Source organism: Gymnogyps californianus, chromosome 2 (genome assembly GCF_018139145.2).
Source record: "Gymnogyps californianus isolate 813 chromosome 2, ASM1813914v2, whole genome shotgun sequence".
Lineage (NCBI taxonomy): Eukaryota > Metazoa > Chordata > Aves > Accipitriformes > Cathartidae > Gymnogyps > Gymnogyps californianus.
This window is the reverse complement of record NC_059472.1, coordinates 33,678,468-33,750,556: the sequence shown is the minus strand read 5'-3', so window position 1 is coordinate 33,750,556 and position 72,089 is coordinate 33,678,468.

Sequence of the window (72,089 nt, the reverse complement as noted above, 5' to 3'; positions counted from 1 at the left end):
ACAACACCCCTATTGTTGCATTTATGTAATTACAAAACTAGCATCATACTGCAGACTATAGTAATTCTTCAGAAATTGTCATGAGTCTTTTGTTGCAACTATACAAATTAATGTCTTTTTTATTCCTTTTTGCTCAGTGATATTTTGATTTTCTTTAAAATGAACAAAGCAAAAAGACAGTGTTTTGAAATATGTGTTTGTTTAAATGAGCAGGGAGAAATGGAGAAATATTTCAGCTGCCTTGAAACTCCTTTTCCTCCACAAAACATAGGAAGAAGTGTAAAAATTCTTATTATTTATGCGTTGGGGCTGGTGTTCCATTATGAAAGTGCTGTGTATCTCAAAGGTACCCCATATAACACATTTCAGTCACTGCTTTAACCAGTGCCCATTTTTTATTGAAAAATACAGTATAAAGTTTCCTGCAATCTGCATTAATGAGGAGATCACATGATGGGGACTTTCTTAGCTCTCTTTGACATTTGCATCTTCCTTGTAGCCAAATTCCTCTAAACCCTTCCTAATAAAGAAGAATATTTTGTGCATTGGATTTCAGTGTGTTCTTCCTTCTACTGTGAAATGGAAATATGTTCATTTGCTTTCACAGACAGGAAGGCATTTAAAGAGTTGCCAAAGATGAGAATGTAAGATTGAATGCAAAACAGTCAATGCAGTTGAATGTTTCGGATATTTCGCATGAGGCTCAGTTTCGTCTGATACAGTTTTAGGATTCTCACCAAGACACCTCCCTTAAGAGTCAAGTTGTCCCAAGGTCCTTACATAATTCATGGGGAAAGGTTGCCTCTCCAGAACTTAATCACAATTGCTCGGTGGAAGTGCCTTTCTTCTTCCATTGACTATCTAGGAGCCTAGGTTCATTGCACTCTTCCCTTACTAGCCTCTCTTCAGTAAGAATCCATCAGGTCAAAATCTTTTCACTCACAAACCTCTCACAGTGGAAAGACATATTTTTCAATTGCAATATGGTTGGGTCGGGTTTTTTTTGTTGAGTGGGGCTTGGGGTTTTGGGGGGTTTGGGGGGGGGTTGGGTTTTTTTTTCGGAGTGGTGGTTTTTTGTATCTACAAAAGCTTGAAGAATATGCAAAATCCCAGGGGGGCAGATCTTGAATGCATTGTTGTTAATGCGAGTTTTGCCAGTGACTCCCCCAGGGTCAGTATTTCACCCTTGTACACAAATTAAGAGTCAATTAACGAATGTCTGTGTCTTGGAAATGCAAGTGGGACAAGTCTGGGCAACTACGTGAATGATCAGAGACAAAATTCTTTTTTGGTGCTACTTAAAAAATTGATAAAAGAACATTAGGTATTATAATCCATAAAAACAGAAGTGACTACTTTGTGGAAGAAAGTGCTAGTGCTTTGAAAACCTATCTCTAGACATTGAATTAGCCATTGTAAAATGTTGTTCATCCATTTTGCAGCTTAAAATATTTTTGAAATTGAGTTCTCAATTTATTAAGGCAAAGGATCTGTACATTAATCCATTTGGGCCAACTCCAGTATTTTACTGAAGTCCCATTAGTGCCAGCCTCACTCTACATGGATTCACCATTCTGCTAGCACTTATCCACTTGCAATGTTAACACTGCTGCAATGTACAGAAAGCTATGTATTTGTCAGGGCCCTGAGTGTACCCACAGACTGTGCAACCTCTTCACTCTCTCCAAGGGCTTTGGCTGCCTTTTCTCAAGGTCATCTCTGACACGGCACAGCTGCGGGACCTTGGTCAGAGCTGCAGAAGGAAGAGTCTCAACGGAGGCTCCCACCTCTCTTCACCTGGGAGCTGATGATGTATTCAGGCCCTCGCCCTGGGTCCTCACTGCAGCCTGTCTTTGTACCTCACTGATCCTGACCCTGACCAGCTGACCTGACTTTCTGGCTTGACTCTGGACCTGGCCCATCACTAGGGACTTACCTGTGATCCCTGGGCTGAGACTGATCCTGGTCCCCATCACCGATCCTGCCACGCACTTCTCATTGGGCACAGTGGGATGGCACCCCATCAGTGTGGCACTGACCTGCTAGCCTGACCATCACCCATGGACCCTGGCTCAAGTCCCTTTGCAGAGCAGCCCCCTCCCCCTGCTCCCTAGTAGTTCAACTGCCAAGGGCCAGCCAGTAGGAGATAAGAAAGCAATGCTCCAACAGTAGTTGTTCAAGAACTTCTTTGGTTCATTTCTTTCTTGATACCTGCTTTGATAAACTTGCATCTGGAAAGATTTTCCTATCTAGAACGTCAGGTTTTGGTCAAGACATAAGAGACAGTATGTGTATTCCAGCTTAGCTAATAACATGTTGATTGTCAAGAACACAGACGAGCTGACTGAAATCCCTTTTTTGTTGGATACAGGGCAGTGACTTGAACCTGAGCTGCTATACAGCCCCTTTATGTCCTCAGTTCTCATATACCCCTTTACGAGAAAATGTTCCACTTGGCAAAGCAGGCATTGTGCCAGAAAACGGATGATTAACTCCACAACCAAAGGATTAAGGTGCTTGTTTGTGATTTTGATTTAGGAATTCCAGCTTTGAATTCTACTGTAATGAATGTTTGTGCAAAACAGAACACCTCTAAAAGAAGGACTCAGGGCAAATACAGTCAAACTCAAGGACTGAAGCATTGACCTGGGATGCTGGGACCTGGAAAGTGACTGCTTGAACCTCATTTCTCAAATGCAGTTAAATGAAAGTAACAGTACACAACTGGCTATCTGAGGAAAGTTGAATGGTTTGTTCTCAACGGTTTGTCCTCAAACTCTCTTTATGAGGAAAAAGAGAGATGTGTTGTGGTGAAGAATGGAAAATTTTAAATTTTTTGGTTGGAAATTCCAGCTCTTTCCTGTCTGTCCAAAGGGGTATCTTCTTCACATTCTGATGCACTAATAGTACCACCTCAAACTTAAAAAAAAAAAAAAAAAAAAAAAGAAATCATAGTCTGAGTTTCATGTCTGATCTCTCTTCTTGAGCATCAAATGTAAACTTTGTCTTAAGAAGTTGCTTTTCAACATTTCTGGTTCTCTGCCATTTTCAAGTTCTTGAAATGTTGGAAATGATAACTCATGCATAATACATTAGGTGAAAATTGTATAAATGTTTTTGCTATTAATTCATTTAGGAATCAAATTAATCACATTTTTCTCATTGAGTATATTTTTATTCCTTGTAAAACAATCATTAAAACATTTGAAGTAATAGAAGTGGAATAAGAAAGCATATCAAATATGTAGATTTAATAATAGATTATATTGTTAAGTCAGAAAGAATTAAGTAATTGTAGACAGTAAATATTTTAATGCATGTTCTCCTCGTGGCTTGTTAATTCAGTTACTTACATTAGAATAGTTGCATAAGAAAAACAAGACTTTTTGCTAAATCACTTATTACAGAAAGCAGTCTTTTTAAAGTTTATGCATTTAGGATACATATGAATGAACAATATTGTGTTTATATCTAAGATAAGAAACATGTTTCTAAGGAGTTAAGAATGTGTCCAGGACAGAAGGGAAGGGGAGGTATCTCACTTTGTTAGAGGAAAAAAGGGGCAAGGTTCCTCTAAGGTCATCTATTCAGGGTATGAGGTTTGGGCAGAGGAAAGTCCTTGAATCAAGAGCTTGACCAGGAGTGGCCCATGGGGTTGAGTGAAAACTCATCAATCCGTTCTGTTGAGAACAGGGAGGAAGAAGGAAATGGGGATTTATAGACAGGTCTTTTTAGTCAAGAACTTTTCTCATGGTAAAATACAGCTAAAAAAGATTTCCATCTGAAGTATTAAACATATAAATATTCTTACAAATATAGGGCACCTTTTTCAAAACCATTGTAACTCCCTATGAGCCTAAGTCCCATTAACTCTGGAAGTGATTTAGATGCTTTTGAAAATCTAAGTTACATTCCTAAGTAACAAGTATTTTTAAAATAGTTACCAATACTCTGTCCTCAGTGTCTAAGTAACTTGTAATGGGAAAAAAAACTATGGCTAGGCATGAACACTGTCCAGAGCAAAAAGTATCACTTTTAATTGAACGCACAAGTCAGAAAGAATAGAATTAAGTTGTCTTTTAAATATATATATAACATGTCACACTTTGAATGACTCACCCAGTTTTCTTCATGGAAGTCCCCGCAGAGTGATGCCTTTATACCTCTTGAGGCACAATAGGAGCAATTTCCCAAAGAAATAAAGGCCTCAGTGTGTTGCTTGAAGCCACTGCCACTTCACCATTCAACTGGAGCTCTCAGTGTTACCTCTCCTGACCTTGGTGAGAACACCAGTGTAGCACAAACACCACCACCAGAAAAAAACCACTTCTACCTCCTAGGGACTTCATGTATGTAGGAGGAAGTAGAGAGAGTTGAGAGAGCATTACTGACACAGTGCCTCTCCAGAGCACCCCTCTCCCTCCCCTCCACTGAAGGCAATTGTTGACTCCTGGGGTGGAGAGTCATCTCCTTTCCCAAAGAGCTACAAAGAGCCAGCATTCTCCATACCCTCGTTTCACCCACTAAATATTGTATGTACGTGGTGTTTTGGCCAGCTGGAAGGGAATAGAGGACAGCTATGTGTCACCTTCAAGACCTCTTTCTTCTTCATTTGCAGTAAAATGAGGAAACACACACTTAGAAGACAACATTTTTTCCCTCATTCCTAGTGAGCGAGTATAGATCAATGGCAAGTAATAGAGACCAGCGCTTTTACAGGATTCAGCCTCAGGAACAGTTTTCTGCTCTTTACTGTACTTTGGTTTGGCTGATTTTTATGCATTAGTACAGAAGAGACTTCTCAATATTCAAATGGATGCCAAGCACAGTAGTATAGTGCATTAACCTTTCCCTTTGAGATATTTTAGTTCAATTGGTGGCAGAGAAAACCACAAACTGTGGCACAACTGTCAGTCTCATAAATGATTTGTGACTGTGTAAATGCAGACGCCACAGCTGTCATGTAATCTGCACACAGGCTATACTGGGAATGTAACTCAGACCCTTCTGCTCCATGAACATGGGTCTTTTCCGTTTGTACTGTTCTATTAGCTGTTGAAATGGCTTAAAACTAGAACAATTTATCCTTTCCCTTTTGAACTTTAGCAAAATAAGACAGAGCTCTGAACCAGCTTTCATTTACAAACCAAAATTCTCCCAATGTGATTTTCTAAAGCAAACATTTAAATCCAGTGATATCTAAATAGCTGTCAACGGTATTATAGAGAGCTGTACAAAACTTTAAAAGTAAAGCTTAGAAACAGATACATTTTCCTGGTTTCAAGTGTCATTGCAAACCACAGATTCATGAACCTGGATTGAGTATAACATCTAATTTATGGGTTTGAGTGGAAACCACCTAAAAGCTGCAAATGCCTTGAAGCTTTTATTGTAAAAGACCCAAAATTGCAATTCTGGCTAAGATTTGCTTTTTGAGGGAGTTTGTTCGAACCAAAAGATCACAAAGCAATACTAGGGAGAAATGAAACCATGTAAACCGAAGTCAGCAAGGCATGCACCAACATCTTGGAATCAAAACAAGGCATAGATCTCTCATGCACTTCCTTTGCAGGCCAAAGATAGAGGACAGCCACAAAGCCCACCGGCTATATACTTTTGTCCAATAGAAGACAAGTTGACTACTTACTCTCCTCTCTGTTTAAGAGAGGTCCAAGGATCAAAAGGAATTTTACAGGCCACAGGAGTCAGAAATGTATGAAAGAAATTTGCAAATCTCCTATTATTTCCTGATAAACGGTAGCAATGCTGACTCCACTTACTTCTGAGTAACAGATTATTTATTCCTATGTAGAAGAAAAGCAACATTTTTCTGAAACTTAATATGGAGCTATTCTAAAAGTATTACAGGAAACTATTTTCTCAGCTACTGCATTTAAACATAACAGCTGTGCTGAATATAATTTTGTACTTTCTTTCTTTGTTTATATTCAGGGACAGTTTGCGATTCTTTCCACCACCACCACCCACCCCAATTCATTGAACCTATAGGTCTTCAGGCAATTGTATAGCAAAGACTAGAACAGAGATGTAGTGTTTAGTTGTTGCTTCCAAAATCTAGAATGCCAGTAACTTAATGAACCCTCTGGAGATACGCTCCCATGTGGAGCAGGTTGTGTCTGTGCTTGAGAAGGTTTAAATTAGTTATTTCTTAGAATACTCTGTGATGAAGGCACTGCTACCAACTGCTTTTCTTGTCACTACCTCGTCAGGGCAATAAACCAATTAGTTGTTGCTATAGTAAGAGTCATTTCTTACTATTTTAAATTCTTGGTAGGGATACACAGCAGTTCAGATATTTGCAGAGTCAGCATTTTCAGTTCGTTATGATTGCAAATGAACGTGTTTCTTCACAAAAGCAGTTTTGTTGTCAAAAAGGACTTGTTACATTGCTGTTTTATGAAGTGCTAGCATAATATGGAGGTGTGGGGCGGGAGGGAAGAGAGCAGGAGGTAATCTGCTTCTTGAGCTATTTCAACCATTCATTTTCTATGAATGCTTTTGAAAAATATTTAGTCCTCAATTAGAAGTAGCCACATGCTGCTCCTAAATCACTGTCGGCGAGAAATGCCAGCATATGCCAGAACTACAGCTCACATCCTTCTGGAGGTTTAAGATTTCTCCTTTGAAACTTCTATCTGTAGAGAAATCACTTTACCTTTGAAAATTAAATATGCTTGAGAACCTTGATTGTGTCTTTTGTTTTGTATGAATGTCCATGTACTTATGGTTTTGGGAGGAGGCATCAGAACCTTGTTTTGCCAAATTTGATCTTACAATGTGCCATGTCCCTTAGAAAGAGCTGAACACCCTTACCTTCTAATATGTTCTCAACAGAAACTTGGAAGGTTTGGCTCTAGGAACCATCTCATACAGAGTAAGTAATTAACTCACATGTTAATTGCCGTGGAACTATGTCACAGCACCTACCATTCGGGTAATGAGCCTGACAGATACAGTTGCCAAAGTAAGGCATGTGACTGGTAGTGTAGTGTTGTGGTTTAACCCTGGTGGGCAGCTCAGTCCCATGCAGCAGCTCGCTCGCTCACCTCCAGTGGGATGGGGAGAGAATCGGAAGGCTAAAAGTGAGAAAACTCATGGGTTGAGAGGAAAGACAGTTTAATAGGTAAAGCAAAAGCTGCATGTGCAAGTAAAGCAAAATAAGAAACTAATTCACCACTTCCCAGATGTTCAGCCATTTCCAGGGAAGCAGGGCTCCATCACATGTAGTGGTTACTTAGAAAGATAGACGCCATCACTCCAAATGTCTCTCCTTTCCTCCTTCTTCCTCACAGCTTTTATTGCTGAGAATGATGTCATACAGTATGGGATATCCCTTTGGTCAGTTGGGGTCCGCTGTCCCAGCTGTGTCCCTGCCTAACTTCTTGTGCACCCCCAGCCTACTCACTGAGAAGCAGAAAAGGCCTTGACACTTTATAGGTACTGTTCAGCAGTTACTAAAACATTCCTATGCTATGCACACTATTTTGGTCACAAATCCAAAACATTGCACCATACAAGCTACTATGAAGAAAATTAACTCTATCACAGCCAAAACCAGTAAATATATTCAGGTTTCCAGAAATGCCATCACCAACAAAATCGTTGGACATTGCATTTGTCTGTTGGGCATTGGGCATTTGTCATGTGATTCAGGTAGGATGTAATAATAAGAATTAACATTGAGACTTTACACTGAAATTAAGCCCAGGTCACTTCTTAGATGATTTGAGTAGCTGACAAGTATGGCGGTTATGAAGAGTTTTCTTTACTGTGGAGAACTTGTCATGGGTGACATTTGGGACTTAGGAAAAGAATTTTCATGAGGACAAGCATAAAAGTAAGTTCCTGCTCTGGTGAGGGTTGCCCTTCACAACCATAATTTCCTTAGGCATGCTCTGGAGTCCTGAAGAGATAATAAACAGAGTTAACAAGATGGGCATGAAAATGAGTCTTTTTCTTCCTTTTGTGCCTCTCACACAGAGTAATTCGCAAACAATACCAACACTAAAAGTATACTTCAGTTCCACTACCTAGGGAGAATACCTTGGATATTGGAACCTAAAAAGTTTTCATGCAATACTTTTTCTTGATACATAGCCTCTTAAAACGCTGCAGCAGGATCCAAATGGAAGAGCACCTTGCCTCTTCCTTGTCAATGAATTGAAAAGGTAAGGGAAAATCCTGATTTTTCCTATCCCTCTGTTGTAGTTTGTCTTTCTCTCATTTTATATGTTTGAATGTTTAGTTCCACTGAAGCTCCCAGTTCATTAGTTCTGTAAGAAATTTGATGTTAGGTCCTGTTGGAACTCCTGAATTTCAAAAAATTTTGGAGCCCAGTATTTCTGTTTTTAAAGGCATAACAAAGATACCATTACTGAAAGAACCAGAAAAGCCACAAAATTAAAGTTAAGCTGCCAGCCACAAAATGACAAAAGGGAATAAAGGGAAGAATACTCAATTTTTTGGTAAGACTTCTAATCACCCTAATAGGGAACTCCTCTGCAGGAAGCATAGAAGACAAGTTAGGGAGAGACTGATGTAGTGGTTCTTCTACCGCTGCCAGAATGGAAGTCTTTGGTTGCTGCTTCGTGTCTGAACCAAAACCATTATGGTGCATGCTGGGCTCTCCTTCCTAGAACAGACTTCTGAGGCTCTAAAGAGTTACTTTTGAGGACAGTTCCACTTCCCTCATGAGGCTAAGGAAGCTCAAGAGATCAGGCTTATAGTGTACAAAGTGCTCTTTTCCACTAGGATCAGAGGTGGACACTGAAGTCTTCAGACTGGGGAAGTGTCATGGTGCAGAAGTAAAGGATATAGCAAACTGGGTGGTTTGAACAATAGACTTAATAGCTAGTTCAAGGATAGCAAATCTCAGCTCCTTGCATCTCTGGAGCCATGGTGGAAAGGATCACTCCAAACTTTTGTAATATTTTTTAATTTATTTCCAAGAGTAGGAAACACTGTTTGTTTTTGTATGTGTGGTTGAAGAAGGGAGACTGAAAAGCTCTCTGCAACTATGAGACTGAGGCCTGAGGCAACTGGTGGTCTGAGGAAAGGCTGTTATGTTTACTCTGATGACTCTTTTGCACTGACTCTGGGGAGGGACATCAAGCCAGCTGCACAGAGTCCCACCAGGGTATAAAAGGGGATAGACAGAGAGCAGGAAGGAAATGTGTTGCTATGCAAACAGTACCACCTCTTTTGAAGTAGAGAATTAATCTGAATACATTCAGGACACAAGACCTGAAAGGCAGGCTTAGTGGGAGGTAATCTGCTCAATGCCCTTTCCTTTTGCATGGCTAGAAATAGCTACAGAATTTGCCTCAGTTTATCTGTCCTTTCATTATTTTTATATCTACTTTTTAATAATATCGTGCATTTTATAGTGCCTTTCATCCTAATGATTCCTAAAATGTTGTATAAATTTAACAAACTGATATGTAAACTATATACTGGGATTATTCATCCACCACTGCAATGTAATCAGCACAGCAGTTCTTTAAGAATGAAAATATTGCTGTACATTGGTCATGACTGGCAGCTGTTCTTGCCTTTATGTAAGTGGTGACACCTTCACAGCTGCTTCTGAAAATATTCCTTTGCAAGGTACAATACACTGAGTTGTACGTCCCTGGGAAATTGTGGATTTGAGGCAAACACTGTGTGAAAAATATATGTCCACGTGTAATTAAAGAGAAGGGCTAAGGAATTGTCAGCTGCAGCTACGAAGTGTTTTGGTTCTGCAGAAGTACATAGACTGATAATCTTGGGCCTAATCTTGACCATGTTCAAATTTACAGAGCTTTCATAGATTCCCAAAGGAATTCTCATGGAAAAAGCAGCAGTTCATTGAATGAGTGACTTCATTCTACTTTTTTGTGGTGTTGCAGATGATAGGAGTATCTCCTACCAGTCCTCTTGAGAGGCAGGCTCATAAATACTGAGGAAAGTGAATGGCTTGCCTGCCTGTTGAATGGAAATACATAGACATATCAGCCACAGCAATCAAGTGATCGTCAGGGAAAAAAAAAAAAAGAAAAAAAAAGACCCTCTTCCATGGACAACTAGGAGTGGGGAAGCATGTTAAAAAGCACCTTCTCATTCTCTCGTATTTCTCTGAAGCTCTAAGCCTCTGCAACCCTGCTCTCAATGTTTCCTTTTAAGGTCACTTCATGGGTGTTTTTGTACAGCAAGGTACAAAAATCTCTCTGATCTCTGCATGAAGGAGGGGAGGCTTCAGAAGTGACAGAGGGCAAGAAGCTCAGTACACGAACCTTCTATGTTCCTTTGAAAGGACAATGCTGAAGCCGGAAAGATCTACCCTATCTCAGGATCACAGGGTCAGCATAATTCTCCTGCTGTAACTTAACATGCCTGCTTTTGAAAATTTTGGCCCACAGAAGGCATTTAGCTGAATTAATCTACCTTTGGTCACATCATCTTCTGCTTGAGTAACGAATTACAAATGTGGAAGACATGTGGAAGTGGTAACACCATTTGTAGGGTGGAAGAATCTTGGCAGATCAGCAGCCTATCATTGAGGCTGCTGGCAGCCTGTCTAACATATCTATAATTCAAAATTTTGAAGCTCCTATGGTAAGGATGTGAAAGAAGATTGCAGCCCTATGAATTTTATGCTTTGTTGTTGTCATATGGGTGGATGATGACACCAAATATTTGGTCTGGAACCGAGTATGCTGCATATTTATGCATTCAGAAACCTGAGCCAGACTAGAATGCTCAAATCATTTATGAATTTTTAGTAGTTTTCCTACTGTAAATGTTTAAAGCTGTAGCTTAGTAATAAGATATTTGATAGTAGTGCTCAAAAAGACACCACTTGAGAGTTATTAAAAAACATCTACAGAGCTTAAATGTTTTTAAGGAAAATAAAGTGATGTGGCCATCTTTCTTCCCCCTCTGAATAAACACTACAGAAGCAGCTAAATAGAGATGTAAACCAAATAGTTGAAAAGTCAGTTTGCAACTTCCGTAAAACCAAATGAGATAAAATAGGTTCCAATTGTGTTTCAGTACCAAATAAAGCATATTTTGCATTGGGAGATTTTATGTGTGTGTGTGTGTGCATATATATATGTGTATATATATGTGTGTGTGTTCACATGCATATATTTACGTATGCATGTGTGTATACACACACAAATATATATAAAAACACACACACATATCATTAAAAAAGCAGCAGAAAAGGCTTGTTGGAGGCTTATAGTATGCTGATTGTTTTACCCATGGTCATAATCTGCATCATCCTACCAGACTTCGTTTTAATTAAAAAAAAATACAATGAAGCCACTAAAAGAACTAATTTATTATTTGTATAAAGTATTTATAATAATTGATTGTGTGCCATGGATTTGTGTAAACTTGTAATATGAAGGAAACCATCAAGAACACAATATTTATTTTCCTTGTCTAATGTGCCATAGTGTTTCCAAGATTGCAATGCTGCAAATAAGAGTAATGTCTGATGGGGCACATTGAACAGTTCCCCAGAGACCCTGAAAGGACAGCATATGATAACTTTCAGGGCTCCATTTATAACAGTAAGATTTCCTTTAATGTTTGCATGTTTTTAATACGAACTATGTAAAAATGATAAGAAAGTGTACGGAGAGAAGTTTTTTTTCCTATTGTATTAATTTTAATTGGCTTTTGTTTTTGTTTGCTGCTACAGTACTTGCTTTCCTCCAGAAAGATGCATAAATGCTTAACCTAGCGTAATTATTCGTATACATTCTTATTCCATTAGTAATTCGTGCTTTAATTATATTTATCATTTGGTCCACTGTATATTTGTGTGACTCAGAGTAGTTTAAAAGTGTTTCATTTTCACAGGTTTCTACTATTTTTCTATAGATAAATTAGGAAAGCTTGGGAAATTGCATACTGAAAATTGAAATGAGGACTATACAATCCATTTTGAGACTTGCCTTTTGGTGTTTACTTCAAAGCATGCTTCTGTGTGTGTGCTTGATTTACATTTAGCAATATCTAAGTGCAAATAGTAATCATACACCAAAGTAAACCGGACTATATGCAATTGCTTCCTCTGTTTCTTCAATTGCAGTTGCAATCCCATAGATTCCAATCTTGACAGGTAGCATAATTAGAAAATTCTCTTTGTCTTATTAAATGTGACTCTTCTCAATAGAATTCACTTCATTGCAGGCAAAGAACAGAAAATATACTTCAAATCTAAAATGGGAAATCAAGGGGGACTGTTTTATTTTTATCTGTCTTTGTGCAAGCGACATTATTATCAAAGGATATTGTAATGCTGAAAATGTACTTTTGGGATTTAAATCACGTATTAGCCTGGAAAGCAAAAAGTGCTGTAGGGCCCATGCAATATATTTTCTCATTAATCTGATTGAAAGATTATCCTTCCTATAGCTATGAAAAGTCTAATACCCATATATCCATCTTTCCTGCTAGTAAAATTCAGCTTTGTGCGTAGTCATTGTCTCTTGTGTCTGAGGTCCTACACTCTTCTTCATTTCTCTGTATAAGCCTATCTGTATTAAAATAAATTCAGAACAGGCCGCCATTTCAAGCACACATTTTGATTATTTCATAAGCTGCTGAGGAAAATGGAAGTATCAGCAAGTCATGCAGTTTTCTGGTAATGTAATGCTGTCATTACCTCAGTGGTCATGTGAAAAAGTTTAGCTATAATATCTTTGACAAATGTTCAGTGAGTCAAAACAGTGCATTTAAATGAAATGCAGATATGAATGAGCCATTATTACAATCACAACTCCAGCTTAGAAATTATTAAATATGAATATATATACACTTTCACAGTAACCTGACATTTGTAATACATAACTAGCTGTGCATTTCTCACCCCCCTCCTCCCGTTTTCCTCCCCATCATCCCCCAGATTGAGAATAGAGGAAGTCATTTTGATCAGAGGCTGCACACAGTAATTGAAGACACTCCTGATGATTTCATGCAATCAGAGTGGCACATTATTTGTAATGAAAATTAAGTAAAGAAGGAAAGCAGATTTATAGGTTGTCTTGCTTATGGTCAACTGCCTTTACAAAAGATTAGCAATTCTATTCTAACCACTCCAATTGCATATATACTTTTCCACATCGTAGATTTACTGAAATTTTCATATAACCTTAGTCATAGCTTGCAGTACCTCATGATTTTAAGCTTTTAATGAAACTACAGAAGATGTCTTAAACTGAATGATTTCTATTCTGAGCTCTTTGAGTGCTGATAGCATGAACAGTATGGATGGCTCTAGCCATAACTGTCACACAGATAATATTCTTTTATGCCTCAAGACACTAAGATGGTGCTGTAGATAACCAAAAGGAATAAGCTGCCACCATCATTAATCTGCAGCATTGAAACACTATAGCTTTTGAATGGTTAAGAGAAGGTAAAATCACCTAGAAGTGTAATATAGGAGACATTTTTAAGTGAACATAGAAGAGGGAACTAAAGGTTTTCATATTTTGTAATCTATATCCACTCTGGATCAAATCAACTATATCCCCCTTTTTGTGTGTTTATGGATAACAATTGAAAATGCAAAAGAAGCTGAAGCCTTTGAATCCTCCTAGGATACTTTACACTAATATAGTGAAATTGAAATATGGGGAATAGTTAGTCTTATTGTTCCCTTCAGAGTTTAACTTTCAAGATGTTTCATATAGACTTTTGGTTGGTTTTATAATACATGTAACAGATTTTGTCCACAATAATATCCGCTTTGTGCCAGAGGAGTATAATTTCTGTTGATTATTTTTCAATATGTAAAAGCAAATGCTACTGAAACTTTAATAAGATGCTGAACTTTATTTACATTTGTCACAGTTAAGCTCAACAAATTAAAAATAAAACTATATAGGAGTACAAAGTAATGCAAAAAGTAAAACTTTTACAAAGTCTGTTCCACTTTAAGGTGGAATTACCTACAAATAGCCTTGTTTATTACTATTCTTCAAAAAAAATTCTAAACAAATGTTTTTAGCACTCCTGTCACATACAATTATTCTTATTATTTGTCCTCTATAACACCTTATGTGTGCTAACATTAAAAATTGATTTATAATAAATAAGTAAAAACAAGGAACCAGTATCATTTTTGCCACCTAGATTTTTTTCCACACACAATTTAGAAATCCTTGATCAAAAATCCTATTGTTGTGAGAATACAGCCTGACATGAAAGTGTCAGGGAAGCAGTGAAGGAAAAATGATGAACTAAACATCAGCAGAGTTGGACCCACTATAAAACGCATTTTCTGGGTGTGTTTTTTTAGATACTGCAGTATGCTTTCCAGAGAAAAGAGAAATTCCACTTGAAAGTCTCAAGCAATATGCACTTTTTTTTATAGAACACATGAACTATTAATAATAATCTGCTAATTTGTGCTCCAAAATACAATCATTATTGGGACAAAAATACAAAGCATGTAGGAAGCTATTAAATGCACAGCAGTATTTGAAATCGAACAACGGTGACTTGTTGTTATGGCATGCTGACATTATTGGTTCTTGTATATAGTTACACAATGATCTCTGAAGCCAGATTTTAAAAATGGTCTGTAAAGCAGTTAAGGGACATCAAAATCTGGCTTCACCATCAACTTTCTAAGCTCCATGCTAAGCGGTACTTGATTCTTCTGTGTAAACAACTGCATGCAGTTGAAACTAAAACAAAATACGATTACCTTTCTTCCCGCTGCAAGAGGTATGTTGTGTAATAAAGAATTTCTAACTCTACTTCTAATTAAAAATTAGGTTTTAATTGCTCATCTTGCCATGGATTCAACTAATGCAGATGCCCCCCACCCTCAATTCCACTTGACTTCGGGTAGCTCTACAGCCTGTCATTGCTGCTTTTATAGCAAAACCAGGTCCTCAGTCAGTAGGTGATCTGGAAACTATGTATATTTTGATTGAGAAAAATCCCAAGTCCTGAGGAGAAATACTGAGTCAGAAACAGGAATTCATCCTCATTCTGTGACTCCACCCATTACCCTGTTACAAATTGTCTTAATATTAATTCCAGAATGATTTTAAAGGAGCTGCCCAGCAACACGGCATATTACTCATGTGCACAGCACTGCCATTTACATATAAGAAATATCATTTTTGGCCCCAATAGTGGGTGAAGGAAAAGGATTTTTACTTACTACTGTGCTGCTGCTGTTCACATAGCCCATTTGAGTCCCACTGCCAGAAGAGCTCACAAATGGTCTAAAAGAAAGAACTGTCTGTAGGTTTATCCATATCTAGCTATATCTATTTGCGAATCGTAGAAGAGGTATTATTTAAAATAGTTTGTCTGGAAAGTTAATATAGGGTCATCTCAGAAATAAATTATCTTTTGTTTTCATTTATATTCATCACAAAACACCTGCTTTTGATTACCGTAAATATTCAGTCCTTAAATTAAGGTAGTATCATGTTAATGAGAGAACGTGATATGAGTATCTAGAAGATGTTTATTATATACCAGCACAAAAATGCACCAAAACACAGAAAGTGATCTTTCTGTTTGCCATCAATGTGGCTCTATGCAGAGCTTTGCACTGTACCTTCTCTCTCCTTCCCAAGCAAAAGGTAAGTTATTCCTTCTTTGAGTTTGAATAATGTACAATAGATGAATAGTCTATGCTTGCGACCTTTCCATGCTTATGTTGCTGAATAAGAAGCATATGGTTGCTTAAGTTTTGTTTTTATCCTGAAAGGTGTAAAACACGTGTCTCCTCCATTTTCCAAAGGGTTTGAAGCAAGCCAGTCACTTTTTTTTTTTTTCCTGGCTATTGCTCAATTGGCCTTGTGTCTGTGCTGCAACCAGACACATTCTGTATCTGGATATGCAACACTTTGTGTTTAGAGAGCAAGACAAAACTGCATATTGAAACAGAATTGCCACAGCAAACTCTATTAGTGCACTTTCTCTGAAAGCACCTACTGATGCAGTTGTCCTAAGTAAATCTAATGCATCTGCTTTACACATTGCCATTTGGGTTATTGCAAATAAAGGCAAGAGAAATGACTGAGATTTTGGATTCATGTCAACTAAAACAAAATCAAGAAGTCTTAGTACAAGAAATACATTGACAAGCTGGTCTGAGTGGAGTGGTGGCCTACCAAAGTGGTGAGCAGCTGGAGAGGCTGAGAGAACTGGGTTGGTTCAGTCTTACAAAGAGAAGACAACTTACTGCTGTCTATGATTTCCGAATGGGAGGGTTTAGAGAAGACATTCTGACTCCTCTCTAAACTAGGTGATCTCTAGCCGTCCCCGTCTATCTTAGAAGATTCTGTGATGCTATTATTTTGAAGTTTAGGTCAGTTAAGTTGGCTATTCAAATTTAGACAAGTGCCCCCAAAACTGACATTTTCTGCATAGTTCAGAGACGAAAAAGAAGATGATGCACCTAAGCAGCATTGATCTTACAGAACAGTGGCCAGAGGTTCGTTAGGGTGTATAAAATAAAAATTAAAAAAACCCCTAGTACTCATGCACAAAATTCAAACCTGAAATGTGTGATTAAATACCAGAGCTAACTGCTTAAGATATTATATTCATAATTTCACTTTCATGAAGATTCTCGAAGTGTCAGATGATACTTCCCAACCCATTATTACTAGGCTAAAAAGAATGGCATGTAGTGTTGAAAATATCTTTGAAACATTGAGTGCTATTTGAAATTTCTGAATTACTTTCATCATATAATTTTAGCAGCATACTGGAATTAGTACAGTATTAGTAATATACATATTGGAGAAGCAAGTACTGCATAGATGAGTTTATATCAGTACTTGCATTTTATCAAGCATTATAGTCTATTATTCTATGCAGTAGTAAAGCAATGATAAATAAGTCATGTGGTAAATATAATGTTATGAAAAATATGACTGCACAGCTCATCAGTTATATGCCATTTTGCTTTTTTAAAACTTACAATGCTCACACAGTATAGAATATAAACATTACAGTTGACTTTTTTAAAAGGATATATTAATTTATGACCAATAACAACATCTCTAGTTATATTGCAAAAATAAGCTTTATCAAATCTTATGCTTCTGGTCATAAACTGATCATTGAAAAGGTCAGGATATAATTTTTATGCACATACACAACTTTTTTCTTTAGATGAAGTTTTTGTTGTTGCTGCTCTTTGCTTTGTGTTTTGTGGAAGCTAGAGAAATTCATCAGTAAAAGTAGCAGACCACTGCATCTGATAAGACTTTAATGGGTCTAGAACTTTCTTTATGATTCTAGAACATAGTTTCTTTAATCAAAAGGAATACATGACCATATCATGTTACTAGTCACTGTAACTGTCTAGCAATTTTTTTCTTTATGAGGAGGCTGGTAATGCTTCTAAATGAAAAATAATGCTATTTTCCCCTCATGCTTTGGGGAAATGAAATATTAGTAAGGGTACTGTAAATCAAATATTCCAATATCACCGAAGTATCACGTTGAAATAGGTTACCAGTTAGAAACCGAGGACTTCTGTTGCTACTATTGTTTTGATTTCCATTCCAGACAGATCTTGATCAGACATATCTAGACAGACCTTATGATGCAATAGTGTATAAAACATATGAATACATTGTGCCTTGTATAGATGTAAAACTCTGCCTTATTTACTGCAAGAATTGAGAACAAGAATGGTCAAACTAGGAAAAGAAATAGTGGTTTCAGTGTCAAGGCCTCTCTGTAGAATTTGATTCACTACAAAATAATTAAGTTGTTCTGAGTAGTTCCTTGAAGCAAAACCTTTTACAGTTGGTTGTTAATTGAGTTCATCCAATCTGAGAAACTTGTGCTCTTATCTTCAGAAGAACTGAGAGCTTTTAGCTGCAACTAATTTTAGTAGGAACTGTATTCTGACCACACGATATTTTAGAAAAATGTTATTAATGCTAAAAACTCAATCTGTCAGGTACAGCACCCAAACTTAGTGGATTATTTTGATGTTCCTCTCTCTATGCATTTGATATCTGTTGCAAAATGAAGACAGCAGAGTTTCCAGTGCATTTCATACATGCTGTGAAGATAAACCCACATATGTACAGCATTTCAGTTCTGCGGTGTTGAACACCATAGAAAAGGCCATTATAAAATTAATAATTTTATATTCAGTGTTGGGTTTGGTTTGTGTCAGGTGAGCAGTCAATGGCAGGGGTAAAAAGAGACATTAAACAGGCTCTGATTCCTTGAGCCTGTCTGTCTTATGCAATGAATCAGGCTGGGGTCTGGTGGGAAAAATAAAATTTGATCATAATATTTTTATGGCCATTTGAACTTGCTCTGGCTCTTAGTTCCATGTGAAATATCTGAGAACAGAGTCACGGTAGGGTCTACTCAATTCTCTGTGGGGAGACTTTGAAAGTCAGAGTAGTTCTACTGCAACAAACTAGTCAAACTAATCAGCACTGCGGGAGAAGCCTAAGCTGGATTTCATCTACAGAAAACACCTCTGGAGAATCTAGCAAAATTTCAATTAGGGAAGTGGACAGTGTAACTTTTTCCAGTGCTTGTTGTTCTGATTAAGGTGTGCAATGAAATCATATCAAGGTTCAGAACCTGAGAAAATAATGTCAGGAAGAATTATGCCTGTCCTTTTGGTTTCATTTATATTTTTAAATGTGTTCACTGATCAATTGGGTGCACAACAGGAAAATTCATGTCCAATATAAGTTCAAATACATTTAGAGGGCTCAGTCTTCAGACATGCTGAATATCCTCAACTCCTTTTACATCCCATAGCAACTGAAGGTTCTCAGCACTCTGCAGTACTGGGAAATTAATGAGCAATTTAGTTAATTTTATACTTTGAGAGAATCTGCGGAATTTGAGAAGGACAATGTAATATTTGTAGATATTATGGCGTGGTAAGACAGTATCACAGAAAAAAAAAGATATTTTGCAAACTCTAGTTGAATGAACAGCAACTTGAATTATAATCCCAAGGACCAGTTCAATCACAGTTTGTGATTATAGTGGAAAATTAGTTACAGTGCAGCTGGATGTGCATAGACACCATTAGAGACTTAAATAGTACAACATGGCTTGTCATGTTGTCAGATGTATGATCCATGACAAAAGGAGAAAGCTTGATTTCTCTTCAAACCCATAGCAGTGTTTTCAGTCTCTCTTAATGAAACAATTTTTGGTAGTAAAATGGTTAATATTTTTAGTCAGATGATGTAAAAATTCAAAATGTCTAAAAATGTCTCCTTCTTGCCTACAAAATGTACTCCAATTTGGTGGATAAATAATACTTTTACAATGTTGATATTGGTATTACAGTCTCCTAACTACAGAATGAGCTGTATGTCCTTTCCTTTATTTTCTTTCTTTCTTTCTTCTGCAACTGTCCTTTCCCTTATTGATTGGTATCTTGTAACTGACTTCATAAGCCTAAATCATTTTTCAGGTAACGTGCAAGAATTAATGTTATAGTTATCTATAAAATACTGTAGTATGAAAATAACATAAACCAGGCGTGTATTTGAGATAGATGTTCTTACAAATATCTATAAATAGATGGGAATTTCCTGGGAGGGGGTGTTGGGGGGGGGTGTGTCCTGGAAAAGCCCCCTACCTGTGACTTAAGGTATTCTTACATGCAACACTTTCAAAGCCAGCCAAAACTTCCTTTGGACAGACAGCTCTATTTGTTAATATAATAAGACATAATAGGCTTTCACCAACAAAGTCCCCTCAACCTGCTCAGTCTTGATGGTCCCTTCTTTTCAGTAAAATGTGATTCTTTGCCCATTTATGGAATTTGTCAGGACACCAGTCATCAGAGGGGGAATGCACCGTGTGCACCCACGGAGACCTGCCAGCTCATCAGCGCCCGTGCTGGGGGCTCACCTCCATGAGTGAAAGGACCATTCAGTTCTCACTGCTGTTCAGTGTTCGGATGCTCTGCTGCAACTCCAAACACTGGTGCTAACTGAGACCTGGACTGAAACTCTGGCCACCAGTGGCGGTATCTAGGCTAGACTGGAAGTAGTAAATCAAAAGAAAAGAAGGCAATATGCGTACTACCTATTTCCAGAGCACAACACTTTAGTTGCAAGGAATGCTTACAGGGAAATCAAACAGTGTTCATGCACTTTCTACTCAAATGGACAGAAATAGACATATAAGAGCATTAGGTCTTCTGTTCCTTCAAGTTCTTCTCTCCAGTGAGAAAAAACACTTTCATGAAGATTTAATTTAACTGCAAAAAACCCTCTGTGGATAAAATCACTAATATGAATCTCAAAAGGGATATTTCTGAGAGATTAAAACTTTCAGAGGAAGTAGGGTTGATTTGATTATAAGTGTACAAAGCTCAGAATTCCCAGTGGTGTGATAATCCTTAAAATGAAAATGCTTCCTACACTGTATGGGAGCATCTTTCAACACACACTTATCTGAAGTTCTTTACAAACAAAATCCCTATCAACAACAAATTCTTATGCGATAAAGGAGATCTACTGGAATTAAAGTCATGAGTAAGAGACAAGCTCAACAAGCCTATGGAGTTTTTGAGGACGTCATCAATTTTATTACAGAAATAAAATTAAATGTTTACTACTAGAAAATATGTGCCTGCCTCTAACAAAATATCACTCTTATGTAAATGATCAGTCCAGTATGGAGGAATACCCTACTGAAACATTTTATTAGTAAATACAGAAATTTAAATCTATGAGTAGCAGAGTATAAATCACGTTGGTCCACTGCTCAAAACTAGTAAACAATTATAGCAGAAAATTTGCAGAAATAGCATGCAGACAAAAACAGCAAAGAAGGCTTACTTGAAAGGCTTATTTTCCTACCTTTATCAACTTGCTATTCAAAACCTCTTTTCCCTTCCCTTCCTTTCCCTTCCCTTTCCTTTTTTTCCAAAGACAATGATACATTTTTGCTTATTTTTAGGGTTTTTCAACTTAATATTTACAACTTTCCAGTCCTTTGGGAATGTTGTTATCTCATGTACAGAGAGTGGATTTCTCTGTTTTACATAAAGATCACAATTGTGTCCCCCCCTTTTTTTTTCTTTTTCCCCCCTCCTAGCATTTTTTATTCTCTCTGTCTTTTTAAAATATCTAGAATAGCAAGTAAATGGATCATGTAGGATGTCTCATCTTTAGGAAGATATTGTGAGCTACCAATCTTTCTAGCACATAAATGTTCGAAGCAAAAGAGTTTCAAATCATCCTCTAGTGATATCAAATATATACAGCTTTGTCAGTGTGAAAGAAGTCACCAAGAAAGAACCTTCTCTTTATTAGACTAGAGTAAATGTCACATCAATTAATAATTCAGTAATATTTCTTCAGCTACTATTTTCACAACAAACTTCTATGTTTGCCCAGTATTTGAACAAAAACAGATAATGGAATGATGTTTTATCACTGTATTCAGATAACTGGAAGTGATGCTTGTCTCAAAATCTCTGCCTTTTTGTACAGTACACTGTATTTAGATTGTTGATTCTACAGTATAATCAGTAACTACACTCAATAGTATAGTAGATTTTTCAGCTTGTCTTGATTTGATGGTGAGATTGTGATGAGTGACTCCCATTTACTCTTGAGTTCAGCATTAAGCTAATTGCATAATAAACCACAATCAGTGAGGACCCTTAAGGATTGCCACTTTATTTTCAGTTGTTATTGTTTTTAAACACAAATCTTGACAACCAATTTTGGCTAACACACATAAAGTGGTATTCAGAGTGGAAAGGAGGTTTGTATATAGGCATGAAAACTGATACCTGTTTTATCTCAGTTATCAAACATCTTATGGAAAGAATATTTATATTTTCTAGTCCAACAGGAGGTTAATATGCAGTCAGATCTGTAAGTAATTTAATAAAAAAGTAAACAATTGATCATTAGTTTGTATTTCACATTTTAATATGTTTGTTTTATTGGTTGCTCTATTTTCTTATAGGGTTTTTTTGAGGCTTGTCTGAAAGAAAATATGCTATACATTTGAGCCAAACCACAGTAAAATGATTCTGCCTAACTCTGAGACACCCAATCATTTCTTTTCATATTTTATAATAACATATGACATGTCAATTTAAACAAAATACACAATATTTGCTGACTGCAGTAAAAGGTTGATATTAAAATAATGTGTTGCTGTTAAGAGCAGATAATTGAGCATACCGAAGTGTAGGTACTATCTGCTATATCAAATGCAATACAAAAACCTAATGTTTCCTTAACAAAGGGTGCTTATACAGACAATATTTAGTATCTAGAATTTTACACTTTCTCAGTGTGGCTGTTTAGCAGAATCTCTATTTTTTGTACATTTATTCTACAATAAATTTTAAAATATGGGTATCAGTCCTAAATAGTTTAGTGGCAGCAAATATTGTAAAATATTAGTAAGATCTTTTTTCTGGGCAATGGTGTCTGTGTCTGTGTATGTATGTGTATGTATTTTAAAAAGAAGTCTTACTCTCTTGAGTTTGATTCTTTCTGAATTTACCCTGGGTGAGCCACCATGTGCTCTTCTACTTGCTATATTAAAAAAAAGTCCACAAAACATCCAAATCCTAGATCACCAGTGTTCTAGTGCAAACAAAAATGCCTCCTGCTGTTAGACCAAACCTTTTACACAATTCTTAAATTTTTAGACAAGCTACCTTGCACTCCTTTTTTCCTGTAAAATTCTGCTCTCTCTTTCAGTCGTTCCATATGGACATGGATTCTATTGTGCTTAGTATAACCCAAGTATCTCTATACTTCAGGCTTCTTGCCTCCTTGCTTTTTCTCCAAGTACTGGATGAGATGTAATCTGTGTTTGCCACTTCATGCCATTTTTCTCACCTCCTTCCCTCAAATTGTGCCTGCCTTGTCCAGCTTGACACTTGACCCTGAAACTCTAGATCCCAGGAGGAGCTTTTTTTCAGGTCTTACTAGAGCTCTGCTAAAACTTCTTGTACCTGGATTCTTTCCAGGTTTCCCCCTTGATTAACAATTCTGCTCCTGACATATCACTGTAAATCATTTTCTACAGCAACCAGGTTCTTCCCAGCATAGTTCCATACTCTGCTGCCCCTAATGGCAAATGAAGGCTGTTCAAGGACGAGGAAATGTGGTGGCAACAGCACAGCCACTTTGCTCATTGCCCCACTCAGTGCCACTCAGGCCACCTTTGCACAGAGGCAGAGGACAGGGTGGCTGTGCAAAGGCTCCTATCTTTCTGCCATCGGACCACTGACACACAGCAGAAAACATCCCACTCTGAGCTGGGCGTCTTCTCATCTCCCATCTTCCCATTCCCACCGACACAAAATTGTATTTGCCTCTGCAAATTGTTTATGAAGAATGGATCTTCTAAGTCCATTGTAGCAGAGTACCATCAGCAAGAAGCAGATTTTGGATGCTCAGCCAAACAAAACTCCAGGCATTCAGATGTTCCCTTTAGCTCAGATTATACGCTCATTCTTCTAACAGTGTATTTGGTTCTGTCATATTTTTAAGTATAATGCAAAATTGAAAGTGATATACATCCTTTTCAATGCGTTTTTACTGCAGTGAATCTGTGACTTATTGTTGTCTTATATGTAGAGCTGCAAGAAGTAGACTGTTTTGCTATACATTTCTACATGTAGTTTTTGTTATATTAATGATACGAGTTGTATGATTCTTAAAGCAGGAGTAGAGAAAGAAGTTTTTGTTGATAAGAGAAGGTGTGCTATTTCAGTTTGGGGGACCTGTGAATAAGAATAGACTCAGAAGTATAAATAATTTCCTATTCATGTTGATCAACTTCTGGAGGAAAACAAAAGAAAACAAAAACAAACTAACAAAAAATCTTGAAGCAGGATGGATTTGCCCTTTTGAAAAAGAAATATGAAAATCCACTCCAAACTATTTCATATTTTATGTGTTTGAACAAAATGTGTATTTGGCTTCTCTTTTCAAAATAAAGATAAACTTCATGAGAGTTCGGCTTGTTTTGCCTTTTGTCTAGAGGTCCTCTAAATTTTAATGTTTTGTGTTACACCTATGGACTGTCACTGAAATTTATCTTATTTTTTGAGGTCTCTACAGTAATTTGCTGTTGAAAAGGTCTGCTTATCTGTTGCCACATTAGCATGTTAACTGTTCATTAAAGGTATGGAATCTTGTATCTATGTCCAGTGAGCTTTGGCATAGGTCATTGTCAGCAAGCTTGCCACTGAAAATGGCGGGAGGAAATCTTGTTGCAAATCTGCCTGCAATATCTACTTAGCTTTACCACTTCTCTTTTTCGTGTGACTACTTGTCTGCCACACTGAAATAGGATCCTGAAAACTTTTGAAGGGATTTTGAGGTCCTATAAACTTTAGAATAAAGTCATGGATATGCCTGCACACTTTTGGCAGTCCATGTATAAATTCTGCAGTCATATAACTCAAAATGAGTTTACACACAACCAAATTTAAACTGTATCAGTTTAATTTTTTATGTCCTTTCCAAATAAGGTGCAAAACTGTATACAAGTAAAATTCAATTCCCAGTCAAAAATTTTGTCATTTTTTGTGGCAACTGGAAACTTAAGAGGGTCTATAACTGAGATACAAGTTTAGTGTAGGGTTTTCCAGAAGGGGAAAACAAATCTGAGAAGTTTAAAATAGTTTTAAAAACAATAAATTGTACTTTATTTATAATTTATGCTGCCTTTTCCAGAGAGGGGGAAATTAGTTGTGTTGCAGTTCGGTTTTATCTTGGGATAGTATGCTCAGAGGTACCTTTTCAAGGTAGATGGTTATCATCACAAGTCTTATTTGCGGGATTAATTTTTAACATTGTCCATAATTTCTTTAAATAGTTTTTGCTGTCTTACCTAAGTACTATGGCCAAAATCTTGATTCCTATAAGTATTAATAGAGAATAATTTTGCCATAAAATGGAATTGAAGGCTATGTAAGTGAGGATAAATAGAAACTAGAGAGTTCTTCATACTAAAAGTGTGTCTCTTGAAAACTTGTCCTGCTTCTTTCCCCCCCTTCCCCTCCATCATTAAAGATATGAAAGGCTGAAGACCACTTATCTCAAGCACTGTCTTTCACAATTTCCCAGTGTGATTGCTACACTCATTTGGGATACTTGGCTGATAGATCCCTGGCTTTCATCTTGTGACAATAGAAAGGAGGGCATTCTCAATGACAGGCCAAAAATATGAAACAAACTTCCTACAAAGCTGATCCCAAACATGTGGAGCCTCTTTCACATGACTTTCAAGCTCAGTACAAGGCATATCTGTATTAACTGACATTCCCCAATAGCTATGTAGTAATGACACTGAACACAGGAGGAATCAACCTCCAGAACTTTATGGTAAAGAAACAGCTTCAAAGCAGAGAAAGAAAAGCACTACCTTCTAGAAGTAATTTTGATGTATCTTTAATCAATTCTATGTGCTCAAATACTCCAATGATTAGTGCCATAGATATACCTATAAATAAATCACAGAATGTTGGAAAACATCTCTGAAACATAAACTGAAGTAGTCATCATATGTAATGCACATGAGAAATATTTAATTAGCTGTGCAAGTGAACTGACATGCACGTACAGTATGTTAATTTGCAGAATTTGCTTTGAGGAACACAAGCTGTTCCTTAACTGTACAAAAATGAAAGTAGCTTATACAAAATTAAGTTCTGAAATCAATGGCAAAACTTCTTTAGCATCTTTAAATAGCACTTGGTAAAGACACTGCAGTTAAAAGTTGATCAGTATTTCAATTATAAATTCAAATGTTGAAGTGTGATGTTATTACCATTATAATATTATTCCAGTAATTGCAGGACTGGTGGAAATGAAAAAAAAAAAAAAAAAAAGGAGGTTAACACATCAAATATGTGACAAAAGTGAATAAAATGACAACAGCAAAAAAATGACAAATAACAACTAGAGGAAAAAATGTTATCATTAAAATAAAGTTGTCAAGAATTGGAAATATTATTTCATGATCTGTAATAGTGTAATAAAATATTAAGTTCTGTATTGCCAAATGCCATACTGTCGTCTAAAGTAATGAGGAGGGGAAAGAACTATGATCACTAGGTAAGATTTCAAGAGATCTTCAGCTCTTGTAAGTGGAATAGAACAGTTTCGTTCCATGCTGGAGATGAAAATCTACCCTACTTGGAAACAATCAAAGAGATTATTATTAACAAGGTGTTTGGAAAGTTAAGAACAGAATATCTTTTCAAGAACTTTACCAAGGAATGGAAGGTTAGAAATAGCATGATAGTTAGCAATGGAATTTGAACCACATAAAAGCTTCTTAAGGGAGGGTGCTGAGAAAGTAGCCACTTTAAAAGCTCCAGGAAATGTGCCACTGAAAAAGTGATCATTAATAATAGCTGTTATGTGGTGGGAGAATCAGAAGAAGGAAAATCATCAAACATAAGGTAGAGTGAAAGTGCTCGTGTTTTTATATAAGGTGATAATAATTGAATCGTGTAGGCAGAGCAGGGAGCAACTAGACTTGGTAATATGAGGAGGATAATTAACAGTTACAGAAAAGGAAGGAAAAAACACTTGGGTTAAGCAGTACATCAGATGTGCATTGTAATCTTTTTTTTAATTGGAAAAGTTCCATTTATAATTCATTAAACAACAGATTCAAATTGATTTAAAAACAATGGCTATGTGAAGGAAGAAAACGTTTGCAAAGTACTTTCTAGGTGGTAGATTTATAGGTCAGAGTATCAACATTAAAAAGAATTTCTCATTTTCAGAATGGAAAATAAGTTACATAGCACAGTAGTTTTTTATGTCACTATGATCAAAATCTTACACTGATATTTAGGAGGTTAGCAGGGAAAATAGCTATATATTGCTCAAGGGGGGATGAAAATAATCATAAATATAAAACCAAAATCACCTAAATTTTAGGATTATTATACAATGGAATTGCAGCACATATTTGCAGTTACACTGATAGTTTCTTCTGATTTTGAGCCCTCAATGGCGAGGTAAATCTGGGGTTGATGAAAAGCTTTTCTAAAAATAGGATGTAAATCAGTGTCCTGGTTTCAGCTGGGACAGAGTTAACTCTCCTCTCAGACAATCAGATGAGTTAAACCATGACAATCAGATAAGGTATTCTTTGAATTGTGACAACTTAAAAAGAAATTCATAATCTTCTTTATTTCACTCCCATCTCTGATTTTTTTTAACTGGTACTTGTCCACTGGTAGATATCTATAAATTCAATTTCATCTTAAAGAAGAAATATTAATGATATACTTAGGAGACTAATAGAAATGCATTATTTTACTTCAGATATTGAGAACAAACACAGTCAACATTTACCAGAAAGTTATAAGCAAAAATTAAACTGTGTTTAGCTAAAAAGCAGAGATAAAATAACTACTAAAAAGGCAAGGAAAATGTTAGATTATGGCATTTAAGGAGAGGAAGGATAGTTAGAAATGGGGAAACAAAGAATACAGTTTTAAAGTCTAAGAAAATTATTGATATAAATTTTAAAATCCCTAGGGAAAAATGATGTTAGTGAAAGAAATGATAAAAGAAGCAAGACATTTAAAAGAATCCATTTTTGGAGGAGCATTTTAGGTTAGCTAGAAAAGAAAGGGCCAAAATGTTAAGAGTTTCCTCAAGAGTACAAATTGACTTTGAAAATGTACAGGTAATAGGACAGGGAAGCTAAAAATGGCTTAGAAATAAAGGGCTAAACAGGAAGTGTGGCAACTATGACAAGGAAGACTGCTTCGTATTGGGGATTCTACATGAAAAGAAGTAAGGCAGGATGAAGTATAATTTATATAGCAATAACATTGCTAAGAACAATACTGTGTTGTAAGGTGACTTACTGAACATGAGTTTTGCACAAATTTTAAAGGAATAGTTATAAGCAGTGTCTATAAGAAAAGGTAAATGCGCATGAGATAAAAAGAGTAAATGATACAAGAAGAAAAAAAGGAAAAGAAGAAAAAGGTTAGAAAGCCCAAGAAAAACAGGAGAGCAGGAAGCTTTAGGGAAAAGAAAAAAAATCCAACAACAGTGTAATAGATGCATTGTAACTAGAAAGTAATAGGGATGATTAATGGAAGGTGAAATTAAAAGAAGTGATGTAAGAGCAAAGAGTACTACAAGGTCATCTATAGCAATGAGCTATATGAACCCTGACATTTTTACAATGGGTTTTCAACAGAGTGAACTGATCCTAAAGTATAGCAGCTTGAGTGGGACAGAGGAGAAAGAAAGAAAAGATTATGTTGCAGCATGATGGAAAAAAAGGTTGTCTTAAAAAATTAAGTCTTTTCAACAGCTTAAGCCTCAGAGAGTTCCTTAGTGACCTGATTTGTCAAATGGATTTTTGTCCCTCACTTAGTATTTTCAGTTCACTGCATTCTCTTACCCAAGGTTTCAGTAAATAATATCTAAAAAAATTAAAATGCTGTAATGTTTAATTTAATACCTTGGCTAAATTGGGTTTCCCCATCTACTTAGCATAAACATCTTAGGATTACTTTACGAGGATGTACTTTCTGACTATTGATGGAAATTCAAGGGTCCCAAAATGCAGGAAAAATATCCAGTTCAAAGTATCATTCCCTACAGCTATGGATTTCAACTAGAGATCGTATCTCAAAATCACTTTTTGTAGTAACCTACTGCTCTACTAAACACTAGTAACACAAATCAATCTGGCATTCCCAGAAGCCCAGGGAGAATTCTCACACAGCTTTCACTGTAAGTGCATTCAGGTTGCAACGGTTGATCTAGAATCAGGGTATCTCAGAAGAGCATACTGCTAAAAGAAATAGACTCCTGGGGGGGCGGGGGGGGGGAATTAAAAAAGGAGATTCACCTACAAAATTGCAAAGTCATCTGGCCAGAAATGTGTACACCTGCCCTTCTCTATCAGGCAGGGGATCAATGATTATGCATTGCTTGGAATGCTAATCACATTATAGTGTCTGAGAAAAAACTGAAAATTATCGTTATTACTAATATAGGAATTACAGCTGTGTGTTCTACAAAAAAATCACACTGGCTTTTTTGTTTTTTAACTTGCAAATTTTGTCCCTTTTCACATAGTGCACAAAAAATCCCTCCTCTTTCATCTTTCAGTATCACTATTCCTTTTTGCATGTGAAAGCAGATTGTTTTGTTTTGTTTTCCCAGGCACTTTGACTGAAGTGAAAGTGAAATATGTGAAATACATGCATCACATTCTACATAATGGTGTTGTTCTGTTTTGTGTTTTGTTTCACAAGTGAATGGGGGAAAGGGTACATTCTTATTACTTCAGCACATTTTTATACAAGCCAAATCTTGGGAAGGGGTGAAGTAGTTCAAACAAAATAAGAACAGGCACAAACTTCAGCTCACCTCTGACGAGTGCTGCAATATTTCAGGTGCAGCACTACAGAAAAAAAAAAAGCTTCAATGGGCTTTGACTAATACCCTAAGGACAGATCAGGTGATACTGTTTGTGTTTGTGCAAACTTCTGCCGCCCCCCTGCAATGGTCCTAGCATGGGAAAGGGAGGAGAATATATGAACAGCTCATCAGCACCAGATACAAAGAACAGAAGGGGAAGGGAGCTGCTGAAAGCTGTTTCCTGTCCTTGTCAAACTGCAGTTTAAAGCTGTTGCTTATTTAAAGCTTCTTAGGGTGAGAGGGAGGGACATTCAGGATCTGAATTCAACCAAAGATGCATCTTTAAAATAAATTAGTGCAACTATATTCAAGCTCTCTTTGGACATTCACATTCAGAATTAAAGCAATTAAAATATATTAAGCCTTAGTGGAGTAAGGAAACTTTAATTATGAAAGAGAATGTCTACACAGAGATTTTATGTGGTTTACTTAATCCACTTTACAAAACAGTATTGAGTTTCTTGATGGTTCTGAATTGACAGGTCCTTATCATCTTGTGGCAGCTTTGCCCACTCTTTTCTCCAGCCTTGTATGCCACATGAGACTCAGGCCCCAATGAAAGTTTGTGTTGTACTATATTTAATTAGGTCATTACTCATTTTGTTGTTGATACCTGGAATTTAATGAAATGGCTTCTAAGAGTGCCAATGGTAACAATAAATTATATCTACCCTGCAGTAATAATTAAAATTTGCCTTTAAAATGTGGTTCAGAGGTGTGGTCTCAGTTACTGACTGGGACCTACGTGCTTAACCATAGATGTTAACCATCTTAAATTCTCCAAGAAAGTACATATTGGGACATATGTATATTTCAATTTAACTCCAAGGTTTGGGGAATATCGTTATTACCAGTGAAAAGGACAATGCTCTGTTATTAGGCCTGTTGGGAGGTTGGATGTCTTACATTTTGCTTTCGTAAAATTGATTGGTTTCTGCTGAAGGTAAGGCACTCAAACACTTAGCAAACAGCACGAATCTAAGGGCCTTCTTTACACGGTGTAAGTCCATTGAGTAGAAACGTGGAGACACATACCCTATATTTCCAGATAATGCTCAATACTGGCAGCTAACCCACTGGTATATTTTGTTTTATGACTAAACACATATTGATGGGTAAAAGAGGCCTTTGTACTTTTTCTATTAAATTTTGCTATTAGGCAGCTGGTAGCTTTCTTACTACACAATTAGTCTTCTTGCTGCTCACAGGAGGGCCCATTTCTTCGCTTCTACTAGGAGTTTTAGAGGTTGATCCACTCCCTCTTGTTGTAATTTATCTATTTAGGGAAGAAGAGTATCTTGCAGTTCGAATACAGAAGGCAGAGCCCAGGGAAGTCCAGCTTCCAGCACAGTTCCACTGAGCGCTCGAAGTCTATGCAGACCACAATTCTCAGTCCAAATTCTTGTACTAATCTAGCTGGGGTCCTTCACTTTTGGGACCCCAGCTGAACATGTTCGGTTCGGGTAAGTTACTCAGGACACATCCTTAGAATGTTGAATTCTGTTCCTACTTATGTCCCCCATCAATAAAATGGGGACAAAAATTTCTATCAAGTTTTCAGTAAAAATAAAAGTAAATCAAATGACCAAATATTAGCTGTGATAGTATAACTTGCAGCCTTTAAGCAAACACAGAGAATTTTAAAGCATTTTAATTACAAATTTAAAACATATATAATAATTGCATTTTTTAAACTAATTGTCTGTAGGCAGCTTTTGAATAAGAAGGATAAGGAAGATAGGGGAAGTTTAAGGGAAGAGGTACTGTTCTTTTTCCTAAAAAACCAAACAAGATTTCATGATAACTCAGAATTCCCTCAAGTCTTAAAAAGAGCAGCATTCAGCCTGTCTCCTGAGGTTTTTCTAAACAAAGTTACTGTTGATGCTCCCTCCACAGACCTGGCCAGAGAAACCCATAAAACATTTATAATTCCCAGATTGTTAATATAGAAACATCATTAAAATATGGAAAGTTGTGACTATAACTGCTGGTGAAGAGGCAGAGGAAAGAGCAATGTTATTAAGGTAGAAATTTCTTTCACTAACAAGGGGAGGGAGTGGGGGGCAGACTTCCTGTGATGCCTTTGGAGCAAGCCCTGGGTTATAAAAGGAGGGATGGGAAAAGAAAAACAAAGATCAGGTGTGTGTTCCCCCCACCACTTCCATAAGCGACATTTCCCTGCCTCTGCCTGTCCCCCTCCCCAGAAATATCATTCTATCTCTTAAACAAAGAAAGAAAACAAAATCCAGCAGGGAGATCTGTGCCTTCAGCAGGCTTTAGGAAGATTCTGGTACGGCTTAGCCCTCTCTCATCAGAGAAAATAAGCCTGATTTTATCAACAGAATGGAAACATTAAATAGCAGTTTCTACCCATATCCGCATTTTTAGTTCCTCTTCCAGACTGGGGGGTCAGAGGAATAAGCTTTTTCCTGATCCCTGTTACAACACTGTCAGCTGTAAAAAGTCATCTGCTCCATCAGAGAACCTAAATGCCACTAAACAGAACCCACAGGGACGAGCGGAGAATTCAGACATGCATACAAAGGAATCACAAGAACATTAATCTTTTCAAGAACCAACTGACAGTACATTTCAGAAAGCACATATAACTCAATTAATGTTTGTGCTCACAAAACCTTTTAATTTATGAACTATAGCTCTTGGGGTTTGCTAAACAATTAAAATCAAATCTAACTTCTCCCCTAAATTTTGCAAAGCATATTTTATAAGTTTAATTCCTGCAACTTCAGCAGGAACAGTTCTTCTACGTGACCCTGATAATAAGAAAGGAAATCTTATTGCCTAGTGATCTGCTGTCATCAATGGACAAAAATTAAATGCTTTTGCTAATCCTTTCACTCTCTCACTAGCCATTGACCATGAAGCTTTGTTGACCTTGCTGGAAACCCTGGCAAGAATTATTGAGAGGCACTTGAGTGAGCTATTCTTTTCTCTCAGGAAAGAACCAGAGGGTAGTAGCTGATGATTGCTCTTTTGCCTCGATGTGGTCTTATGCAAGATATTCTGTTCCTGCTATTTGATATACATGGTACATTGTTAGAGCAATTCAGCACTATGTTGTAAACACCACTTTTGGATCTGATCTGAACTGTACAGTCACGGCCATGGTGAAACTGGAACTATAGTTCAAACCAGCTAAAACAGAGCTATTGCTGCCAAATTACTTGAAAAACCTTAGGAGGAGATGAATAAGCTATTTCTCTGTTAATGTTGATATTTTTAACTTGCTTTTCACAGTAAGACCAACTGTTTAAATGTCGTTAAATGCCTGGGTACTTTCAAATGGTCAGCAGCAGTTATTCTTTTCTTAAGTGGCTTTCAAATATCACTTTGAGTCAGGGACTTCACTGCAGTAATCTCTGGTGTGCCTCTTCAATGCTGGAATTTCAATGTTGCACCCTCTAGCTGTGTCTACATACAGAGCTCTTTCAGTTTCTCACCTGTTGGCCTGTAGCTATTTGGGCCCATCCAGCTTAAAAAATTACTTGTATTTTAAATGGCCCTTGATTAGACAAGCTGAGATGACCCAGCCTAATGGCTTGCTGCCACTGGAGGAGGCAGTTGTGCTCTCTCCATCCCTCTGGTGCCTTCTAGGGCCTCCCTGGTGTGTACTGTAGCACACCCCTGACTCTTTGCTGAGCTGATTCAGTTCTTTAAATGGGTTCAAAGTTCACCCAGGAGTGAAAAGCACCTTGTTCTCTAAGAATGAGCTACTTTGTTGATGCATTTTTACCTTGTTCAGTTACATCCTAAAAGGGGATGAAGGACTACAAATTAGGGCCTGGCATGCTGTTGTCAGGACTTCTTAAAAAGTCATTCTTCAGTGTTGTGGAGTTTGATGGCCTCCAGAGGATGCTGCAAGAAACATGGACATTACCTTTTGCCATGTGGGGAACGGGACATAGGCCAGAGGGTAGATTTTACTCCTTTAGTTGCTATTGGCTTAAGATATTAATTGTTAATTTTCTTTGTGATGTGGTTCACATTATCTGTGAACACAGAATATGATGGGTGAATTTTAGAAACTGCATGCAAGGTTTATTCAAGAAATGAAGCTGTTCCACAGTTCCTTGAAACTTTCATAATTCCTATTTACAAGAGCACCAAAGTCCCATTAAAAAAGGGAAAAAAAAATCAGTAGGGACCTTTTTTTTTCAGTGATGAAATAGGTTAATTTCATAGCTGACTTGAAATCTTGTGACAAGTTATGGTATTCTATTATGCCATTATTAGTAGAAGACATAATCCCTTGCAGCTGTGGTAACTCATGATAACACACAATATATACCCATCAAGATATCTCCTGACAGCAATGAAATTAACTCGTGTCACCCCTGTGTCTAACAGAATGTGCTTGCAGCTTCTTCTTAGTATGCTATTTCAGATACCAATGAATTGATATATGGGGAAAATGCATCTATTAGAAACAATTGCTTATGCCAAAATTTTCACTGCCTGCATTATACATTTGATGACGGATGTTTCAAGCAAGGTAAGCAGACATTATAGGTAAGCGATCAAAAGAAAAAGAATTCATAGTTATTGCTTACTTCTCAAATGTGTGTTTTCTTGAACTTCAACAGGATCAGTATAACTGCCCTGCACCGTTACTGTTACTCCCAGTACATCCTTGGTGAGATTGCAATCCATTTCTGTGTCCTCTGGCTCAGAACTGGTGTGTGAGCTGAAGCATAAAGCCATTGCAATGTCTGCTGTTGCAAAGAGCTATTTTGAAATTACAGGATGATGAAAAAACTATCTGTTACTTACACCTTCTTTTTACCTCCTAAACTAATACTTCTAGTACAGAATTATCTATGTGTCTATGAAGCTTTGAGAACATGTTCTTTATGGCTAGTTCCAAATTGCTGGGATGAAAATATGTTTTACAGTATTTCTAAGCAGAGGAAGAAAGCAAATCAGATGAGAGCAAACGCATTTCAGCAACACTTTAAGACTGTACTTTTACTGACTTTTTAAAATAAGTGTTTTGAAATAACAATTGAATAAGCAAAGAGATAAAACCCATTATTTACTGCCACACATATTCTCACTTTCTGACATGCTTCCGTAATCAAACACTTCCCACATCACAAACGTTATCCAAACACTTTGTAGTCCCAGCACAGTATGGGTTATCCCCAACTTAAATTCATGTACTGCTTCCCTGATGACTAGACCACTTCTTACTTTCTTTTTTTATTTAAAAACAACAACAACAACTGAACTCCAAATTAGACTCATGGAATACCCTCAATTTAGCTCTTTTAATAAAATGGAAAATTTGAAAGCAGCCTGGTCACAAGGGGAAGTGTTACTTAAAGCTCGAGTTGGCCATCAGCATTACAGAAATAAAAGACAGCTTTAAAAATAGAGGCTACTGGCTTTACTGCTGCTCTGTGTTACTTCCCTTGTGGCTAAGCAGCTTTTAGCTTTAAATTTTTATTAAATAAAAAAACAAGTAGAATGCTCTTTTTTTTTTTTTTCCTGATTTGGGCAGATCCTATTTTGGGAAACAAAAGCCAATAACTGTATAAAAATAAACAAAATACTTACTGTGCAGAAGCTATGACTCTCAACATTTGCAAGTTAGAAAAATATGAATTCTTCCTATGAATAAAGCATAGATTAATTCTGAGACTCACAGGTACTTGACAGCCTGAATGGACACAAGCTGGATTTATAAATGGCAGGGTTTTACAGCCTGTACTTCATACAGTGTGACATTATAAATTGTGAATTTACAATATGTAATTAATGAAGATGTAAGAAATACTGGAGCTGTGTCCCAAAGAGTAGTGCAATTATATCTTACCAGAAAAAAAATTGGTTATTGACACTAAAACTCTACCACTTAGGTTTTCAAAGTGGCATGCAACATTTTAATGGCAGTCTACTGAGAGGCTAATATCCTTTGCTGGACTTTGAAAGTGTAAGGATAAATGTTTTAAAGCCAGAGGTTATTAGGGGAAAGGTGTGTCAGTGAGAGTGTACGGTGCTGCAAGAGTTTTGATTGCACAGCTTTGGGATTGCTATGTGGATCTTGCCTTCCGAACCTTCAGGCACCTCTACCCCCCTAAGACATTGAACCTCTTAACCGATACATTGATTTAAAGCTGTTTTAGAGAGGCCAGCTGCAATCCAGCTGAAAAAGGTTAGATGCCTGGACCTATAAAAACAAACATGAGAGAGTATCTTTGCTACACTAAAGCGGCTGCCTCCCACTTTTGTTTTCAGTCTGTTTGCAAGTCTCCATGCCTGGCCCTCCTCCCAGAAACCACCTGCTACTGTTCCTGCAGATGTTGTACTTCTGCTCTGGAGAAAAGATTGCAGAAATCTGTAAATGGGATGTATACAGGCAGCATTTTCATAATTTCAGATGATTTTCATAAATTGTGTGTATTGTTCCATGGCTAGCTCTTATCCTTCAGCTTTCAGCTCCCTTAAATATCACCTTGGAGTATTATTTATTTTCCTCTCCTCAGCTTCTCTGTATTTGTACTGCCTGGGTTGGAAGTACCTGTCAAGGTAGGTGTGACTCTTATGTTGCATTTGTCAAGGAACAATGTACATTTGAGGAATCATGAAACCAACAGAAAAGGTAGCATGTGGAATTGCAAGTATCATCAAAGGAATTGTTAAAAAATCAGAGAAGGTACTCTATTAATTAAAAAACCCACTTGTATGTAGTACTTTTATCTCAGAAGGTTGCGAAGAGTACAACAGGGGCCCAAACCATAACAAATCTGTAAAACTAATTGCTGAGGATCACTTTTTGTTCAGGAAAGAATTCAGACTGGAACAGGTACAGAGGAAGGTTACTAGGATGATCAGGAGAAGGAGAAGAGGAGATGCTGAAAGCGCTTGGATTGTTCAGCCTAGGAAAATGAAGGCTGAATGCAGAATACTTTGACATAAAAACATCAGAAGTTTTAAACACCAGGTAGACAGAGGAGCTGTTATAACTGGGTGTCAACATTGTTAACTGGCCCCGAACAAGTTTTGCCTGGAAATAGTAAGATGGTTTCTAACATTCACAGATTCTGAAATGCACTTGTGATGAGAGGAGTAGTACCTAAGCAGTTAAGACACCAGTAGATGAATGGGATGACACATCATGTCTATTTGTGATAGCAGGGACTTGATTTGATGAGCCAGACTGTCCCTTCCTGTCTAAAATTGTGATGTAAATTATTATGATTTTAAAATCTTAGTAAAATATACACGTTGATTGGGGCAGCAAGCTCAAGGCACAGAGCAGATGACTCAAATCTGTTAAAATAGCTCACTTGGCCCACCCAACAAAAAGGTTGAATTAAGCTTTTTCAATAATGTTAAAACCTAAATAACATTACTGAACTCTTCAGTTCTCTGAAAAGTTGTAACTGATCTGACTACACTGTAGTCTTTGGCAAATTATTTTGCTGATTGAAAGTTTCCCTTATTTTTATATGCCTTAATTTTCTTTGGGTTGTGCTTTATAAAGGGACAAAAGGATAATTGAGAAGGCACAGAATGCAACATTGTTTTTGTTGTTCTACCAGTGCAATAGTGCAATATGTTTCTTTTGGAAACATAAGGAAGAAAGTAAATAGTCAATATGGAAACTCCAATCTGAGATTCAAGTTTTTTATACAGATTGTTGAAGTAATTTTCTTTTCCCATATGAGAACATCTTCTCATTTTCAGGGTACATTTAAATATAATTTTTTATTTTTTTATAGAATTAAATGTTGTGAAGCTGGAGAAGTTTTGTAGCAGTAGAAGTAGTAGAGGCTTCAAAGGTGGAGAAGCAGCAGCTAAACTGCTGGAGAAGTTAGAGCTCTGGTATTTGAAAAGACAATCTATCCTTGCAAAATATGTTTTAAAGTATATTGCTTAATAAGCATGTTCTGTGTCAGCTGCTTACTCCAGTGTTTTATTCTGAAAAAGTAAGGTATGTGTGTGAGTAGTTTGGGGAAATATTTTCCAGGGAATGAACAAGGCTGAGAGCTAACTGAATTAATTGTAAGTTGATGATGCAAATTAGGGGAATATATTTTTTCGCTGATTACTAAATATGTTTAGTGAAAATCAAATTCATTAGTAAAGAATAAACACACATGCTATAATTAAACTGTATTTACCTTTGACGTATGCCTGTTAGCTGAAAACATCCACAACTGGTGGTTATAAACTTTCTGATGAAAGTGTCTCCTGCCAAAACCCTGGTGTTCTGTTGAAGATTAAAGCAAATAACTTGTGGTTTCTTTATTATAGCTGGCTCTGACAGCATATATAAACTGACGGGAAATTTCCATTGACTACATGGTGTTTCAGGATTCTGCTAGATGTACATATGCACATACAGCAAGGTTCAGTGGAATTTCAGCTTTAACAGGAAATGGTGGGATCCGAATTGCTGAGGAGACAGGGCTTTGGAGATGTCCCGATTCCCTCCAAATTCTGCAGAGGGAGGTGAGAGTACCTGACTACCTACTTCAGGCTTGGCACAAAGGAGTATTTTCTTCTTCCCTCCCTCCCACAGAAAACAAAATGTAAACATGTACCTGTCGGAGCAATTCCTAAACAGGCACTAAATGAGCTAACTCTGGAACTGGAAGCAATAAAGCTGCTTCAGACTGAGGTTATGCCTGAGCTAATTGCCCAGGTGCAGCGCCATGCTTCAGAGGCTATGCTGCTCCAAGTAATTGTAAACTTACCTGCTCAGGGATGTCTAACATATTGCTTCATTGTAAGATTTAGACATAACCCAAATGAATCATCAAAAAGCCAGAAAATATCAAAACTGAAGCTGTTTTTATATAATCACCTGTGGTATGTGCATTGCAGTAGCATTCTTAATTACGCAGCAACTGTGTATTATTTCTGTGGGATTACTGCCTCATTCACTGAACACACTTGGTGTCAAATAAGTCTAAGCTGCACAGTGAATTGCTAAGTTATAGAGTATTGTGTGTTATACTCTGTAATGGCTGAATGATGTCTTGTGAAACAGAATGATGTCTACAGCTTCTCGCACTGAAATAGGTATATAGTGTGCAGTGAATAGAATAAGGATCAGCTGCAAGGTAAAGATGAGTTTTGTGGTTTCATGGACATCTGGCTTTCATCCCTTTCTTTGCCAGGGACTTTGTGTATGACTTGGAAGTTCCTAAGGATGTCTCCATTTCAGTTACTCGTTAGTAAAATGAGGGGTCGTAATACTTCTTGGTTAAACAGGAGTTTTCTTACAGGTAGTGTATAAAGCCTTATGAAGCAAACTAAAAGCTAACAGACCATCAAATGAAAATCTAAGAAAGAAAGTAAAATCTTTACTCAGTGCAGGGCTTGGCCAGTATGAAGTGCAGGAGCCACAGTTTTGAACAATAGGCATAAAAAGTAGTGTTGAATACTTTTTTCTTTCAACAGTGAAGGGAAAAACAGTATATGTTCACATAAGAATGGAATACAATATCATGCAAACTACTCTGTGCCCTATCATGGCTTTTGAGTGCTTCGCTTGCAGACCTCTCATGTTCTGATGTAGCTTTCCATACTTTGCCTCTTCCATCTGTTAATGTATCTGAAGGTACAACAGTCTTTTTTCAATCACCTATCCTTAAATCAGCTGACTAGAAAAAGAAATGAAAGGCCAAATAGTTAAGTGACTAGAGTTCTTTACTGAGGACGTAGAAGGTAAGTTTTCTTTGCAGGTCTATCACTATCATTCTAAATGGCTTGAGAAATGCTCACTTCTCTGTGTCCCTGTGACTCTTCTCACCGTGTATGTCTTGTATAAATTTAAACTATCAATGTGTATGTAGAGCTGGGTTGTCTATTAGTACAAATTTGAATAACGCATAGCACACTGAAGGCCCAGTTTCATCTGGATTATGTAGGCATTAAAAAGTACAAGCAAACATGCTAATAAATGAAATTGGCTAATTAAATGTGTAAGAGAGTATCAACTGGAAGCAGGTAACATTTAAATGGATAAATATATTAATCCAAACAAACTTGTTTTGCGTATACTGAAGTCAGCAAAGCATCAGAACACAGATTTACACTTTTGATGCCAGAAAAGCTTGTCTCATCTGACCAGTAGAAATCATTATAACCTTCTCTCCAGGTTTTTCAGAACCTGAAATTTCTCTCCTAGAAGAGTTTGCTACTTTTCTGATACATTTCCAGGCATATTTTAGGGTCAGACACGTGAAAACCCAGAAACATTAATGCAAGAATCACTTTGGAAAACGTGTTGCTTAGTCATTCTGTACTTCAGCATTTCCAATGGGTAGAATAGGAAATGTTTTCTCATTCCACATCAGTGGAGGTGCTTTGTGTCTAGTTCCTGGTTGTAAAATTGCTTTCGGATACCTCAGTACACAGTACAGTAGACATTAGACATTGAAAGTAGTATTATTAAGTTTGCGTGTATTATATTCTGATTAGTGTATAAACATAATGTCCACTAGAACAAAATAATCCTTTAGACCTAGTCCACTCAAGTAGATGCAAAAGAATATATCTATTCATATAAAACAATAGGCTATTACAACTTCGTCTTTTGCAATTTTCATGGAAAATTGCAGGTTAAATTATTAAATCAAAAATCAAACTGAGTTTTTTTCGTCTTTTTCTGCCATCTTATCCTGTGAATTTGAAAAGTGAAATCCCTTTTCTATAGCATGTCAAAGAAAACACAATGTAACTTATGTATGGTTCCATGCATTCTTTCCAGTGTATATAGCTAAACTAGCTCTCTATTATTTGTGAAAACCTTCATGCTGCCTAAGTTATCTTCTTAATTTGTGAAAACCATATGATATTGTGTCAGAAGTAGTGTGGTCAGCAGGACTAGGGAAGTGATCGACCCATTGTACTCAGCACTGGTGAGGCTGCACCTCGAATACTGTGTTCAGTTTTGGGCCCCTCACTACAAGAAAGACATTGAGGTGCTGGAGCGTGTCTAAAGAAGAGCAACAAAGTTGGTGAAGGGTCTAGAAAACAAGTCTTATGAAGAGCGGCTGAGGGAACTGGGGTTGTTTAGCCTGGAGGAAAGGAGGCTGAGGGGAGACCTTATCGCTCTCTACAACTACCTGAAAGGAGGCTGTAGCGAAGTGGGTGTCAGTCTCTTTTCCCAGGTAACAAGTGATAGAACAAGAGGAAATGCCCTCAAGTTGTGCCAGAGGAGGTTTAGATTGGATATTAGGAAAAAATTCTTCACCAAAGGGGTTGTCAAACATTGCAACAGGCTGCCCAGGGAAGTGGTTGAGTCACCATCCTTGGAGGTATTTAGAAGATGTGTAGATGTGACGCTTAGGGACATAGTTTAGTGGTGGACTTAGCAGTGTTAGGTTTGAGGTTGGACTCGATGATCTTAAAGGTCTTTTCCAACCTAAATGATTCTGTGACTCTATGATTCTATGACCTGTTTTCCTAATATGGAAAGACTGCTCTTGGAACCCAGGTTAGCTTTGTCTTGTCTACATTGCATTGCAGCATATGGTGTGCATATACCTCAAGTCTTAACGATAAAGATGAGGGGCATGGTCTTCAGTTCACAGCTAAAAAATTGATTTCAGAACATTTTTTGTAGCTTTTAATTAAAATAATACTTGTTCCCTTCTTCTAATTCTAACCCCTAGCAATCAGGGTTTAATTTTATCTGAATCTTATGACCAGTGATATTTTAATGAATTTTGAATTTTTGGGAAAGCTATTCTTGTAATTTCATGCAGTTCAGAGTTTCAGTCAGTACCTACATCAGCAATGAAGTTTTAGATTCAGCAGCTACAGGCCACTTCTGAAATCTTGTGCCTCATGGAGTTTAGATCCAATAGCCGTTGCAGCAATGACTGATGCTGCTGCATCGCACTGCTGGGAAAAGGGCTCACTTCAGCCATCATTATAGAATTGCTTTTCTCTTTGCTTTGGTATGGAAGAGAAGTTATGGAACACCTTTCTATTTGGGAGAAAGTGGAGGGACGTCATCTAGAAGTGTAAGATGTGTTTTAAACCAGAAGATGAAAAAATGTCCCTGAGAGTAACAAATAGACCATAGTACATCTGGTACATGTGGTAGTCCTAAGGAAAAGAGGTGCTGGTGGCAGAAAGTGTATTATTTTGAATGGAAATATACACTAGATGGGGCCTTCATATTTCACAGAATTATAGAATCATAGAATAGTTTGGGTTGGGAGGGACTTTTAAAGGTCATCTAGTCCAACCCCCCTGCAGTAAGCAGGGACATCTTCAACTAGATCAGGTTGCTCAGAGCCCCGTCCAGCCTGACCCTGAATGTTTCCAGGGATGGGACATCTACCACCTCTCTGGGCAACCTGTTCCAGTGTTCCACCACCCTCATTGTAAAAAATTTCTTCCTTATATCTAGTCTAAATCTATCCTCTTTCAGTTTAAAACCATTACCCCTTGTCCTATTGCAACAGGTTCTGCTAAAAAGTCTGTCCCCATCTGTCTTATAAGCCCCCTTTTAAGTATTGAAAGGCTGCAATAAGGTCTCCCCAGAGCGTTCTCTTCTCCAGGCTGAACAACTCCAACTCTCCCAGCCTTTCTTCATAGGAGAGGTGTTCCATCCCTCTGATCATTTTTGTGGCCCTGTTTCTCAGAAATGAGATAAATACCTTCTTGGCTTGTGTATTTTGTTTGTATGTTTTAAGCTGTCAGTCCTACTCAGTGTATGTCCAGTTCAAAATAAGGGCTCAAAGTAAGAAGATGGCCATACAATCCATTAAGACATTCTCATAATATTTTGGCTCAGAGTATGTGTTCAGGCTTGGAAGGTAGTAACATTTGCTATGTCACATAAAAGTGGATTTAAAATGCTAATAAATGGAGTTCTTTCCCCTTGGATCTTTCACACCTTCTTAGCACACAGTAAATATTATATAAAATAGTGGAGGGTCAGACTACTTCTCTTCTGAGTGCAGAAGAGGATGGATGGATTTAATTCAGTTTGGCTATCTGACCCTAGTAGATTCTCCAACCCAGGGTTAGCCACTTACCCCGCTAGTCTGTCCTCTGTAGCTCTGACCCCGATCTTCAATTTCAAAGGGTATTAGGTAGCAAGGGAGCAAAAAGCTGCCCATTTCGCTGCTGCACAGTGCTTTAGAGTTAGGCAATCAGCTTACAGCAACTGCAGCTCCCCATTTTATAAATTCCTACCAAATCCCGAACTTTCTCAGTAAAGTTATATGCCACCTTCTCCTTTTCTCCTATGGCCACACTTCCAAGCCATATGTCGCAGCGCTCACGCCCAGACCTGGTGTGCAATTCTTATTCCTAAACTGACCTTGCTGTGACCCCAGGCACTCTGTGCCTGAGCTGATCTGCTTAACACCACACAGATAATGAAGTCTTCAAATTTTGTTTCCAGGGATTGTTTCCTACTGCATTATTTTGATTATAAAATCCTGCTGTATCTGTACATATGTATCAGGGTGACACAACTTACATACCAATATGTATTAGCATTTCTTCAATCAAGCAAAAACTTGCACATTTTTTCTTCTTTAGCTCCTGCTTCATTACTTGTGATTCATCATTTCCAGTGTTTTGTTCTGATAAATCTTCAACACGGTTTCATTTTTCTGCTATTATACAGTGTCAACTAGCTCACAAAACCAGAAGAATAGTTATTAAAATGTTCACGCTTCACAAATAATATTTTGACTGTTGGATAGATATAAAAGTCCAGTAGGAAAAATATTCTGACATGATTTGTAACATGCTATCTTTCAAATGGCAAAAAATATCAAAATATAATTGGAACAGCCTGCTCATGATGCAATCCCCTTCCCATTTTCAAATGAAGGAAGGAAGCATACAGTATGCATTTTTCTGTGAATCTCAGGGCTTAGATATACACAATATATCTATTGAGGCAGACAGTTAAGCAACTTTTCACAAAAGAAAAATAGACAACAAATATTGTGATTGTTTTGATAGTGTGTGACTTAGAGTTCACTACTGAAAGTATTTCTATATGTGTTTAATTTTAATACATAATTATGAGATTAATTTGTCTATGAGTATTTGCAGGATTTGGGCCATCATGTTTAATGGAATAAGAGGATGAAGGTGGAACTGTGAAAACACAAGTCATCTTGTTAAAATGAAACTCTTAGCTTAATACAGGATGCAGAAAATATACTGAAGAGATGAGAAATCCCTCTTGTTAAATGTTTACGATGTGCGCCTTGTTTGAAAAGCAGAATGTTTAGCTCTCCTTCTCCTTCTGTAATGTGTTGACCAGATTTTTCTCTGCAGATTCCTTTGGGCAGGGAAGCTACTTTGTGTAATGTAAGATTAACAAAATATCATCTGAATGAAACATTGATAGAGTTGTGCATGAAATACAGTAAACTGTGCCTTTTCTATATATTCACTGTAATATAAAAAGTGAGACATGATAGACCTGTATGTCTAGAATATACACTTATGTGCAGATACATATGTCTGAAAATAAAATATACACATGAATATATTATATAGGTGTCTTTCTTCTCCCTGCAAGGTTAAGCTATCTGATTAAATCAAACTCTATTCTTTCTGTTTCATCCATCACTACCAGCAGATAGCAGAAACAGCATGCACCTTCTGAAATATTTTTTTTTCTTTTTATGATGTGTGAGGCAGAAAGAAAGAAGGTTTAATTTAATCTGTTGGATTGACTTTGCAGAGACGATAGTAACAGAAGCAGTATCTTCAGCTAAGTAACCTGAACAAACACGACATGGAAATCAAAAAGGAGTTTATAAATACAATACTTAAGCCCCACTTCTACCTGCCCCTTTTATAAGGATACTTGAACAAGTCACCTCCTATTACAAGCAAATTTACCATAAGCAGGCTTGTGGTTTTTCTGTTGTTGGGGTTTTTTTTTGTTGTTGTTTTCTTTTTTTCCTTCTATTTCTCTTTTCCTTGCTTCTTATTAACTTTCTGGAAGATCCCTTTGATGTACATGCTCATATTATTTAGTGAATTTTTCATTTGGTTACAAGTAAAAATAGAAGACCCAGAACAGCTATAATGTGTTTTGGTCTATACTGAATCTAGTCCTTCAAGGCAGTTATTGCTTTGCATTTGTTTTTTACAGTGATACATATTTATTTAATGAAACTGCCTTAGCAATAATGCAGGTTCTGAGGAACAATTTTCTAGTTTAAAAGCTTTTTAAATTGGAAGTGAAATCAGAAGGGTTTGATTTTTTTAATGACTTTTCCATGTAGAATGGTTTGGTTTGGATGCCAATAAAATTTAAAGTAAAAGGAAATTTAGGGTATATTATAGCGATAGAAACAGCATGTGTTTCTTTGAGACCTCTATCTCACCTCTTCCCCACCTAAATAAACTCAGCCCAAATTTGAGTTGTGAATTAAGAAATGCCTAATCCTAACCCTTTCCCAGTTTAGCACTCACTTACAGTGCTTGCAGACTGCCATATCTTCTGAAACAAAAGGTAAAAATACTTTTGAGATTCTAACTATAACTGTGGAAATAAATGCTAATTTTCATTAGCAAAGCAGCTGTTTAAAGCATTAAGATTTTGCTTTTATTTTTAATTCAGTTTCAAGCTAGAGTGTGACTTTCAACGTATCAGCAATCTCAACTGTTTCTTTATGAAGAGAGTCAATCCCTAATGCTTGTCATTCTTATCTGAATCCATCCTGGAAAGGACTCTAGTAACTAAGGTAGTTACAAAGCTTGAAATGTATTTTATAGATGCTGCATATGTAACTTTGGACATGTCATAGTTTTCAGCTCTGTGTAAAGGAAGAGTTAACGTGGATTTCAACCACCTCTGTATTATTTCCAATTTCAAAACTGAGTGCAGGGTGGCATGGGAAGTCGAGCCACTGTGTAATTTTAGCGGCTTCCTCCACTACAACAAATGGGGTTTTTTTTGTTGTCTGTGAATGATAATTTAATTTGCTACTTCTGAAGAATTATGTAACCTAGATTTCTGCAAGGCAATGCTGAGACTTTGGGAAATGTTTGGTCAAGCTTATACAAGTTCCTCTACAGAAATCATATAACAGCAAAAATTCTTCTTCACTAGGGCCAAGCTCTGGTTGTGATTTTATGCTATCACAGTAGTGTAAAACTTTTGTAGTCCGTGTGAGATCCTTCCTCATATATTCATTAATTGTTGAAATTACCCTAGGGGTATAAAAGCAGAGATTGACAGTATTCAGAATTCACTGATATAGAATATCATCTTTATAAACTTGTTACTTAATGCACTCTTCAAATTGTCAACTATCAGCTTTTCTGCTTCCTTGCCAAGCTATTCTAACTTAGCACTGAAAAAGTTTTAGTAAGGAACAGTGTCAGGTTTTTACACTTTAAGAGAAGTTGATTCTGCCTATGAAGTCCTCTTGGGTAGCAATGAAATACATTCTTAAAAGGACATAGTACAGAGAGAAGCAATGGTGTTATGCTAAAGCTCCCATGTTAACCTTATTAATGAAAGTTAAATACAGGATAATTTAGCAATGACTGCAATAGATAAGAACAGATGGCTGGTGGATGACTTCCTTCTGTGTACTGAAAAATTCCAATTAAGGCAAAACTAAATGAATTAATAATATCATAAAACTGCTATTCCACTTTTTACTATGGATTATGCCCTCCTTAGCAGGGAAAATTGCATTAATTGCTTCAAGAAAGGAACCATTCAGTGGCTGCAGGACTTGATGGTGAACTGTTTCACTTCCTGCCATTGCACAGTTACGCATAATGTGACCACATGGAATTCACAAACCGTAAGTAGGAAAAGAGTGCAGCAGGTTTTTTGCTCCAAAACCAAAGCACTCTGTCATTTAAGTAACTGGATGTCATGGTTTAACCCCAGCCAGCAATTAAACACCACGTGGCCACTCCCCCCTCCCAGGGGGAGGAGGAGGAAAATTGGGGGAAAAAAAGTAAAGCTCATGGGTTGAGATAAGAGCAGTTTAATAACTAAAGTAAAATAAAATATAATACTAACTAATAATAATAAAAATATAATAATAATAATAAATGTAATGAAAAGGAATATAACAAAAAAAAGAGAGAAATAAAACCCAAGAAAAGACAAGTGATGCACAATGCAATTGCTCACCACCCACTGACTGATGCCTGAGCAGCAATCCACCCCTCCTGGCCAACTCCCCCTGGTTTATATACTGGGCATGATGTTCCATGGTATGGAATACCCCTTTGGCTAGTTTGGGTCAGCTGTCCTGGCTGTGCTCCCTCCCAGCTTCTTGCACACCTGCTTGCTGGCAGAGCATGGGAAACTGAAAAGTCCTTAACTTAGGATAAGCGCTACTTAGCAACAACTAAAACATCAGCGTGTTATCAACATTATGCTCACACTAAATCCAAAACACAGCACTGTACCAGCTACTAAGAAGAAAATTAACCCTATCCCAGCCAAAACCAGGACACTGGAGAATATCTAAGAACTCTATCATAGTATAAAAATTTTTTATCCATGCTGGGTTGCCACTAGAAAGAGATATGTGTAAGAATATCTGACATTACACTCATTAGAGGACATTATTATGCTTGGTGCATTGCATAGCCTGCAAAAATGTTCTTATACTATGTTCCATAAACAGCACTAAATATGACTGTACTAATAAGATTTCTCTACATGTAGTAGGTCATGATTTTGGCTGTAGAGAGGGTTAAAAGTGAACTACCTTATATTGCTTTCAAATAGTTTATTTCAATTGATAGCATTTTGCTGTATCCTTGAATAGGATATTTTGACCTTCATTTGTATGAGGTGTTAATTCTTTCTAGTGAGTGAGACACTGAATCAATGCTTGCTGTTTTCTAGGTTTCTGTAACCCAGTCTTGCCCAGGTCTCCGGGGTCTAGTTGTGCTCAGGGTACAATAAGGGTACAATCTGTCTGTATGCTGCAAACAACATAATTATTGTGTCACCAAAAGGTGGATTTACACTTTTTATTTATTATTTTTGTAAGTGTTTCACGTCCAAACTCACCTCACGTCTGGTCTGTTCAGATGTGAGTCCCACTTAGGTAAGGGCTTGAGGTAAATTCTGAAGCAAAACTCAGAGTTGTTTTAACTGTTATAGTCTTTTTGTTGGATCTGGCATGGACAGGTTGGGTATCTGGCACTCAGCCTAAATGATACGTACTGCCCATCTGCCCAGCAGCAGTGCATTGGGCTTGCATGCGTTGGGTATAGTTACAGTTGCAAGAGTCCTTGAGGGTCCTTCCTTCAGCCCTGATGTCTCAAATTGCAAGGGCTGATGCGGTATGTGGCAGCCTGGCCTCAGACTGCCCTTGCCATGTAATAGTGTGGTCATACCTCACGTGGTCTGGAGTCATCCTGCAGCTGCTGGAACATCATGACTGTAGACAGCCAGAGCTTTGGTGTCTGTGTCTGAGCTAATCTCCCCAGCTTCCCTGTATTGTCAATGGAGAGAAAGACGGACTTTTAGGGAATGACTAGGTGAATCACACTACAGAAGTGCATGTCCTCTCTAGAAACTACACAAGCAAACCAGATAAATGAGCTATGCATATCTACAGGTTAACTATAGGTGGTCTAGTGAATCTCACTCAGGCACGCTAAAGATTGAATATATAAATGCTTCATGGAATACTTTCCTCTTTTAGTGTTTCATAGCAGCATGAATTGTCTGGGAGTGTATATCAACCATGTGGAAAGCATAGAAGAAAGCACATTAGCCTGTAATTGGACCCTGACTTGTATTAGTTATGATATGTCTACAAAGTAAGTTTGGAACAATGGCAGTGGCATCCCCATAAATATGAGAAACCAAAATGAATCAAGACAAATCTCTTAAAATGAACTTTATGAGAAAACATGTTATCAGTTACAGAAGACGACAAATAGTTACATGGCACCTGGCATTTTGTACTACAAGGATTTCTACTAAGCCACAAAGGTAACATAGAATCCTTAAAGACATAGATATTTGACTGTAATACACACTGGACTGTGCAGCTAATTAAATTGTGACAGTTGTCCATACTAGATGCTTATAACAGCATTAAGCCTCTATACCCATCACTGTAGCAGGAGTTCTGGAGACCCCAAAGGAGATGAGTGATATGTCTCCTTAGTATTGAAATGTACTGCTCAGTTGTTGCAGCAGCAGGAGATTGTAAGATCAAGAGGCTTAATAGCTTTGGTACAAGAGGCAGCGCTACATTAAATGCAGTAAAATGCAAGAACTTGCTGCATGTTCATAGCACTGCAAGCCCCCTAGCTATACACAAAGGGGCTGACAAACTGCACATCTGTAGAGTCGGTAAGTTAAGCAAGTTTAGGAAGAGTCTTACCATATGTCACTTCAGGCAGTGGTTTTACTTGAAAATTATTTTTTTGTATTTCTGAAAATTTTGCCTACCGAAATATTGTCTCACAGGATTGCAAGCCCATCAAAGATGAGGCTGTTTTATAGCATGAGATGCAAAACTAAAACTGTAAACCTATTTTTGAAGCATGTGTTTTTCAACACGTTAAATATTTTGCTTTTACTTATTTCCTAACTGTTTCAAACAACTTGTGATATTTATTACCTTATTGTTTGTGGTTCATCTTCATACCTTTACTTTGTTCTTCTCATCCTTATTTGTGTGGTAAATGTGAGGATTAAAACAAAGGATAGAAGATTTTTATTTTAATAAATTAAATTATTAGAATATTTTACTTTTTTTGCTTTTTTATGTTACCATGTAAAGAGCCCCATTTTATTTTTTCCTGACAAAAATATTAGTACAGAACAGTAATGCAAAGGCTTTCATAAAATATTTTGGAAAACCGAAACCTAATGTTGAAGAAAAAGGTAAGAAGAGTTCCATCTAGATATTACACAAGACAATAATAACCTACTCACCCTTTTACTTACCTGTGTATGTGACCATATGCACTCTTGTCACAAACTGGCATGTTAACTCAGGTTCTTTGCTATAATAGTATCCTCCTTCGCAGCGCAGACCTATTTTACTGAGACAGGTCTCCATGGAGAGGTGATTGAGAAATAAAGGACTTGAGCTATTGCCTCTATTTTGTGTCCACTCTCATCCTTTTGGCTGCCTGTGGCTGCTCCACCTGTACAAACTGCCCCTAGTCCTTTGCTGCTGAAGCTTTCTGAGCAGCATCAGCAGCTATCCCTGCCACCCAGTCTGTTTTCTACCTCTTCTTCACTGTCCCCAGCTTGTGTTTTTCCATCTTGGAAGACAGCTATTTCTGCTGCAGAGTGAGCTCGGTTAACAGTACTTGTGCAACTAATTTGCCTGTGTCTATGTCAGGTTGGGGCTGATTGCCTGAGGGTAACTTTGCCTCAACAGCTTCTTTCAGGCCTGGTTCTACTAGCGGCATTTTGAGCCCTTTTAAAGTCTTTCCTGCATATTCCAATTTTCTTTCTGAGACTAATTGTTCACATTCCAGTTTACCGAGTTCAGAATATGTTTTTGACTGGCCCATTTTTCTTTGCATAAGACATTTTTTCAAATTAAATTCCTTTACATGTTTTTTCTGGGGAAATTCTTCCTTTTCTCCAGTGAAGGGTTTCTCAGACATTCTTGTGTTTTGGTTTCTTTTTCCTTGCAGACTGGCACGTTGTGGTTGGCAGAAAGCTTTGGTTTAGGTTTTTCTGCCTTATGTGGTTTTCCCAAAATGAAAAAAACAAGCAAACAAAAACAACAAACAATCAAAAAAAAACCCCCAAGCCCCCAGAAAATGGGAAAACAAACGATTCTGTGCATCATGTGGAGGTGGTAGGGCTTACAAGTAGACCTACCTCTCAGTTGTTATCAACCATTCAAATGAGAGGGAATAAATGTTCATCACCTTCCCTGTCTGTTGCATAAAAGAAAATAATGTTGCCAGCATTTACCCATGTGAGTAAATTACATAAAATTATGTGGAGTTACAAATGTTTACTAGTGGTGTCATCAGGTACCAGAAAAGCAGACTTCCATACCCTTTCCACACCTTTTATTCCAAGACCTCTTGGCCTCTTACAGCAAATAGAAAGGCACAGCAGAGAGCCTGCTTCCAGCTTCCATCATGGAAACTCTGTACATCCCCACTGCAGGGAAGAGCAAGCACTTTGAAAAGTGTTAATTATCTTCACACTATGGTATTCCTGGAAATCCCCTGACAATAACCACTTTGCACCTTGGGAAGTGCAGCCAAGATAATGGATTTTGGCACTAGGCTGTCCAAGGCTCATTCTTAGAATAGGATGACTTGAACATGTGTGTGGACCTGCTTTCTGCCCTGTCGGCTTTTGAGTTTGCATCATCCTTCTCTAATAGTCATTGCCTTAAGAAGACCTTGACAGCCATGGCTTCTTCCCAAGTTCTCTTCCTCTGGATCATTGTTCAGGCATGTTTGTAGGAAATTCCGGGTCTTGAAAGAAATATTAATTTATATCTGGGCACTCAGATCCATCATAACTTGTGACATCTCTAGTTATGGAGAAGGATAACAAGGAATAAGCAGAAAGTCCTCTGCTATTAGAGACTACAGGCACAATGGTTCTTTCAGCAAGAAATTATATCCCTTTCCAATTTCATATATCTTGTTCCTTTGTCAAGATATACTTGACCAATTCTTCTCATCTTCTAATTTTTTCTCAAGAGTTTTGCAATTATTTTGAGGTATTAATAGCTGAAGGAATGTTTCAGAAAATAAGAATTGTGTTCTAAACCCCATTTAATACCATAGACATGGCTGCTACTACTTTATTCACGGTTGTGGTGTTACAGAGGTAATCAAGGTTGCAATGTTTTAGTTTCCCTAAGGAGGTCCAATCCACAACTGACAATGTCCTGTCTGAGGGAAAAAAAATCTATTCAGTGATGAAGTGCTGCAGTCATTAAACTGCAACACTGCAATCAATGTAAATCTTCCATTGGACCAACAAAAGAAGGCAAAAGTATGATCAGTGCCCTGTGAGGCCTAATTTCCTTCAACTTTCTTTCCTTTTCATACTAATTAAAGGCAAAAAAGCTTGTGTACTGAAGAAAACTTCTGGTTCAGGGTCATTGACTCCCTGTTTGTCAGCACTGAGACAGATCTTTGTGGAAGGTCCATTGAAAAGGCACAAAACAATTTTCCCTTTCATTCTATATCAGCATCTTTTCCTGCTCTATATCTTTTAATGAACAAGTTGTCATGCTTCCACATGGAATAGCACTTTGACAAGAGTTGAATAGACGCTATTAGCATAGAGTTACACTAACCAAAATTTTATCTAGAACTTCCAGATCCTAATGGTGTTTCTTTGGCTGTGCTTCCTATAAGGCCATACAGTAACAGGATTTGGATATGCATTTCTGTTAATCTCAGGGGAGAACATTCTGCAATGGCTGTTTCATGATATATTAAAAAAAAAAAAAAAAGGGAAACCAAAACCCTACACAGCCTGGAGATCCATATTGACGTAAGAAGCTTTGAAGGCTTAATCAGTAATCTGGATAATGAATGATGATATCTGCAGTGGTGATTCTGTCACTTCAGAAGGAGACTGATTCATATCTTTCAGCCTGCAAGATGTTTTACATAGGCCTTCACTGTTAAAAAACAAATTCACCATAAGTCAACCTCACTTCTAGTCCAAGATCATACCATTTAGTATGGCACTAGAAATCTTGACCTCAGCTCCTGCTGTCTTTAGCTCTATTAGTGGACATTCTTCTCCAGAAAGATCTTAAATACTTTGAAAGTTAATGAATGTCTGCTCTGTTCTCAAGAGTATCATCTGGTCCCACCAGTTTTGTGTCTTCTGCAAACTTGTTGGGGGTGCACTCAGTTCCTTCTGTCATATCATTGACACAGATAGTAGAAAGAGGTGCAAGAAGAGACCCCTATGGTTCTGGAGGTTCCCTGCCTCCAGTTAGAGTATGACCCATTAATTGCTACCCTCTGAGCCCATCATCCCACTAGGTTTTTTACTGATCCAGAGTATAACATCCTAATACAACATACATAAAACAGTATTGTGAGAGATGGTGTTGAAAGTCTTGCTAAAGCTAAAGACAGCCACTGCCCTCCCTCACCCACAAATCCATAAGTCAACATTTTATGTTTGCATCAGGGTCACCATATGCAGATAATAGCAGATGATATTCTGTATCAAAACTCAAGATGGAATGAAAACTCATCCACATTGCAAGGACATGGTCAGACTATTGACAGACCGCGTTGAAACACTTTCTCACTGTTTATTTGCCCATAGCCCAAGACATACTAACAATAAGTTCAGACATTTTGAGGAAACAGAGTATGGGATGATGTCTTAAAAGATGCTTTCAAGGAATGGGAGTATGCCAAGAGTGATATTTTTTTCACAGAAGTCGAAAAGAAACACGGGTCTTCCTGCTTGTTTTGTCCTAGTCAGAGCCGTTGATAGACTCCAGTTTCCAGTTCCTCCTACGTCTGCAGTCATCCAATCATGGAGAGGCTGGCATGTGGCAACTCTGAATCTCCTGACTCCAGAATGGGTAAGATAGTTTTGGTTAAAATCTTGAGAGTCTTTCAGTGTGGGACACAGTAACCACATCACTATTTCTAGACTTTCTTGGGTCAGATACATCACCTCATTCGATTTTCTCCACTTCTTCCTGTGAATGGTGGAGGGATCTTAAGTCTGGGTTACATATTTTTTGGCGTTCTAACATCACAAAAGATTCAGTCAAATGGATTGTATTTTCCAGCAAGTGAGAAAATAAATTATTTTCTCTATTTAAGTTCCTACACTTCCTGCAGCCAAATTTCTATCAGTTCTATTTAAATTTACTTGATATTCTGCCTCAGAGTAAGCGTTGCTGTTTTTCTTTCATTCAGCTGCTGAAATGATTTTGGTCATTTTCTACATCAGAAACACTAACTGTAAATGGACTAAAGACCTGGTGAGCAGGCCTTTTGAAACAAAACCCCATTGATTTCTCTGTCATTCAGATTCATTAAAACATTGGTATTGACAGCTAGAAGAATGTAAGGAAGAATTTAGTTCATATAGCTGATTCTGTTTACACTCCAACTTTGGGATGTAGTTCACCTAAAGTAGTATGAGTTTAGCTTGAATCCAGAGACTAATGTGCCTTGAATAACAGGCCTTGAAATAATACCTCAGTTTCATGTCTTCAGATCTGAAACCATATTCTACACCTTAAATTTTGAGTATACGTCATTTTAGTATATGGACTAGAAGAGGCTATTGGCAGTTCATCACTTTGTGCCTGCAGTTAAGTTGTATGACTAGCAATTTAAGCTCAGAGTACTTCTCATTGGATAGCAAGCTCCACAAGGATACCTTGGAAAAATTACTGAGAGTAATTGTCTTCTTTTGATTGGGGGACACTTTACTTAAGAAAATTCAGGGATCTAGCAAACAAACGTCTTCATGCTTGATCCTTTCAAGCTGTCATATGGAACTCAATTCATACTTACTGTTGCTGAAGCCTCATGGTTTGAAATGCCAGGGGGATAGAGCTGGCGAATGGGATGCTGATTCAAATGGGGAAGGGAAGATTATCCCTCAGGCTTGATTCATCAGTCAGTGATCCTCCTCTAAGTAGATGATGTTTTGTAAGTATTGGTTGGGGTCATGTAGAGTTGGAAGGAATAAATAGGCAAGTGCTTTAAGTGAAGAAAAGATTTACTTGTAACTTGTTTGCCTAAACCTCCACTCACAAGCCATTCTTCCTCCCTTCTAGTTTCTGCAGGTTTCTAGGGATTTAGGAGCTGGCAGGGAAGAAGGATTTCCCTTGTAAGACTGTGTGTTCAGAAGAGGGTTGGCTGATGCTATAGTTAGGGCTATGAACAGGTAAATGTAACTGACAGAAATTGCATGTAGGGCTATCAAAAAGTGTTCTCATATATACATTCACACTACACTAATAAAGAAGCTGTCTAGATGGATGTACATGCAAGTCCTTCTAACAGGCCTCACCATAACATCAGCTACCTCCCCCTGAGTACCTTCTGTATAGGTACAGCGTGAATATAGCTGTAGACAATGCATTTCAAAGACCAGTTATAGCTAAATAACCCTTGTTTTCATGCTGAGATATATCCTTCAATTAATTTTTTTTAAATTAAAAAGGTTATATTGATAAAGAAACTTCTTTCTTGCCATTATCTTTGTTTATACACCTTTTGCATACTATTAATGCAGAAACAGAGTAAAGTCTTTGTTTTTATTAGTATTTCTCAATCTTTAATCATCCAAATACCTCACAAACTAATGGCCTAAATATGGTTATAAAATTCTTGGGATAAAAGCTTTGCCCTGATCTGATGACTCCTTTTAATTACCTGCCAATAAACACATACTTATCAAGACTATATAGTTCTTCATCTGTAGTCCTTTTTATATTAAGTTTATAGTCCACCTTTTATTTCAAAGGACTTTACAAGCTACAAAGCATGTACAATAGTCATTTTCTTTATATGGTGCTTGGGGGCATTACACAACAAAGTACAAATAACTTATCCTTCACCCCCACTGAAATGCAGTCACCTCTGAAGTAAAAGGTGGCAGCTTTTTAATAGTAAAAGAAAAACACTATATCTAATTAAAGCTGCAAGCTACATGTAGTTAGAAAGAATGTGGTTGTTCAAACTCTAATCTTACATATGACTTATTATTCATTTTTCTGCTCTCCCTCCCCTTCTTCACTTTACATGCCAGGAGAGGAAAATGCCTTAATGTACGACCTGCTCTTTACTTAGACCTTTTAGTTATCCTCTGCTGTTTTGCAGGACTTTCAGAACTGTTTGAGTTTGATCCCTCTATGTTAGCCGTGAAAGAATCCAACAGCTGCCACTTCATCTGAAGGATTTCTGTAGGGAAAAGGGGTTCTTTTAAACTAATTCCTCAGGCTGCTCACAACCTGGACTTTCCCCTTTAGATGTCCTCCGTGGCTCCCTAACACTTTTGGGACTCTTTGAGCTGCCTGAGCTGTCTTCCTTTCCTGATGGTGGCATTTTCTCTTCAAAGAACAATTTTTGCTGCCCCTCTATTCTGTACAGGGAGAAAATGCCTTTGAAATCAATGTGGTTCTGCAGCTAGGTAATAAGCATTTAAAAATATATATCTACTTCTCATTTGTTTAAAATTTGCTAAATCTTATAGCAGTTAAACAGGTATGAAGTGATTTTCCTTTAATGTTGCTTCCTTCTGATAGACTGTGCAATGAAGCCGCATCAGTTTCAAAGGTTTCCCACTCCCTGCCTAGAATAGAGCTGTTATAGCAATAGCCCTTTGAAAAGGAAATGGCAAATGGCATCAGCAGGACCGGCAGGCAGCTTAAGTCAGGTTCATATAGCCCCAGAAGTGCTTGGAAGCAGAAGACATGTGAAAGAGGGCGGAGGGAAGAGAGTCCAAGCTTAGAAAACATCTGTTGAAAGAATTAATTGAAAAAGTCACCCCGCCCCAAACAAAGCAATAGCAGTTGAAAGCAGAGGATGACAGCTGCAAAGACAGTAGCTGTAGCTGTAGAGGCCTCCTATACTTGTGCAAATACTGCGAGATCTATTATTTAAAACAAAACTAAAAAAAAATAAGGTGTTCAGACAGAAATCCTCTCCTTTCAAAAAGACTATTAGGAACACATTTGGTTTGGTTTTTATAAGCATTTCTTATGTTTAATATGACCACTCTATCATTAGTTCCTGGATGACCATCATTATGAGCATGGCTCTCTCTAAGCAAGGGGCTTTCAGGATTTTTAAGGCCTTACTGCTGTACCTCTACTGTCTGCTGCATACTGGTTCTGACAATGCCACCTATACTTGTAAATAAAATAGATCAAGACACAATCACCACACAAATGGCCAAACTCTCTTCCCCTCCGCAAGCCTGCTGGACTTCTCAGTACTGCCTGTTGGGAACAATTACTGGCGCATCTCAACCAGCCAAACCATGGCTGGGCAATACCTGGGACAGAGCTACTTGGAGCAGAACAAAATCATTCCAAGGAGCATCCCAGCATTAAACAGTATGGACACGCATTTACCACTGCTTGCATCCATGGCCTAACCTTGTTCAGTTTACTAGCATAAGCATGTTCAAATGTCGTCCGACCAATGCTCATCCCCCTACCCGCCTCCACTGAGTAGCAAGGACAGTGGTCAGTAACCTCTGCAGCTGTGAATTCCTATCTGTGCATGCAGGAATGCCCAGGTACAGGAAAAAAAAAATAGGAAAGACACAAGTAGAAGAAAAGCTTTTTATGCTTTTGGCAGTATGCAACTGCCTAAAGACCATTCTTTCAGACATGGTGCATCTAGCCATTGATTTAAAACTAGACCTATGTGTAAGTGTTTTGTTGAATGGATCTATAAGCATTTTGTTAAATTCTGCGTAGCTTGGTTCTTGAACTTATGGTAGGTTCAATAGATCAGGATATTGGATTACTTTGTTTTACACTTTTCAAAAACTACCATGGGAGGATTAGTGTCCATCTAGAAAATTTTCCAAGAAAGATGAGCATGGAAAGTAGTGGCTTCTGCAGTTAATTTCAAAAATGTGGTAAATAGTTAAATAATCATAAAAGGTTCTATCACTTCAATATTGCTCATAAAAATTGTGAAAAAAGAGTTGTACAATTGACAAATAATTTTATCTTCAGTAGACTCCTTATTTTTGCACTTTTTAAAACATCAAATGTGGAAAAATACAGTTCTTATTCCAGAAAATGATGTCAGATGTATAAAGTCTGGGCAATGTTGCTTGATATAATTTTTATGCTTGATGATAGAGGAAAAAACAGCATTTAGGAGGTTGTTTTGTGTTTGGTTTATTTTTATTTGCTCACCTGTTTCAAGAAATGGCTGAGTTTAAAATCACAGTAAACAGGCAAGCACTTAGGGATGCATGTGGGAATTAGGCACACATTTCTCTCTATTGTTAATAGGAACTGTGCATCTAACACTTGCTCACTGTAGTGGAAATAGACTTGAGCCTTAATCTAAAGTGCATTGCGAGAAATTATTTTTCCATTGGAGACTATTGTGAATGATGCAGCTGTAGTGGACAAAGCAAATCTGAAGGCAAGTGAAGTAAACCAAAAGACCACCATGGGATCAGGGGCCATTGGACCAGGGACCATAGACAGAAACAGATGCTCCTTAACCTATCATCATATTAATAATTTAACACCAATGATCTCTCATAAAGGACTGAAATGTATTAGTTTTTCCTTTGAGACTACATCTATTTTTTTTTTCCTCCCCACCTTAAATTCTGTTTTACATAGACTTTCACCAAACTAAAGAACTTACCCAGAATCAGTGGAACTACTGTGTATAAATGGACATGACTCTTTATTTACATCTCTTGTAAGCTTGTATACCGATTGTGCAGGAACCCAATCTCTGCAGTGTTTTGGATTGTTCCTTTATTCTTTCTTATTTTGTTGCTTAACTAGAAATGTTACTAAAGTGATTGAAACACTAATGTGAGAGATACACTATGGAGGTGTTTTCTGACTGTCTGATTACTCATTTTCCAATATTGCGCACAAGTTTGGTCTTTCCTTCTAAGTGCCAATTTTCCAATGTGAATAGCTACCATGAGACGCCTGCTTATGACCAAATTTTGGGGTGTTGATTCCCAAGACACAGCTCAGCAACTTTGAAATTCCTAAGTTATTTACCGAATAAGGATAGCTTACTAAATTTCTAATAGTAGATTCAGGAAATGCCTTCAAGCACCCAAGTGTCAATGTGTTGGCCTCTTTTAATTTCATAATCTCTCTAATATCTCTTCCTGGAAACTGAAGAAGAGCAGAGTGTGACATACTTTAACATTACCACCTTAGCAGGTCAAGTTCCACCTCTGTGGTCTGCTGGTCACCAAGAAACAACCAGTGATTCCTGATTCCAAGTTCCTACACATTCTCAGCCTCTCTTTTAAGTCTTCATTTTGTCTATAGCTTAAAATATATTTTAAAAGAAGTCACAAAAACTTTTAAATATTAGTTGTACTCTACAATTCACATAGAAAATTCATGTCCACAATAAATGGGGTAATACTTAATAAATATTACTTTATGAGCATATTAATGAAGGAGCTAGAGTTGGTGAACTGCCTCTCCTTTAACTGCCTGTTATGAGTTAGCGCCAGTAGACAGCTAACCCTACAGCCACTCACTCACTCTCCCCCAGTGGGATGAGGGAGAGAACTGGAAAGGTGCAAGCAAGAAAACTCATGGATTGAGACAAAGATGGTTTAATAGGTGAAGAAAATCTATGCACTCAAGCAATGCAAAATCAGGAATTCATCCACTACTTCCCATCAGCAGGCAGATGTTTAGCCATTTCCTGAAAGCAGGGATTCATCACATGTAATGGTTGCTTGGGAAGACAGATGTCATAACTGAACATCCCCCCTTCCTCCTTTTTCCCCCAGGTTTTATTGCTGAGAATGATGGTATCCCATATGATATGGAATATCCTTTTGGTCCTTTGGGGTCAGCTGTCCCACCTGTGTCCCCTCCCAACTTCTTATGCACTCCTAGCCTACTCGCTGGCAGGGCAGCATGAAAAACAGAGAAGGCCTTGATGCTGTGTAAGCACTGCTCAGCAATAGCTAAAACATCCTTGTGTTACCTACACTGTTTTGGTCACCAATCTAAAACAGCACCATATGGGCTGCCACGAAGAAGATTAACTCCATCCCAGCGAAAACCTGTACACTGTCTCACCTTCCCTTCCTTATCTGGATTTCACATAATCAGCTCAGGGATTGCAAGGAGGTAAATCCTTTTTGGGATTACTTTTAGAAGAATTAGCTCAGAGAGAGTTAGGGAATCTTGAACAATGCCATAGTTTCAGGTAATGCACCACAGTTTCTACCAGGAATGTAAACACAAAATGCGGGAAGTCACTACAGTGAAATAAATATAATGCATTATAAAATAAAACCTGTGGGTCGAGGCAGGATGCTGAGAGGAGAGCAGACAATCAGGAATAAAATGAATCAATAACTTACCAGTGAAGGATAAAAATCTGGAGGGATAAAAGGAAAAGAAAAAAGAATATGTTAACATAATAAAAAGTGTGAAATTAGAAGAATAATGAAACTTAGGAGAAAAAATGCCTTTCAAACCTCATGGTTGAAGAAAATTGCTTGAGTAACATGAAAAAGTATCTTGTGGAGGTTCAGAGAGTATGAAAGTTCATCTCAGGAAATTTTGGTGATATAGATCAGAAAGCAAGGCATTTTCCTGGAATTACCTAACGCAGATTTTCTAGGAAAAAGTATATTAAGGGACAAACGAGAAGATCAAAACTATCTAAATCCTTGCCGAGTTCCCATACAAAATGTGCTTAATTATGCAGGCCAATATATCAGCTCATCCTGAACTTTTGCTGTCATGAACTGAGTTAGTTTTTCTTATCTGAGAGGACAAGGCATTTTTTCCTTCACAATTTAAATTACAGTGGTTTCTGAAAGTTAATAAGAGCAAATGACACTTCTGGTGGATGCACAAACTGATGACACAAAATATTATTGCAAAAGAATCAACAAGCATCACGGAAACGATAAAGTTTCCTTGTAGGCATGAAATTTGACATATTGATCAATTAGAAATTAAAATGAGCTAAAAAGATCTCATTCTTCTCTCACACTTCTTCAATATTCCTTTGATGTAAGAGGAATTTATTCCAGCATAAACTATTGTCAGAGGAAACTTAAATCTAAAGAATGTACACTGTATTATCCTGTAATTTTGATTGCACTATCATGTAGAATAATTTTGTAAGCATGTTTTATTGACTTTAAAGTTTGTGAAGGCTTTGTTAGCATATTGTTTTGAAAAAAAAAGGTATAGCTCTTGCATGCCTACGCATTATGTAGGCTGGGCAAAATCCAAAGTGATTAACACTGGTAAAATAAGAATTCATTTCAGTGAATAAAATATATGAATCATAGCTCAGTTTTTATTCAGCAAACTTCATATGCTATTTTCAATTACACTGTAAAAATGTTCTCAAATAATTGTTTCATTGAATTAGTTCTTTTAAGTGCAATTAAAACTTATACTAGTGAAAGTAGTTCAACGCATTGGACAAGGTGTAACTCTTAGGGTCAGCTTGATGAGGATAGCATCTATCCTTTCATGCATGTAAAGCTTGGTTAGTAGCTCTCATGTTTTGCAATCGACTGTGATTCAGAACTGCTTAGTACTAATGAAGAATGACCAAAGTTTTAAGTTCATTTATACTTATCCAGCTCTTTTTGCTGACTCCTGCATTCTGCTTCACTCAGCATTAAACCTGAAAGTGTATTACAAGCAATTAATTAATTGTGGTGTATGATACTTACTTATGCATCAGAAGAGCTTTAGAATATTAGCACAATACAAGCTATCCACTTTGACTTGTCAGCAGCAGCTAAGTATCCACTTTAAAGGGTCATGTACAAAATATAGACTGATGTCTGGTGGGAATAATAATTCCTTAAATTCAGAATGAAATATCCAAGAGATAGCAGCCAATATGGAAGGCAAAACACCAAAACTGCCTGCAAATGAGACAGCTGGTATCCTTAGTTCAATAACTGAACTAATGGATAGTAATTTGGCACATACTCAGGATCTACTCTGCTTACAGTTACTGTCTATCTATAATATGTTGATTATCATGTTTAGAATATTTAGACCAAGATTTATAATTTATTTGAAGCATGTCTGTAAATAATTGCACTGAGTAGGTAGACTGGCATCAATCAAAAGAGAAATAAGTTCCACATGAATGACAAAAAAGGATGCAAAAAAGGTTTGTCATCCTTAAAATCTTTTTGCTTACAAAAATATTGTTCTGTCTCTTTGAATTACTGGAATTAATTTGCTCTCTTTTATTCTACTCACTTAAGATACTTTAGATTATGGGTCTAAATAAAGGCTCCTACTTAAAAAAACTGAACAGTTACACTCTTGATTCATACATGTGCTGGTTTTGGCTGGGATAGAGCTAATTTTCTTCATAGTAGCTAGTATGGGGCTATGTTTCGGATTTGTGCTGAAAACCGAGTTGATAATACAGGGATGTTTTCGTTATTGCTGAGCAGTGCTTACACAGAGTCAAGGCCTTTGCTGCTTCTCACCCCACCCCACCAGCGAGGAGGCTGGGGGTGCACAAGAAGCTGGGAGGGGACACAGCCGGGACAGCTGACCCCAACTGACCAAAGGGATATCCCATAACACATAACGTCATGCTCAGCATGTAAAGCTGGAGGAAGAAGAAGGAACGGGGGGCATTCGGAGTGATGGCGTTTGTCTTCCCAAGTAACCGTTACACGTGATGGAGTCCTGCTTTCCTGGAGATGGCTGAACACCTGCCTGCCGATGGGAAGTAGTGAATGAATTCCTTGTTTTGCTTTGCTTGAGTGCGTGGCTTTTGCTTTACCTATTAAACTGTCTTTATCTCAACCCATGAGTTTTCTCACTTTTACCCTTCCGATTCTCTCCCCCATCCCACCAGGGGGGAGTGAATGAGCAAGCAACTGTGTGGTGCTTAGTTGCTGGCTGTGGTTAAAACACAACAGTACATTAGCATATTTTAAATGGATAAAAGCTATATTTTAAAGTAGGAATTATCAAAATGTATGTTCACTGCATTAATTGTCATCCTTGTTATTGTATTTTTGATATGGCAAATAGTTCGAATGGAAGGCATAGCAAATCCAAAAGTAAAGTTCAATTGTTGTGATGAAAATTTCTAGTGTTTATTAAAGTTCATAAGTGTAGTATAGTGTTTCTGTAAATTTTTGGGACTAAACCAGGGAAGATTCTGTGCAAAAATTCCACAGAGGCAGAAAAGGTAGTTTAGGATTAATAGAGCTTTCTTTACACTGTTGAAGTTTCATGACCTATGTTAAAAATCTACATTCTGTCATTGATTTCTGTGGTCATGTGAAAGAATTCACTACGTATCTTTGTACATTTTTAACCATGAAGTGAATTCTTCAAATACTCCATTTTCTGGAAAACAGTCTGTTTTTAATTACCTTTCCATGAAAACAAGATACATTTTAATCCTTTCATTTTTTCATAAGAAATCCGTTTAGTGTTTCTAATATTCCGTATGATAGAGGCATGTATTGGCTCCCATTTGCATGTCATTATAGGTTGCAATTTCATAAATGTTATAGTAAAATAAGTATAACCATGTCTCATATAGATATTTAATCTTGAACTGTAGAGAAGAAAAAATGTACACTAAAGGATGAACTAAGTTGTTACTACCGGAGACATATTAAATGTACATACATAACTTAGTGAATCAGTTGTCACTATTCTGTCCTGGGTACCGGCGACCTATAATTCTTTGAAGTATAACTATTGTTACTTTGACACGTGGAAATAATCTATGAATGTTTTTGTCTTATCTACTTTGATCTAGTTTTGTCAAGACAGCAGTGGAGGCTTTTTTGTTTTCCGATTTTACCAGAATGAGCACCATGAAACATAAATCTCTCTCCTTCACATCTCTTCTAGGCTTGAGCTTCCCATTTGTCTCTATTGCTTTAACCTTGACGTGAACCTTTGCTATAGCCACAGCTCCAGGATCTGAAAATCTTTCTCTTTCCACATTGCAGCTCTCCTTATCTCTGCCAGGGTCTGCTCTCTGTCTGGGCTGAGACTCCCAACCCGACGCGTATCCTGGTGGGGTGCCCTCCTTCAGCTCGGTTTTCCCCAGAGTAACATCCCAGACCCCAGTGCTCCTGGAAATGTCCCCAGCTCTTAAGTTATGCACACTAATGCACAGCGACATCTCTCTTATCCCCTGCTTGACTAATTTTGTTGCTGTCCAGTAGGCATCTGGGGCCTACCTTTATTTTCAATATACCGTCCCTGTTGTGTCCCTTATGCTGGCCACTTCTGTCTCTTCTGTGTCATTACCGTCGGGGCCAGAACCCCCTTTACAGCTGCAAGCATCTGGAATAATCTTCTATATTTATGCCTCCCCACACACTATGTGTTTTAAGTGTCAGCTGAGAACATATCTTTTCTTCCTTACCTTAATTCCTCTATGCCATTGGTATTTGTTTCTTACTCAACTCTCTGTATTTTTAATTAAACCTATAAAATAGTCATACAATTCCTTTAAATACTCTATACAAAACTACGTTATATTTATGCATTGGTAATTTACACTGCATAGATTTTATAAGCCTATTCCTTTACCATTCATGAGAATACCTACTGTTTATTTAGTAACTACCATGTTATAAAGTACATATGCTATCTATAAGCTACAGAAGTCTTAAAAACCACACAACCACACACTAATTTAGCATATAAAACTTTGATTTTTTTAAGAGTGATTTCACAGAACATGTGTAATAACGAAACCACATGCTTTTCCAATTTGCCAGTTATTGTTGTTGTTATTTGTTGTTTTCAAACTTTGAAAGTTGTATTTGATACTGAGAGAAAAAGTAGGTTTTGGTGACAAGAGGAAACTGGTGACTATTTTTTTTTTTTCTTTTTGTTTTCTTATTACGGAAAACTAGCAGGAGATACATCTAAGTAAACAAAGTAGATGTTACCACATGTAAAGTCAATTTCTTGCTTGGTATAGGGAATGACCAGTTTGTTTTAAGCACAAGCAGATGTTTCTATCTGACCATCTGGCCTTTATTTACTTTATCCAAAATTCTATGCTCCCTCATATACGCAAGGAGGAGAAAGGTGGTAATGATGATTTTTTTTTTGTTGGTTGTTGTAGTAAATCATAATTGCATTATTTCTTGGTAGTGATAAAGAGGAAGCATGAAAATAAAACATTGCAAGTAAAGAAAAGATTTTTTAAGTGAGGTATGAGAAAACGATTTTTCCATTCAGCAAATCAGCACATTTGACAGTTCTGATCTGAAATGTCATGAGCTCGTCTCATCTCTATTCTGTACAGAACCTACCACTGAATGCCTATGTGCAGCTGACCTGTAGGGAGCGCATGACTGAGCCTTCAGTTACACATAAGCCTTGTATGCACGGTCTGCAAAGGGGTATGTTTTATTCCTCATTGACCAGTTTTCATCACCTCTATAATACTTTAATCTATTCAGCCAACATTCTTTTTATCTTGATTAAGCTTGACAAATTGGAAATACTAGGGCTGAGAAAGAAAAATTCAAGTAAACACAAACCTGCTTGATTTGGCTTAAAAACTCCAGGATACTTCCTTCTACTTAAATTTTCAGTGACTTTGCAAAGCTATTAATAGTTGTAAATTGAGCTTAAATTCTATTAAAAAGTTATGTTAATATCAACAGGTCCTTACAATTACTTTTATGAAATGCAAAAGTTTCCAGAACTGACACCTTTCCTCACTCTTTACACTGCAAACTAAGCAAATGAAGATCTGTTTTTTTAATCATAATGCCAGTGAGTAGGACTGAATAATGCCTACACATACCAGCTTCAACACATCCAAAAATACCTTTTCAGATTTGAATCACATGCAAATTCATTGATAAATGGAATTAATATATTATAACCTAAATTTTCTGTTGTGAGATCCAAATATTTCTGCCTCTCCTTTACAAGCTGAAATAAAATGAGCTTTGTGCTGGAGACACCTTTGTGTCAGCAAGTGTCAGTGGAGCAAAGCTACAGATTCTCCTGTAGCCCTTTGATTTAAGTTAGCCAAGTAGGTACTTTCACTGCAATTACAAATCTCTTCCCTTATAAATATGTTACGTGAAAAGGTTGGTCTATTTTTCTTTTAATATCAGTTTACTTTAGAAATTGCACTTGCCTACTGGAAACCCTTTTGTTCTCATGTGAATGTTAAAATTTCCACCTTTCTGAAACATGAAGATCAGCAACCTATCATACAAATTCTTGTAGCAAGCAAATACTCGAAAGTCTTGTTTTCTACATGTCCTGCAGCACATTAGGCTTTCACTACTTCCATGAGTTGTATTGCACACTTTGTGCTTAATTTTCTTTAATTCACTGTGAGACACAAAATATTAACACTGTCAGCAGGAAGACTCAGACTGAAAGTGAAGTTGGTTGCTACAGTAAGAAAGCCAATTTGTGTTCTCCATTATATCATTGCGAATCAAGACTAACTGTATTGACTTCAGTGTGGAAAGGGGTTGACAGACTTATTGCTACTTCTACAAAATGATCCATGCACCTCTAACGATACAACAGCACAGTTAATTGTTTAACTCTGACTGAGAGGATGATGGCTGAGAACAGCAATGGTGACTTCCAAGGTTAGAGCTACAGGTGAATTTTATGCAGATTTCAAATGGGTGAACCTAGTTAATTTAAATGGCTGAAAACATCTGCTCTGATTTTTTTTTTTTTTTTTTTTTTTGTCTCAAATGTTGCCTGTCTTAAACAGGACTTAATCAATGAGAAGTTAGTTTAGGATCATTGTTTGGCACAAGCCTCTAACTCTTCTTCCCATCTACACATTCTCATCTGGACAGAAAGAGATTAATCTCTTAATTAAGATAGGCTTTTATTTATCTATCAACATTGTTGTATTTGAGTGCATCATAAGCATTAGAGAAGACTTCTCTGAGGTGAAGAAGCAGAATTTTAGAGATCAGAAGGGCTGAAACACAGAGAAATTAAAGTCAGAAATATCCTTTTCAAAGGCCCAACATCAGGCACCAGCTATCTGATTCTTTCAGAGTACTTGGGCTTTTTGGCTAGCTCTTCATCTGCCCAACCATGATATCCATTTAATTCTGCTGATATCAGGTGTTTCAGGTCATACATGGAGTGAAATACATACTCTTACATCAAGTACCCAAAGAGAAGACAATACATTATTAAGCTTTGAAAACACTGTTTTGAGTTACCTGCCTGCTGTCACCAAAGAACTTTGTGGCACAGCAGGCTGTAGAACAAAGGGTTTCACAACCACGCAGTTTCTCAGGGTTATGTTTACCTAAACTAGATGGGAGGTTAAATTCGGTAGTTTCATTCCCCATCTCTTCTGTATGCACCTTCTATTTTCTGCAGCATATGGAAAAAAAAGATACTGGACAAAACCAGTTTATATGGAAATTAAAATATATTAATGTAACCTTTGATCTGAATCAGGCAGCAGTTCTATGAGAAAAATAGTGTATGATTATGGAAACAAAGTCTGTATCATAACACTGTATCATGTTGGTATGTGCTGCATTAATTACATAATTTCCTAACATACCAAGTCATATAACCTATACCAATATCTATACATACATATCTTGCGGTTTATCATGAACTGGGGACTCATATAGACACTAACCAGACCTTCACACTTGAATTAGCGGACTAGAAATATCACTTGCTCTGTCTCAGAAAAGGAGGAGACATACTGTTTTCCACTGGATTTCACTAATATCTGGTGACATTTTTTTCACATCTTAGCTTCTCATCTGATGTGATTTGCATCCTTACTTGTTCTTAATTCCTTAGCTCCAGTAGTTGTAAGCTAGTTTAGTTCTCCTTCAACGAGGTATGACTACTTCAAATCACTTTGCTTTCTTTTCACATTAATATTATCAACATTGACACTTGTGTGTTAAATCTCTAGCAATAATATTCACCCTGAATTTGAAGGTGAAATTACAACTATAAAAACAATGTAAAAGAGTACTGGGACTTATCATTGACAATGCACATTCAGTAAAGTATCTTTTAAAAGTTATTTCCCTTCTTTTCCACCAGGACATGAGATCCCAGTCCAGAAGTACCTCTTCCGCAAGACACAAGCTACCCATACCTCCCAGAGAGGGTCTGTTCCTTGAGCACCACAGCTCTGTGCCCCCACGCCACAGGATTTTTGTAACTAGTGTCTTAGACAAAACACACTAAAGTCATTGGAAAGGTTCAGAGTGATTTCAGATGTCTTCTGACCAAACCTTCACAGAACGTGCTGTTGTACGATTTTTTTCTTCTTAAATCTGCTTATTCCCTGATCACCTTTAAGGTGATGTACCATTAGTTCTGACTGGGTTTTTACTGGCCCTCACTTGCCAGTAGTGACCAAGCACAGAACTAAATCAATCTTTGTCAGGCCTGTAATTGAGCACTTCCCTAATTTATGAGACAGCTTTTCCATTAACAACAAAATCTTGGGAATTAAATAAAAACAGACCTTCACAAGTGCTGCTGCATTGGTGAATAAAATAAAAACATTGATAAATGTACGCCCCTTTTCCCAGGCTGACTTTGAAAAATTCTGTGTCACAGACCCAGGTCATATTCTGACAACAATTAGGAACACTAAAATAAATAGTTGGCAATTCTTTGTTATGACAGGCTATGCAAAGTTGGGGTTTTTTGCCAAAGAATACAGTAGTCTGTGACTATGAATTACGTTATTACGGTGTGTCTGCTAGTTCTTATGTATCTGTACTGTTATGCCCCTTTCAGAGCATGATAACTTCTTTGTTTTAAATCTGATTCAGCTGACAATGAAATTTTACACATAGGGATGGAAATACTTCCTTAAGTTTTGCTGGAATTGTTTCCATTGTCAAACTAAACCACTTACTCAAAACTCAACCTGAACATTTTTCCTTTGGTCTTTCTAATGAAGCTTTGAATGTCTCATCAATTAAGACACTTAAACTAGACCAGATAAATCACTAAAAAATGCAAAAGCCATGACAGGGAGATGGATTGATTACCTAATAGGTATTTTCTACATCTAAGGGCTGCATCCTTGAAACTTACATCATGTGAATAGTTCATTGATGTCAGTTGTACTGTTTTAGTCAAGCTTGAATCAAGCCTTATATTTTATGATTTTGTGAAGTTAAAAAATAATATTTAGTTGTTTCATTGATTTTTCTACAGTTCTTCTCTTCCACTTTCTGAATGTGTTTGGATTTGGAAAAGAAAAGTAATCTCATTACAGAACTTGTTGATACAACATTTTCAACATGTCTTTGAAGTGAAAATGATGTTTAGAAGGTGCTTACTTTAAAGAAATCCAAATACTGACTCTTTGAGATTTATTATGCTTAATAATGCTGCACACTTTTTAATTATTTTCATTTATGCAAATACAGACACATATACTATCTAGAATATTGGCAGTTTATAAACTTCTGTGGACTATGTAAAGGTTTTGGATAAATCAGCATTAAGGCTAACACCGTCTCTCAATCAAATTGAACCTAGTTTTTTGAAGCACCATAGGAATCAAGAAAAAATAATACATCATACATGTTGTAGAAGCAAGAAAAATAGGAAACAGGAATTTAGTGTCCAATTTTTTTTTTTGTCCCACTGATAACAGATTTAAAATTTGAAATGTTTAAACCCTAGCCATTACAGATATTAAGTCAGGGTTTTTTTCTGTTTTTAACAGTTCGATAGTTAAGAAATATAGCAAGCATTTGATATAAATATACATACATAACCACAAGCACAATAGAACATGAATGTACGCTGGTGGAGCAGAGAAAAGGGATAGAAAAATCTCTAAATAAAGTTCTTAATCCAAAATACAGATGGAAGTAGAGGAGTTAATATTGACATTTGATGTTCCAGAGAGAGCATTATAGCATTCTAGTGGATATCTGTCCATTTGAAGTATTGTTTACATACACAGAAAAAAACCTAAACAACTCAGATGATTGTCAGTTGCATGTAAGTAGCATCAAGCTGTCTAAAGTCAAGCCTAAAACAAGTCCTAACCTGTAAAATGTTGAAGTACTGGAAGGAGAATCAAAATTGGAATTGGAAGTATAAAGCAGGACTGTTGGAGGGAAAAAAAATCCAGAACATATATTCAGTGGAAGTGAAAAACTTTGGAAGAAGTAATCCTCACAATGCAGGGACAGAAATGAATCTTGTAAGCCTCATACTGCTGGAAAAGGTGTTGGGAATTTGGTCTGTGTTCTGTATGTAAGGTACTTCATTAGGAGGCATCCCAATGCTCCCATTCTCTCTGCAGCTGACGCTTGCCCTCCCTTTCAGGTGAAAGAGAAGGATGGCTGGGATCAGCAGCTCTTCTTCCTATATTTTGGGTCCTCTGCCCTCACTAGAGGAATAACAAAGGCAGGAGATAACAAAGGCAGGAGTCCTAACTTTCACACCTTCTGGTTGAGGTGAAACTTTTTTCTTCTGCATCCTTTGGGCCTCCTGAACTACCATGAGCTCTTCTGGTGTCCATGGCTCCAGATGCTGAGGCAGTGGTTTGGACCATTTTGTGGCAACTGGAACAAACTTTTGTCCCTGATTTAGTAACCTTATGGCCCATTCAGAACAGGACAGTGAGCTCTTCAGTGGTTTACTCCCTTGATCAAAGATTAAATCTGGAATTCAACTAGTTCTGTTGATGTCAATGAAGAGGTTCAATAAGGCAACGGTTAGGTAAACGTTATAAAACATATTATAAGGACACAGTTCTCCACTGATTGATTCTGGAGAATTTTCTTTACCTCTGACATCTATGATCCCATCTTGCTGACCATTTGGCTGGTTTCAGTTTAGATGTTAACTTTCTAAAGGTATCATGTTTAATTTGGATGTTTATTTTACCTCAGTGGATTATTGGATGTTGTTTAGTAATCACAAAATCACAGCATCACAGAATGGTTCAGGTTGGAAGGAACCTTTCTGGAGGTCATCTGATTCAACTCTCCTGCTCAGTCAGGGTCACACAAAGCAGGTTGCCCAGGGACATGTCTAGTTTGGTTTTAAATATCTCCACAGATAGAGGCTCCACAACCTCTCTGGGAAACCTGTTCCAATGTTTGGCCACCCTGATAGTAAAAAAGTTTTTTGTGTCCAGCTAGAATTTCACATTTTTTAATTTATTCCCATTGCCTCTTATCTTGTCAGTGGGCTCTGCTGAGAAGAGTCTGGTTCCCTCTTCTTCATTCCCTCCCACCAGGTGTTTACACATATTGATAGGATCTCCCTGAGCCTTCTCTCTTTCAGGCTGAATAGTCCCAGCTCTCCCAGCACCTCCTCACATGAAAGATGTTCCTGTCCCTTGATCATCTTTGTAGCCCTGTGCTGGACTCGCTCCAGTATGTCCATATCTTTCTTGTATTGGGGAGCCTAGAATTCATGGAAGGGATCAGTGGTCTCATTCAAGCGAACTGTGGACTCGTCACCATTTTACAGAAAAAAAAGTGTAAGCTGAAGTAGCACAAATGGATACCTTTATTGGTTGTTTTTTATGCCAGCAGTGAGATGAATTAGAAGAGAGGTTGAAACATCCTCTTACCCCTACTTTTAGTCCTTCGCTTCCAGTTAAGGCATGCAGTTTGCCCCCCCCCATACACCCCCAAGAGTACTCATTCTGTGGATAAATAGAGGGCTTAAGTTTCCAGGGTTGTTAATCTGACACCTTTCACAGCACTAAATTGATTTAAAATTCTAAAAACAATTATTCATACATTGTATGAGGCATTTTCATTGGCATTGCATCAGAGCCCCTTGTCCTTTGGATATGATACCGTGTCAAAAGAATCATTACACTTTTATCATAATGTTTTATCAATGCTTTATGCAATAGAGATTTTTTCTCTTTGAAATGCTTAAAGAAGAAACATTTTGTAAAGTAAACATTTACATTTCTAACACAATATTTCAGCTTACAAGCTGTCAGTTTTAGAGAGTCAAAGGAGAGAAATAAAATCTTTCGATATTCTAACAATATCTTCATATCTATATGCACACCAGAATTATTTTTTAACAGCTTTAACTGACATGTTTTTAATAACATATAATTTTTATGCAGACTGACAATGTCCATGCCAAGTTTTAGCCTGATGCAGATTAAAACAGCTAAGGTATAAACCCCTGAAAAATGGGGTTTATAATGGAAATGGCAACTGACCCTTAACTGTAGCGGTGCTACCGGATGCTGCTGTAATAAGCTTCCCTAGATGCCATGGTGTAAATGTATTAGCTGTACTAAGAGACCCACTCCTGGTATAATTATGTTAGGAACCAATAAGACAGCTCAGAAATCAATATGCTAAGACAGATAGAGTAAAGGACCATGGCCAGCAAACTGGGAATAGATTAGTCTGGCAGGTCCCTAGCTGAGCCATGAAGAAGGGGATATCTCTGCTGTTGTAAGAAAGCCATTAATTGTAAATTTTCCTGAACAAGGAACTTGAAGGGAGAGCTTAGGCTGTTGTTCATACCACTCAGTGTAGGCTGCAACTATTATTGATCAACAGTTAAGCTTTTTATTCTTATTTCAAAAACCAACAGTGAAAAAAAATCTAAATGTGGAGGAAGAGGGTGCTTCTTTTGTTTTGTTTTATTTCTTAAAGAGACAGCCCTACCCATTCAACACCAGGTTTTCCCTTTTAATTTGGTCTAACCACTTTTAAAACAATGGGACACTAAAATTTTGCCAGGTTTCATTTTCCAAAAGCAGCTAGCCCTGTAGAACAGCACTAATTATCTAGTCAATAAAATTCTACGAGTGCGATATGATTGATATGATGTGATAAAAATAGGTACTGCTCTTAACAGCATTTTTAAAGAGTCCAATCAAATTAACCTATGCCATTAAATACTATCACGCTCTGTAATAATTAAAGCTATGACAATGAGAATTTTGCTGCTGCTAATTTTAACTAATTTCAGTTGATTT